General features: G+C 38.1%; 1 protein-coding gene across 1 annotated transcript; it reads left to right on the forward strand.

Moving 5' to 3' along the window:
* Window positions 1–7,662: 7,662 nt before the first annotated feature.
* On the forward strand, window positions 7,663–35,365 carry kiss1ra (KISS1 receptor a). The gene is made up of 5 exons (XM_062993003.1): window positions 7,663–7,876; window positions 15,666–15,790; window positions 32,752–32,887; window positions 34,393–34,631; window positions 34,792–35,365. The coding sequence occupies exons 1-5, from the start codon at window positions 7,663–7,665 to the stop codon at window positions 35,164–35,166; spliced, it is 1,089 nt and encodes a 362-aa protein (XP_062849073.1). The 3' UTR covers window positions 35,167–35,365.
* Window positions 35,366–72,089: the final 36,724 nt, after the last annotated feature.

Below are 72,089 nucleotides of genomic sequence, written 5' to 3' on the forward strand. Positions count from 1 at the left end.
TGGATCATTCTCAGCACTGCACTGACACTGACATGGTGGTGGTGTGTTAGTGTGTGTTGTGCTGGTATGACCGGATAAGACACAAAAATGCTGATGAAGTTTTTAAACACCTCACTGTCACTGCTGGACTGAGAATAGTCCACCAACCAAATATATCCAGGCAACAGTGCCCTGTGGGCAGCGTCCTGTGACCACTGGTGAAGGTCTAAAAGATGACCAACTCAAACAGCAGCAATAGATGAACGATCGTCTTTGACTTTACATCTACAAGGTGGACCAACTAGGTAGGAGTGTATATTAGAGTGGACAGTGAGTGGACATGGTATTTTAAAACTCACACCAACACACCACCACCATGTCAGTGTCACTGCAGTGCTGAGAATGATCCACCACCTAAATAATATCTATTCTGTGGTGGTCCTGTGGGGGTCCTGACCATTGCAGAATAGCATGAAAGGGGGCTAACAAAGCATGCAGAGTAACTGTAGAACTACAAAGTGCTCCTATATGGTAAGTGGAGCTGATAAAATGGACAGTGAGTGTAGAAACAAGGAGGTGGTTTTAATATTATGGCTGATCGGTGTATACAGTGTATCACGAAAGTGAGTACACCCCTCACATTTCTGCAAATATTTCATTATATCTTTTCATGGGACAACACTATAGACATGAAACTTGGATATAACTTAGAGTAGTCAGTGTACAACTTGTATAGCAGTGTAGATTTACTGTCTTCTGAAAATAACTCAACACACAGCCATTAATGTCTAAATAGCTGGCAACATAAGTGAGTACACCCCACAGTGAACATGTCCAAATTGTGCCTAAAGTGTCAATATTTTGTGTGACCACCATTATTATCACTGCCTTAACCCTCCTGGGCATGGAATTCACCAGAGCTGCACAGGTTGCTACTGGAATCCTCTTCCACTCCTCCGTGATGACATCACGGAGCTGGTGGATGTTAGACACCTTAAACTCCTCCACCTTCCACTTGAGGATGCGCCACAGGTGCTCAATTGGGTTTAGTCCATCACCTTTACCTTCAGCTTCCTCAGCAAGGCAGTTGTCATCTTGGAGGTTGTGTTTGGGGTCGTTATCCTGTTGGAAAACTGCCATGAGGCCCAGTTTTCGAAGGGAGGGGATCATGCTCTGTTTCAGAATGTCACAGTACATGTTGGAATTCATGTTTCCCTCAATGAACTGCAGCTCCCCAGTGCCAGCAACACTCATGCAGCCCAAGACCATGATGCTACCACCACCATGCTTGACTGTAGGCAAGATACAGTTGTCTTGGTACTTCTCACCAGGGCGCCGCCACACATGCTGGACACCATCTGAGCCAAACAAGTTTATCTTGGTCTCGTCAGACCACAGGGCATTCCAGTAATCCATGTTCTTGGACTGCTTGTCTTCAGCAAACTGTTTGCTGGCTTTCTTGTGCGTCAGCTTCCTTCTGGGATGACGACCATGCAGACCGAGTTGATGCAGTGTGCGGCGTATGGTCTGAGCACTGACAGGCTGACCTCCCACGTCTTCAACCTCTGCAGCAATGCTGGCAGCACTCATGTGTCTATTTTTTAAAGCCAACCTCTGGATATGACGCCGAACACGTGGACTCAACTTCTTTGGTCGACCCTGGCGAAGCCTGTTCCGAGTGGAACCTGTCCTGGAAAACCGCTGTATGACCTTGGCCACCATGCTGTAGCTCAGTTTCAGGGTGTTAGCAATCTTCTTATAGCCCAGGCCATCTTTGTGGAGAGCAACAATTATATTTCTCACATCCTCAGAGAGTTCTTTGCCATGAGGTGCCATGTTGAATATCCAGTGGCCAGTATGAGAGAATTGTACCCAAAACACCAAATTTAACAGCCCTGCTCCCCATTTACACCTGGGACCTTGACACATGACACCAGGGAGGGACAACGACACATTTGGGCACAATTTGGACATGTTCACTGTGGGGTGTACTCACTTATGTTGCCAGCTATTTAGACATTAATGGCTGTGTGTTGAGTTATTTTCAGAAGACAGTAAATCTACACTGCTATACAAGCTGTACACTGACTACTCTAAGTTATATCCAAGTTTCATGTCTATAGTGTTGTCCCATGAAAAGATATAATGAAATATTTGCAGAAATGTGAGGGGTGTACTCACTTTCGTGATACACTGTATATGTTGTGTATATATATAACCTGTGCTTCTCCAGTATAATCATAAGACATTTTACTTAAATCCCAGGCTTTAAGGTTTGCTTTTTGTCACGCAGCACGCTTCATGCAGCACTGCAGTCGTTGTTCATTGTTCATTGGGAAAAGAAAGAGGAAAAAAGCTCATTGATTTGTTTCCATCAGTATAAAGGATTTCTCATTTCCTGCGGTAGTACGCTTTACACGCTTTAACAGCAGCGGACAACGTTAATGCTATTCATTTAGGTTAGTACTGCTAATTGTTGCTATGGTAGCAATAAACTGAGGAGAACTCATTAAACAATAAGACTTGTAGGCTTTAAAGTGGTCCGCTGCTTTTACACACCGTTTTTGTTCGTACATTTAATTGAATCCCTTATGTAACTTATTTATTTTGATTTGACTAATGTAATCCTGGCATTGAGAGGCAAGTCCACAGCATAATGGTGCTACCACCATGTTTCAGTCTAGTCCAACCGTGTATACAGAATGAAGCTTGGCATCATCTTGCTATAACAAGCACACATAACCTTAAAAAACAAAAACAACAACAACAACAGCAACATGCATTGTTTTGATGGTTTCCTGTCCGATTCTTGCATCATGATCCCAAACCTCCAAGCTTCGCAACAACTAACTGAAGACCACTCGACACTCGATGCCCGCCCTCGGATGCCCTACCAGCCAAAACAAAGGAGCGCGTGTCAGTCTCGCTGTCGTTTCCACTTAGTGCAGATGTTCGGTGGTGTCTGCTGTGAATTTTAATTTCTTTCTGTGATTTTCACACATTTTGTGCGAGTATTAGTAATTATGGGTCCTAAGAAGGTCAGTGAATACACCCAATTAAAAAGGAAACTGGTGAGAACCACAATAGAACTGAAAAATTAATATTTGCAAATTATATACACCAATCAGCCATAACATTAAAACCACCTCCTTGTTTCTACACTCACTGTCTATTTTATCAGCTCCACTTACCATATATAAGCACTTTGTACTTCTACAATTACTGACTGTTAGCCCCCTTTCATGCTGTTCATCAATGGTCAGGACCCCCACAGAGTAGGTTTTATTTGAGTGGTGGATCATTCTCAGCACTGCAGTGACACTGACATGGTGGTGGTGTGTTAGTGTGTGTTGTGCTGGTGTGAGTGGATCAGACACAGCAGCGCTGCTGGAGTTTTTAAACACCTCACTGTCACCGCTGGACTGAGAATAGTTCACCAACCAAAAATATCCAGCCAACAGTGCTCCATGGGCAGCGTGATGTGACCACTGATGAAGGTCTAGAACAGGGGTCACCAACCTTTCCCAGACCGAGAGCTACTTCAAGGCTACTGAATAATATGAAGGGCTACTTGGTGATACAAACTTCCTGAATTATATAAAATTGCACGGTTCACCTTTAATGATATTATTATTATTATCAATATTCATATATATGAAGAGACTGTCTGATCATATGTTAATGTTAATGATTCCTCAGAAAAATTATTAACAACGATTTACCATGGTAGGAAACATATATTTCAATATGTAACATTATTTATCTCCATTAATCTAAATCTGTTTCAATATTTGAAAGTCAGAGCTATCACATTTTTGATATTTTTGTAAATATCTTTCTTGACAGTTTTGTATGAATGAGCACATTTGTAGCATTTTGATCAAAATCACACCATGTTTTGTCTTACAAATGATCATCACACTTATTTTGGATTTACTGGCCTTTATTATATTTTAATATAAAATAAATATAAAATGATTTTTTGGGGGGTTTGTAGGAGGTAGGGGACATTAATTTTGTATATAAAAAAAGTTTGACATTAATTCATGAAATTATACAAGATTTTAATAGATTTATTTATTTGCACAATAAAATTATTATTAAATAAATATAAAAATTAATTTAAAAACAAGGTTTGTAGTAGGTGAGGAACATTGATTGTTTATAAAAATGCTAAAAGTTTCTTGAGATCTTAATAGATGTATTCATCTCCATTATACATTGTTGAAAATTTTTTTCATACTATTGATACTTTAAAATTAATGGAAAATAAATACAAATGTTATTTTTAAAAAAAATATGGTTTGTAGTATTTAATGTGTTTGTCTAAAAATAATTTGACATTAATCCATCAAATCATTACAAGACTTTAATAGATTCATTTCTCTGTTATAAGTGCAGAGTAAATGTTTCCTATGTTTTTCCGTTAGATTGATGACGCTCCCTAACGCATTAGATGAAGTGGGAGCTTGATAAACTGTTTCATTTTAACCTTTCTGTAAATAAATACATGTCATCTTAAAATTAACATAAACTAGTTTTTGTAGTATGTTGCCTATTTTTATCTGTGTAAGAAATGATAAATAAAGTAGGTGTTAGGTGTTTCAACCATTTTTGTAGATCGGAATGGCGAATGTCAAACCAATGTTGAATATTAAACTAACTTTACCTCAGTCAGATACTGTCCTGTTTGTACGATTTAAATAGCTGCGATGTACAGGGATGTTTTTGTGACACGTACTGAAGTGTCTCTCCTCATTCCTCTCAAACATTGTGATAATATTAAGTTTTCTTTCGCTTTTCTTGTGTTTTTTCATTATTATTTTTCGGGGTAAAACCCGCATCTTTCCCCATCGTAGCTGCGCATGCGTAGCTTGTCTCAGCGTTACGCGCACGATATAAAACTCCGCGCCCAGACCAGATCAGAGCTCAAATAAACATCACACATTTCTGTTTTTAAATGTTATATTTAGTTTTGTCATTTTCAAATCTACATCAATGTAAGTGTCATTGATTCAAAAAGAGCAGCAACACAAATATACATTTTAGACGGAGCTCCATAGTCACCAGTGCTATTTTAGAACATGTCCTGCGGGCGACTCACGTGATCCCTGCGGGCACCGTGTTGGTGACCGCTGGTCTAGAAGATGACCAACTCAAACAGCAGCAGTAGATGAGCGATCGTCTCTGACTTTACATCTATAAGGTGGACCAACTAGGTAGGGGTGTCTGATAGAGTGGACGTTTGTGGTCACGGTATTAAAAAACTCCAGCAGCGCTGCTGTGTCTGATCCACTCATACCGGCACAACACACACTAACACACCACCACCATGTCAGTGTCACTGCAGTGCTGAGAATGATCCACCACCCAAATAATACCTACTCTGTGGTGGTCCTGGGAGAGTCCTGACCATTGAAAAACAGCATGATAGGGGGCTAACAAAGCATGTAGAGAAACAGATGTACTACAGTCAGTAATTGTAGAACTCCAAAGTGCTTCTATATGGTAAGTGGAGATGATAAAATGGACAGTGTGTATAGAAACAAGGATATATTTATTATATGTTATTCCTTCTGTATGAAATCTGTTTAGCACTCCACTTGCTCCATACTTGACAAGTTGAGGTCAAGTGCTGAGGTACCACCGTATTAAATTGTACTGAAAAAAAAAAATGCTAAATGGAATCTTTTGTCACTGGTGGTCTCAGACTTTTGCCCTCTGCTGTAAAAAGATTTCATTAAATTCAAATTGAAAAGCTGAAATATTATATTTATAATATTTATATTTAAGGCTCTGCATTAATGTGTCTGCCTGTCCTTTTTGCTCAGGTATTATTCAGAATGCGCACCTTTCTGTACCTGCAGGGCACTCAGGCATGATTATGAGCACGCTCTCCAAAACCTAGGGTTTAATCAAAGCAGTCAGTTAGAGTGGAAATTTAGCTCGATTTACTGTGGAAAAATGGTAAAGTGCATTATGAGGGGGACGTTCTCGCCCATCTGTTTGTTTTGTCTATTGTTATGTCCAATATGGGAGCATATACGTATTAAGCTTTTAGGTTAAAAACTTCAAACTTTTTTTCCAGCGACCCACACTTTGTCCAGGATTTTTACCACGATCCAGGCAACACAAACAATCCATCAAAACGAAACACAAAACGATATATAATTAATTAATAAAAATGGTGGCAATCTGGTCCCACTGTGGTTTACAAAATGTAACATAAAGCTTCCACAAGGGGGCGTTTGTGTAAAAGTTCATTATGTGTATGTGTCTGTTAAAATTTGTTTATTTAAGTATTATTATTATTCCTTTGTTGTCTTGGCTGTATGCTTCGGGTCGTTGTCATTTTGGAAGGTAAACCTTCACCCCAGTCTGAGGTCCGGAGCAGATTTTCTTCAAGGATCTCGGTCTACTTAGCTGCATTCATGTTTCCCTCTATCAGGACTAGTCGCCCGGTCCCGCTGCTGAAAAACATCCCCACATCATGATGCTGCCACCGTCATGCTTCACTGTCAGGGTGGTATTAGCCAGGTGATGAGCGGTGCCTGGTTTCCTCCAGACGTGACGCTTGGTAATCAGGCCAAAAAGTTCAATTTTGGTTTCATCAGACCAGAGAATCTTGTTTCTCATGGTTTGAGAGTCCTCTAGATGCCTTTTGTCAAACTCCAAGCGGGCTGTCATGTGCCGTCTGGCCACTCTACCATAGAGGCGTGATTTGTGTAGTGCTGCCTGGATGGTTGATCTTCTGATAGGTTCTCCCATCTCCACAAGGATTCGCTGGAGCTCTGTCAGAGTGACCCTCGGGTTCCTGCTCCAGGTCTAGGAAGATTTTTGGTGGTTCCAGACTTCTTCCGTTTATGAATGATGGTGGCCACTGTGCTCTTTGGGAGCTGTAAAGCGGCAGCAATTTTTCTGTACCCTTCCTCAGATTGCCCTATGCCTTGACACAATCCTGTTTCTGAGGTCTGCAGATAATTCCTTTGACCCCATGGCTTGGAGTTTGCTCTGATATGCACTGTCAACTGTGGGAACTTATATAGGCAGGTGTTGTCAATCCACTGGTCAATCATGTCCAATCAATTGAATTTACCACAGGTTGACTCCAAATAAGTTGTAGAAACATCTCAAGCAGTAAATGTCTAAAAACCTGCTTTCACTTTGTCATTGTGGCTATTTTGTGTAGAATGTTGTGACAAAAAATGAACTCAATCTATTATAGAATGAGTCTGTAACGTAATAATTTTATTATTTTAATGTGGAGAGGGTGAAAGGGGTGTGCAGACTTTCCAGCTTGACTATTAATATTTTGTAGTAAAAAGTAGTAAAATTAGTTTAGCACTTTTTTTTCCATATATACATTATGCATGTATGCTATAGGTTTGTAGACTCTCTCTGTTTCCCTCTGCCCTCCCTCTCCTCTGCATTGGACAGTGCATATAAAACACAGAGCCCCAAATTGTTGCTAGGAAACCCAACATCAGCTCTGCGCTTCCAGTCGTACAGATACCCATGTGCACTTGAGCTCGGTATAAATCCGATGAGAACTCGGAGCGGGTGCAGCTCAGAAGCCACTTTGTATGACTGGATAAGTTGACGTTACTGATAGACATTTTTCATCAGCGCTCTAGGAGGCATCCTGTCCAAAACCCAAACTTTCGGTCACTGTGTTACGGCAGGATGTTGAACTCTTCAGATTTCCCGCTGAACGATTCGGTGGGTAACTTATCCTCGGACGAGGTGGAGGAAGGTAAGCATCCTTTTCTGACGGATGCTTGGCTGGTACCGCTCTTCTTCTCTCTCATCATGCTGGTGGGGCTTATTGGGAATTCACTGGTCATCTATGTGATCTCCAAACACAGGCAGATGAGGACCGCCACCAACTTCTACATCGGTAAGTTTTAGTTCTTGCATTTGTTTATGAATAGATTCCAGATGTGATATATGACAGAAATTGATAGTGCCTACTATACAGTATGTATGTATGTACACTGATCAGCCATAACATTAAAACCACCTCCTTGTTTCTACACACACTGTCCATTTTATCAGCTCCACTTACCATATCAAAGCACTTTGTAGTTCTGCAATTACTGACAGTAGTCCATCTATTTCTCTACATACTGCTTTCACCCTGTTCTTCAATGGACCACCACAGAGTAGGTATTAGTTAGGTGGTGGATCATTCTCAGCACTGCAGTGACACTGACATGGTGGTGGTGTGTTAGTGTGTGTTGTGCTGGTATGAGTGGATCAGACACAGCAGCGCTGATGGAGGTATTTAAAAATCGCCTCACAGCAAGAAGATTCTGGGTTTAATTCCGAGGTGGAGCGATCTGTGTCCATTCTGCATGGGAGCTTTGGTTTCCTCCCACAGTCCAAAGACGTGCAGTCTGGTTAAATGGAGATTAATTGCCCCTAAAATTTCCCTAGGTGTGAATGTGTGTGTGTGTGTGTGCTCTTTGATGGATGAATAAATGAATGACATTAAAAGGAAGGCTTTTATTGATGTACAGAAACATAGGTTTCCTGGGTCTGTTGCCATTGGGCACAAGGTACAAGTGAGAAAAACCCCTGGTCCGGGAACCAATCCACCACAGGGCCAATACACCTGTTGCATGTTTTCGGGATGTGGGAAGAAATTACTCTGAGAAAACAGCAGCAAGAACATGCAAACCTTCAAAAACGGACAGTGACTGGAGTGACTGGACCCAGCTGTGCCACCGTGTCACCTATTCAGTTTGCTCAGTTTAAATCGGTATTACAGATACATACCTTTTGCTTTAAAGGTGAGGTTAGCAGGTCACAGCCCGGTCTGTATTATTAGAGGGAAAAATGATTTTCCGAGGCTGTCAGAATCTGTTTACATGAGAAAATAAAATAATCAATATCTATTCTTTACTTTTACTCGCCTGTCTCAGAGTCTCAGAGTCAAGTCACGAGTCTTTAGACTAGAGTCCGAGTCAAGTCACGAGTCTTTAGGCTAGACTCAGAGTCAAGTCACAAGTCTTCAGGCTAGAGTCCAAGTCAGGTCACAAGTCTGTAGGCTAGAGTCCAAGTCAAGTCACGAGTCACAATCTACACAAAACATACATTGGAAATGTACCGTAGAAATAAATAAATAATATGTAAGTTCTGATAATTAGCTTAGCTAATGTTGTTCCAGATGCTATTAAATTTATAACCGTGTGTCCCATTAGGAATATAATCTGTTATTTTGTAAATGTGCTTATAATTAAAAACCTCCAAACTTTTCCCGGTTGTGAAGTAAAACACAAACTCGTTACAAAGCCAATTGAGCGTTTGTTGACAATTGTTGTGACGCAAACTGAATAAATGCAAATAACAGCATTTCTTACAGATCAGAAGGTCAAAAAAACTAACAAAAAACAAACAAACAAATTAATTAATTAATTAATAAAAAATACATTAATTAATATTGCTGTGTTTAAAATGTGTAAATAAAATGTTTACAGCTTTTAAATAAATTAAATAATGCAACAATTTATTTAATATTTAATAAATAATAAAAGAGCCGCTCAGGTGGCGCAGCGGTAAAAACACACACTGGCACACCGGAGCTGGGTTCTCGAATACATTGTGTCGAGTCTCGGCTCTGCCGTCCGGCTGGGCTGGGCAGCCGCATGAACAACAATTGGCCTGTTGTTCATATGGAGGTGGGGTGGTAGTAAGCCGGATAGGGTCTCCTCATAACTGATGCAACTACGACCTCTGCTGGCTGACTGGTGGGGAAGGAGTGCGTTGATCAGGGTGGGATACGAAGGGCTGATCCGCATTAGCACTCGCCTAGTGCAGGTTAAAAAATGCATACCGCTGTTGCTCACGTGTCGGAGGGGCCGTGGGTTAGCTTCGTTCTCCTCAGCATTAGTGGAGAGAAAGCATGACGCAATCGGGCAATTGGACGCACTAAAAAGTCGAGAGAAAAAGGGGAAAAAAGTACAAAAATACAAAATAATAATAATAATAAATGCATAGTGATACATGCACTATGTGTCCCAAATGTATTTACAAACCCCATTCCGGTAAAGTTGGGACATTTTGTATATGCAATACAAACAAGAATCTGTGATTTATTAAGTAAAAAGAAAATATTTTAGTGTTTTTACTGACCAACTACATTGAATTTTGTAAATACTGTATAAAGAAATTTTGAATTTAATACCCGCAACCTAATTAGAAAAAAGTTGGGACAGTGCTATATTTACTTTTAATCACACTTTTAAATGGTTTGAGAACCGAGAACAGTTGTAGCCACACTCACTGCCTACAGGTGCATAAAATCAATGATAATCGATTAAATAAATGTTGAATAAAAACATAATGAATAATGTAAAAATGGAGTTCGTAAGCACCCCTTCTAATTATTGAATTGAGCTGTTGTAGCCACACTTACTGCCTACAGGTGCGTAAAATCAATGATAATTTAATAAATAAATAATGAATAACATACAGTTTGGTAAAAGCCCTTTTATGGTAAAGCATGTCTTCAGCCTGTGCACAAAGCAAAGCCCATGCATGAGTTCTAACCTCAACCCTACTAAACACCTTTAACATCAAGGCCTGACCTCATAAATGCTCTTTTGACTGAATAAATAAGTTAAAAAAATAAATAAATTTGAATCTCAGCTCTGTTACTGGTCAGCTGGGCACCCTCTAGCGAGCGCAATCGGCAGTGCCGGCAGCAGACAAAATTGGCCACTATTCTGCTGGGTGGGAAAGACTGGACTAATACGTAGATGGGAGCATAAGGGAGAAAATGCATTTAAAAAAGGCACAATTATTATGATTGCATTACGCTTCCTCGCTACTGATGCTGATCTCCACCCTGGTTGAGGAGAGCTGAGACTGACACATGCCCCCTTCGACACGTGTGCAGTAGCCTACTGCTTCTCTTCACCTGCACGAGATGAGTTCATATGCAGATCAGCTTTGTGTATGGAGAGACACACCCTGAGCAAATGCCATCAATCAGCCAGCAGAGGTCGTAATTGCGTCACTTATGAGGTCCGGTCCGGCACCCTTCCCAAAGGAACATCAAGCCAATCGTTGTTCGTTGTTCATGTAGCCACCCAGCCTGCCAGGTGGCAGAACTGAGTTTCAGTTTCACCCAAGGAGGGTGTATATTCGCCTGACACACACTCCCTGCAATGTGTGTGCAGTCCACCAATCCCTTCTTATTCACCCATACTTTAGTGGATTTGTTCGTGAGGTTGGCTTTGTGTACGGAGGGCCTCACTCCGACCTCCGATTTCTGTACAGGCGCCCTGGGCAACCAAGGTCCTTACACAGCGGTGATTTCCCACACAGCAGACTGGAAGCCAATTTTGTCTGCTGCAGGCATTAGCCAATTGTGCCTGCTAGAGGGCACCCAGCAGAGCCCAGATTCAAACCCGGGAGCTCAGAATCTTGGCGCTGGTGTGCTAGTGGATTATCCCACTACCTGCACCTGCTGTTTAAAGGTTAATTATACTGTACGCTGGGTGCCAGTCAGGTAAAACCTTAACTTGTAAATAATTAACATTTTGTTTAACTGATCTATAGAACATTTCCCCAAAGGTCTGGGGATTATACAGGTGTGGTTTGTAAATACCAGACTGGTATTGATAATTCTGCTGATGTCCTCTTATACTGTATATGCTACTGCTCCCCTTTCATAAATATCAATTTTGAATAGATTTTTTGATTAATATTGTAACCAACACTGACCTTTGCTGAAGCTATACATGTCTGCGGTTCTTTACATGCTTTTCTGAAATCATCTGTGACTCTGTGGAGAATTTTCAGTCTGGCACTGCTGGGGAGCTAAGATGAGACCTAAAGCCTTAGAAATGTCACTTTAATTCTTTATATTTCCAAAACTTTTTACAGCTTTGAAAATGTCATTACATTGTTGTATATCGTTAATGTAAAAACTTTATTTTCTTAAGCGTCGGCTGAAATGAAGCATATGTAAAGCCATCTAGTTCGGTCACGCATCACACAGAGTCCACTTCCATAGTCCATACATCCTAGATTGCAGTCTGGACGTGCATTACGACTCGAATTACCCTGTATGAAATAAGCATCAAATCCTGAAAGCTAAAAAGCACTCTGAAAGCATCCACATGTACAGTGTATCACAAAAGTGAGTACACCCCTCACATTTCTGCAGATATTTAAGTATATCTTTTCATGGGACAACACTGACAAAATGACACTTTGACACAATGAAAAGAAGTTTGTGTGCAGCTTATATAACAGTGTAAATTTATTCTTCCCTCAAAATAACTCAATATACAGCCATTAATGTCTAAACCACCGGCAACAAAAGTGAGTACACCCCTAAGAGACTACACCCCTACATGTCCAAATTGAGCACTGCTTGTCATTTTCCCTCCAAAATGTCATGTGACTCGTTAGTGTTACTAGGTCTCAGGTGTGCATAGGGAGCAGGTGTGTTCAATTTAGTAGTACAGCTCTCACACTCTCTCATACTGGTCACTGAAAGTTCCAACATGGCACCTCATGGCAAAGAACTCTCTGAGGATCTTAAAAGACGAATTGTTGCGCTACATGAAGATGGCCAAGGCTACAAGAAGATTGCCAACACCCTGAAACTGAGCTGCAGCACAGTGGCCAAGATCATCCAGCATTTTAAAAGAGCAGGGTCCACTCAGAACAGACCTCGCGTTGGTCGTCCAAAGAAGCTGAGTCCACGTGCTCAGCGTCACATCCAACTGCTGTCTTTGAAAGCTAGGCGCAGGAGTGCTGTCAGCATTGCTGCAGAGATTGAAAAGGTGGGGGGGTCAGCCTGTCAGTGCTCAGACCATACGCCGCACACTACATCAAATTGGTCTGCATGGCTGTCACCCCAGAAGGAAGCCTCTTCTGAAGTCTCTACACAAGAAAGCCCGCAAACAGTTTGCTGAAGACATGTCAACAAAGGACATGGATTACTGAAACCATGTCCTATGGTCTGATGAGACCAAGATTATTTTGTTTGGTTTAGATGGTCTCAAGCATGTGTGGCGGCAATCAGGTGAGGAGTACAAAGATAAGTGTGTCATGCCTACAGTCAAGCATGGTGGTGGGAATGCCATGGTCTGGGGCTGCATGGGTGCAGCAGGTGTTGGGGAGTTACATTTCATTGAGGGACACATGAACTCCAATATGTACTGTGAAATACTGAAGCAGAGCATGATCCCCTCCCTCCGGAAACTGGGTCGCAGGGCAGTGTTCCGGCATGATAATGACCCCAAACACACCTCTAAGACGACCACTGCCAAGCATGTCTCCAGACCTAAACCCAATAGAACATCTTTGGGGCATCCTCAAGCGGAAGGTGGAGGAGCGCAAAGTCTCGAATATCCGCCAGCTCCGTGATGTCGTCATGGAGGAGTGGAAAAGCATTCCAGTGGCAACCTGTGAAGCTCTGGTAAACTCCATGCCCAGGAGAGTTAAGGCAGTTCTGGGAAATAATGGTGGCCACACAAAATATTGACACTTCAGGAACTTTCACTAAGGGGTGTACTCACTTTTGTTGCCGGTGGTTTAGACATTAATGGCTGTATATTGAGTTATTTTGAGGGAAGAAAATTTACACTGTTATATAAGCTGCACACAGACTACTTTTCATTGTGTCAAAGTGTCATTTTGTCAGTGTTGTCCCATGCAAAGATATATACTTAAATATCTGCAGAAATGTGAGGGGTGTACTTACTTTTGTGATACACTGTATCTAAGTTTAGCTGCATTTCCCCTCACTGTGTAGTGGTTTCACTTTTAAACTTGTGTTATACAGCTTGGGGTGCTGAAAAACAATAGTCAAAGTTAATTCTTTGATTGATAACTTATATTAGTTCACCACCCATCTGCTACTGGCCTGGCCCGTTTGTCAAAGTGTAAAACCCAGTGTGGCCCTTGAGCCAAAAAGTTTGCCCACCCCTGGTCTAAGACGCTTATTGTGAAAAAAAAAAAAAAGCTTAACATGGCATATTGTACTAAACGACATAGGAACACTAAACCTCTCTTAATTATTACTGCTCATAAGTTCTCTCCACTAATTCAATTCCTCGCCCGTTTTAGTACAATAAGTCATGTTAAGCTTTGTTCACTTTAAGCTGCTTGAGTCGCTTTTACCATGTCATATCAAACAGTTTGTCTCATTGGAGGCGCTTTGAAAAGGTCAGCGGAAAACTGGGTCAAAGTTCAATCAAGTTGGTGGACTATTCTCAGTCCAGCAGTGACAGTGAGGTGTTTAAAAACTCCATCATACCAAGTATATCAAGTACAATAAGTCATGTTAAACTTTGTTCACTTTAAGCTGCCTGAGTCGCTTTTACCATGTCATATCAAACAGTTTGTCTCATTGGAGGCGCTTTGAAAAGGTCAGCGGAAAACTGGGTCAAAGTTCAATCAAGTGAAGTGCAGCGGCAGGCTAAGCGGCACCGTCACGCTCCATAGAAAACGTCACAGCCGCTTCTCTTACAACTGTGATTACTTGTTTCTCCTTGATTCGTATTCATCTGCACCTGTTTGATTGCCTGGTTGTCATGACAGCACGGCTGTGTTTAATTGGGTAAACTGGCTCACCAATTCAATTTGGTGAACTGCTTGATTGAGAAACCATGGGACGATAATGTTTGCTTTAATGATCTGAAGTCGTTTAGTGGAATAAATTACAGAGGCAATAAGAATGTATATCTCCAGGCATTTCATGAACTTAATTCATTATTCTCCAGATCAATGTGCTGGAGTACAAAGTCATAAATAGAACTGATGTACACTGATCAGCCATAACATAATGACCACCTCCTTGTTTCTACACTCACTGTGCATTTTATCAGCTCCACTTACCATACAGGAGCACTTTGTAGTTCTACAATTACTGACTGTAGTCCATCTGTTTAACCTGCTTGTACCCTGTTCTTCAACGGTCGGGACTCTCACAGGACCATCCCAGAGTAGGTATTATTTGGGTGGTGGACCAATCTTAGCACTGCAGTGACAATGACATGGTGGTGGTGTGTTGGTGTGTGTTGTGCTGGTATGAGTGGATCAGACACAGCAGCGCTGCTGGAGTTTTTAAACACCGTGTCCACTCACTGTCCACTCTGTTAGACACTCCTACCTAGTTGGTCCACCTTGTAGATGTAAAGTCAGAGACGATCGCTCATCTATTGCTGCTTTTTGAGTTCATTAATGGTCACAGGACGCTGCCCACGGGGCGCTGTTGACTGGATGTTTTTTGTTTGGTGGACTATTCTCAGTCCAGCAGTGACAGTGAGGTGTTTAAAAACTCCATCAGCACTGCTGTGTCTGATCCACTCATACCAGCACAACACACACTAACATACCACCACCATGTCAGTGTCACTGCAGTGCTGAGAATGATCCACCACCTAAATAATACCTACTTTGTGGTGGTCCTGTAGGGGTCCTTACCAGTGAAGAACAGCATGAAAGGGGGATAACAAAGCATGCAGAGAAACAGATGGACTACAGTCAGTAATTGTAGAACTACAAAGTGCTTCTATATGGTAAGTGGAGCTGATAAAATGGACAGTGTGTGTAGAAACGAGGTGGTTTTAATGTTATGGCTGATCGGTGTATGTTCTCTATTCACTATATTTCTTGCATGCATGTATTTAAACCTTCTTCTTTCCTCTCTTTCTCTTTTCCAGCTAATCTAGCAGCCACGGATATCATCTTCTTAGTATGTTGTGTGCCGTTCACCGCTACCCTCTATCCTCTACCCGGCTGGATCTTCGGAGACTTCATGTGCAAATTTGTTGCTTTCCTTCAGCAGGTACGTACGCACCCTTGCAACACCAGGCAAATAAAACGGTAAGCCACCAGTACTGACTACAGTAATTATATTAAATTGCTGTGGTTTTTTTTCTTAATTCTTGTAATTTCATTCCAAGAAAACCAGCAAGACAAACAGTCTGTTGACCCATCTGTGCTGTCTGTAAGATTTTAGAACAGGCCATTAAACTCTTGTAATTACTGGGTTTCTGGTGTCGATTACTGAAGTAGACAGACAATCAATTACCTCCACTGCAAAGTAACAAGAATATACACTGATCAGCCATAACATTAAAACCACCTTCTTGTTCCTACACTCACTGTCCATTTTATCAGCTCCACTTACCATATCGAAGCACTTTGTAGTTCTACAATTACTTACTGAAGTCCATCTGTTTTTCTGCATATTTTTTAAGCCTGCTTTCACCCTGTTCTTCAATAGTCAGGACCCCCACAGGACCACTACAGAGCAGGTATTATTTGGGTGGTGGATCATTCTCAGCACTGCAGTGACACTGACATGGTGGTGGTGTGTTAGTGTGTTTTGTGCTGGAATGAGTGGATCAGACAAAGCAATGCTGATTTTTTTTAAACACCTCACTGTCACTGCTGGACTGATAATAGTCCACCATCCAAAAACATCCAGCCAACAGCGCCCCGTAGGCAGCGTCCTGTGACCACTGATGAAAGTCTAGAAGATGACCAACTCAAACAGCAGCAATAGATGAGTGATCGTCTCTGACTTTACATCTACAAGGTGGACCAACTAGGTAGGAGTGTCTAATAGAGTGGACAGTGAGTGGACACGGTGTTTAAAAACTCCAGCAGCGCTGCTGTGTCTGATCCACTCATACCAGCACAACACACACTAACACACCACCACCATGTCAGTGTCACTGCAGTGCTGAGAATGATCCACCACCTAAATAATACCTGCTCTGTGGGGGGTCCTGACCATTAAAGAACAGGGTGAAAGCAGGTTAAAAAGATATGTAGAGAAACAGATGGACTACAGTAAGTAATCTTAGAACTACAAAGTTCTCTTATATGGTAAGTGGAGCTGATAAAATGGACAGTGAGTGTAGAAACAAGGAGGTGGTTTTAATGTTATGGCTGATCGGTGTATTTGCATGTATGCTTAATAAACTTAATAAACCTTCTTATGATCTTCTGGTACCAGACAGAGGGAATCACAATGGATGGCATCAGTAGAACGACTTAATCAGGAATTGAACCTATTCAATTCCTGGGTATTTAGCAGACTTGCAATTGGTAAATATACCATGCAACCAATTAAGAGTTGAGGGCCTTGTTCCAGAGCCAACAGTAGCTACTTAGCAGTGGTGGGGCTTAAACCAGCAACCTTTCAATCCATAGTTTATTACCTGAACCTTGGGCTATTTGGCTATTGAGTTTGGTGTGGAGGAACTCCAGTAGCTCTTAAGGAGCCCGTCTAATGTTTGAACCCCCAGCAAACCTTTGATTCTGCGCCAGGCCTTTGAATCCAACATCATGTCTAATCTTTTCTTATTTTTATTTTGACTAAATAAGCACAAATTTACTCCAAAATCTTCTATTTTGCCTTTCCAGAATGTAGAAGCTGCTAGTTAGGCTGCAAATTGGATCTCAAGCTTCTGATCCCCACCCACACACACCTGTTGGACTTGGACGCCAACTACATAGATGAAAGAATGCATAGAACAAAAGTTCATGTTCTGTTCCTCCCAGGGAAAGGATTCGAAAAAATAAGCCTTGTTTGAACAGTTCTTCTTGCGCTATGGCGTAGCCCACAGATTATCTCTCAGACTTTGATGACCGAGAGACTTTGATGAGTTGGCGAAGTGTGGGAATCTCCTTGTGTGGTTTGAAGGATTTTGGGGATGTGATTCATCTGCCTTTGTTTGTGTATATATAGGTACATGTGACTCATATCTTAGTCACAGCCCCAGAGCAGAGTGAAAGGACGAGACAATGAATAATAAAGTTATCATGATATCTGAGATTGCACATTTACTAGTCACTAAAATTAAATTAATTTAACGGATTAATTTGCCGTAAAGATCAGCAGGGGGCGCGGGTTACAAAATCATGTCCACCTTGTCATCATGACTGACATTTCCTTTAATCAGGGAGTCTCTGTGCCTCAGCAGTGTTAATTAGTTACAGCTGGGAGAGCTCTTTAAATACAGGCTTTGCTGGCCCACGGGTCTTTATCGTGTTTTCACGCTTTCCAGACACCTGTACACGCTGCAAAGCTGGCAACTCTGTTTATACCAGCTCATGTGTAAGCAATCAATCTTCTTTCTGAGGAATGCCTTTTTGAACAGAGCCTCACAGATGAATCCACACTCTCCCTAACTTTTATCTATTTTTCTGTCTGTCCGTCCGTCTATCTGTCTGTCTGCTCGTCCGTCCAACCAACCAACCAACTGCTGGTCTATCTATCTTACCACTTCTATCTATATATTTATCAATCTATCTATCTATCTGTCTGTTTGTCTGTCTGCCCGTCTGTCTGTTCATCCATCCAACCAACCATCCAACCAACTATCCAACCAACTGCTAAACTATCTAGCTCACTGCTTCTATCTATCTGTCTGTATGTCTGTCTGTCTGTCTGTCTATGTGTGTCTGTCTGTCTGTCTGTCTGTCTGTCTATCTGTCTATCTATCTGTTTGTCTGTCTGTCTGTCTGTTTGTCTAGCTGTCTATCTATTTATCTGTGTGTCTATCTATCTGTCTGTCTGTCTGTCTGTCTGTCTGTCTGTCTGTCTATCTATCTGTCTGTATACATGTCTATCTATATATATCTCTATCTATCTGTCTGTCTGTCTTTCTATCTATTTGTCTATCTAACTGTCTATTTATCTATCTGTCTGCCCACCTGCTTGTCTATCTATCTATCTATCCATCCATCCATCCATCCATCCATCCATCCATCCATCCATCCATCCATCCATCCATCCATCCGTGTCTGCCTATCAACATAAATAAATGTAGCTGCCTTCCCAGGACAAACTCTGGCAGTAAAATGTGTCGAGTCACACTGCTCTGTTGTGCTTTGATTATCCTGTACACTTCTCATCAAGTGATAAGTGTACTCGAAAACGCGGCCACAGTGGCGGCCACTGTAAATTCACGTTCGTAGTGATTTCACTCATCATTACTGGGAACTCCTTCAAAAAAATGAAAAATCACAAGTAATTACAAATAGATGAAAATTAACTTCCTATTTCGTTTAGTTTTGAATGTTCTTTCTGTGAAAGGACTGGATGAACTTCTTCAAATGAAGGCTATTGTAAGCTTTGATCATTTTCAGTTCCAAGTATTACCAAGAAAGGCTTGTGCTATTCGCTGTGCTGTGTTCTCAGATCTCTTAGTGGTTCTATGTGCCTCCTGTCCATCCACAAACAGCTTCACAGACTCTTGAGGGGTGCAACAGTAAAACATCCAATCTTGTCAGGAGATGACAAAGCTATCCTTGGCTGGGAATAGGAAGTATTTCATACCCAAGGTGGCACTAGCCAATATACTGTCTGTGTAATGTACCCCCTAAAAAACCCCTAAAACAAAATAGAAATTAAATTCACTGTATCAGGCTGTTGTGTTCCAAAGACCATCTTATATACTACATAGTGAGCTAAATTTGATTCAACCAATGGCTAGGCTACTATTTTAATGAAATATATGGGATTTTGTTTGCTGATTAGGACACAGCCCTCTAGCTTTCTGGGTAAGCAGTAATGTTAAGCCTAATTTAACCCTTCTAGGTTAAAACCCTCAGTAGGTTACAGTATGTACAAAATGCCACTTACCTATCCATCCATCCATCCATCCAACCAACCAACCAATCAATCAACCAACTGCTAATCTATCTTACTGCTTCTATCTGTCTGTCTGTCCGTCTGTCCGTCTGTCCGTCCATCCAACCAACCAACTGCTAATTCTCTGTATCAGGCTGTATGTACATGCAGCAAAGGAGAGCTGCTGTGTTCCAAATACCATCTTATATACTACATAGTGTGCTAAATTTAATTTCAACCAATGTCAAGGCTACTATTTTTATGTAATATATGGGATTTTGTGTACTGCTTAGGACACAGCCCTCTAGCTTTCTGGGTAAGCAGTAATGTTAAGCCTAATTTAACCCTTTTGGGTCCCACTGGCCTTCCTGTTAAAACCCTCAGTAGGTTACAGTATGTACAAAATGCCACTTACCTATCCATCCGTCCATCCATCCATCCATCTAACCAACCAACCAACCAACCAACCAACCAACCAACCGCTAATCTATCTTACTGCTTCTATCTATCTGTCTGTCTGTCGTCTGTCCGTCCGTCCATCCATCCATCCATTCAACCAACCAACCAAGCGCTAATTCACTGTATCAGGAGAGCTGCTGTGTTCCATATACCATCTTATATACTACATAGTGTGCTAAATGTAAATTCAATCCATGACAAGGCTACTATTTTAATGTAATATATGGGATTTTGTGTGCTCATTAGGACACAGCAGCCTAATTGAACCCATCTGGGTCCCACTGACCTTCCTGTTAAAACCCTCAGTAGGTTACAGTATGTACGAAATTACATACCACTTACCTGCCTACATGCCACTTACTCTAGGAGTCTTCACTGGTTACCTATTGCATTTCGCATTCAGTTCTCATTACACGAGCCCCACATGACCTGACCGCTGTTATGGAAAAATGAGATATTATGTTTGATATCACCTGAATATTAGTATTTTGCTGCTTGTGTGTGTACAGAGATAAGCATATCTGTCAGTTAAGCTGTTATAAGCAGATAAGAAATGACAGGTAGCACAGAATGGAGGTTCCAAAGTCCAACACCCTATGCAATATGACTAGAGCAGTATAAAAAAAAGGAACATAGCTCTGTTCCTGGTTCTTCAGCTATTCCACTGCTGTAAGAACCCACGGTTGTGCTAATAAATTCTTCCAATCCGGTCAACTGTAATCTTTGTTTCCATTTGTTATCTCACCTTATTTTTCCACACCACCTCTCACTATCTGGTTGAGCTTTTCCATCAGTATGTTCCATGTCATACCTTACAATAGCAAACCTTTAGGCCTTCTGGTTGTTCCGAGGTTTAAACTAACCAATCTCAAATTGTGGAATACTTTTCCCAAGTCTATTCACAATGCCTCCTCTATTTCCTTTAATCTTATTTTTAATTTAAATCTCTGTTAAAAGACCCACTTGTTTAAGGTAACCCAACCCCCTGCCTTTCTAGATCAATAACAGTGTGTAACATCCACAATCCAAAGTTTGCTACCTTATTTACAGAGGCTCAGACTGTGACTTAGTAGAATGATCCACACACCTAAATGTAATGCAACTGCACCATAAACATTCCACACACACAAGATATAAATTCCTTTTCTTGAAAGCTTCATCACAGTGGAATGTCAAAAAGCAGTTAGAAGATGAAATTTCTGATATAACTGCTGCAGTGCAGTATGGGTTCAATTGTTCAGCACCTGCACCAGTGGCAGAGAAAGACCTCACTGGAAACATTGCTGCCAAGCTGTTATTGTTGTTATGTGTGTGTAATTACATTGTCTCATGCTTTTAGATTCAGTAGGCAACCCCCTCTCCCACCAGATTTAAAACATCTGCCTGTATACAGATGTGGGTATTGCTTATACCCAAGCCTCCTCCCTGACATGTTTGGCTGCATGAGCGATAATTTGAAGAGATGCAATGGCAGGTGCCAAATGAAACCCTCACACATCCCCCCAACTCCACCAGAGTGGCAGCTGACATGCAGTGAAAACATGCATTGACTAATATAAAATATTACAAAGAATAAATGAAAAATATTAAAATATATGAATTAATTTAAATACTTTTAATTTAAAAATAATTTAAAAATACAGAACAGTTAGCATTGGAATTATTTATACCCAATTATATATTTTTATCTAATTTTTTTTAAGAAGGGCATTTTTTTAATATATATTATTATTATTATTAGTTAAAAATGTTGTTTAATTTTGTTGATTAAAACATTACAAAAGAACAGTGTTGTTATTATTATTAGTTGTAAATTTTTATTGTTATTATTATGGTTATTATGATTATTGTTATTATTATAATTATTATTAGTAGTAGTACTAGTATTAGTTCTACTAATAATAGATTTTTATTGTTATTATTATTATGAGTAGTAGATTTTTATTATTATTGTTATTGTTATTATTATCATTGTTATTATTATTAGTAGTAGTAGACTTGTATTTGTATTTTTATTAATTTATTATTTTAAGTAATAATAATAATAATAATAATATACAGCAGTTGAGTCATGCCTGTTCCCTGACTGTTTGCTAGAGGATTGTTTTTTTTTTTTTGTTTTTTTTTCACAGTCACTTTATTAGACATTTCTTCAAGTTGTCTCTGTCTTCTAAAACAAATGTTTGCACAAATGCCTCATTAATGACTTCTCTACAGTATTTACAGTCTGCTCACCCACACTAGCTGTGTGACGGCCAGTTCTGTAAAATCTGAATTCTCTATGGTCAGGACTAACTCATTTGCAAACACAGACATATGACTTCAGCTTTGTCTTGTCTGCAGCAAGGACACTTACCACACACACACCACACACACACACACACACACACACACACACACACACACACACACACATACACCTATTAGACTGCTTAAATCTTTAACATTAAATGAGCATGTGTTTTAGAAGAAATGTCGGATTTGTGAAGCTGGTTGGACACTTGAGCCTTTTGATTCAGACACTCTTACAGCAGCTTGATGACTGGGTAAAGGTCGAGTGCTTTAATGATTTCTTTCTCTTCTAATATCTCTCGCCTGGATTTGGGATTTAACTGGGGTCACTGAGAAAGCAGTGCTTAGCAGGATGTCCTTCAACCTTAGAAAAGAGATGAAATCTGAGATGATAAAATACTGAAGAGGTTTTAGAGACGTGTGCCTCATTAATGATTCTTAACACTGTGTTATTTAACTTACAGTCCAAACAGTGAAGGAATTAAACTTAAATAAGGATTTAAAGCCTAATAAAGCCTTTATTATTATTATTATTATTATTTTTATTATTATTATTATTAAAAATATTATTATTAGTAGAAGTATTAGTAGTAGTAGTACTGGTATAAGTAGTAGTAGTACTAGTATTGGTATTAGTAGTAGTACTAGTATATTTTATTGTTATTATTATTATTATTAAAAATTACTATTAGTTGAAGTAGTAGATGATGATAAAAAAAAAAAAATAATAATAAAAACAAAAGTAATAATTTTAAACTATTTTTTATTAGCAGAAGTAGTGGTAGTAGTAGTAACACGAACATATTTTTGTTATTATTATTATAATTGTTGTTATTATTATTTTAAGTGGTAGTAGTATATTTGTTATTGTTTAAATTACTACTACTACTACTATAATAATAATAATAATTATTATTATTATTATTAGTAGTAGTAGTAGTAGTAGTACATTGTTACTGTTATTATTATTATACTATTAATGATAATTATTGTTATTATTATTTATAATAATAATAACAATAGTTATTATTTTTAATCGTAGTAGAAGTAGTAGTATAATTGTTATTGTTATTATTAATATTATTCTTAGTAGTAGTACATAATAATAATAATAATAATAATAATAATTATTATTATTATTATTATTATTAATAGTAGTAGTAGTAGTAATAGTATATTTTATTGGTATTCTTATTCTTATTATTGTTATTATTATATTTATTATTATTATTGTTATATTATTATTATTAGTTATTATTATTATTGTTGTTATTATTATTATTATTATTTACTATTATTATTATTATTATTAGTAGTAGTAGTATTAGCAGTAATAGTATATTTTAATGGTATTATTATTATTATTAATTTTATTCTTATTCTTATTCTTATTATTATTATTATTATTATTATTGTTATTTTTATTATTAAAAAAATCATTTTATCATTATCACTTTCATAAAAAAATGATGAAAAACAAATATTACATAAACTTGGCTTTCTCAGGATCTCACATACCAAATACAACAGCACTTTTAGTAATTACTGTTTTGGTTACAAGTATCTCCACATTTTAGTCTAGTTTTGCTGTGAACATGAAGATAATTGTGGAGTAAAATGCCACCAAATGCCAGTGACTGTGCTGGTTTAATTAGACAGATTTTTAATTGTTGTGCATCACACTAGGATTTTATTTCTAATGTGGTTGCTGCTGCTGCTTCTCTGTTTACCTTGTAGTGTGTTTTATTTAATCACATTCTTAATTCTTTAGTCTAAGTTACACAGCAAGAACTTAGTTTAAATCACTCTGTTATAAAATTAACATTATTTAGGATTCTGTTGTTCAAAACATGAATTCATTATCTCACGTTTTCTGTCTTAACAAAAGCTGCACCAGAAAGTATGTAGACGCGAGACCATAAACTTGTTGGACTTTCAACTCTAAACTATTTTTTATTGGCTGGTTAAAGGTTAAAACCGTTTTATCAGTGTGAAGAAGGATTGCTACAATTCAAATAAATCCTAGTGAAAAATGAAAAAGTAAGTGATGTTCAGGTGGCACAGCTGTCTATAATGCTAAATGACTGTTATTACAATTAAAAAAATTGACTGTAATGAGTTTATTCAGGCCAGCAAGCAGGAATCACATATCCATAAACTTGTTGGACATTCCGTTCTAAACCGTCAGCATTAATCTGGACTAAGCCAATCTTTTATTATTATTATTAATAGTAGTAGTATGTTTTTATTGTTATAATAATAATAATAATAGTAATATTTATTATTATTATTATTATATTGAATATAATTATTATTATTACTAGTATAGTAGTAGTAGCAGTAGTGGTGTTATTATTATTATTATTATCATTATTGTTATTATTAGTAGTAGAAGTATTAGTATATTTTATTGTTATAATAATAATAATTATTATTATTGTTATTATTATTATTACTATTATTATTAATATTACTATTATTATTATTATTATTATTATTATTATTATTATTATTATTATTGGTATTATTATTATTATTTTTATTATTATTATTAGTAGTAGTAGTAGTGTTGTTATTTTTATTATTATTATTATTGTTATTATTATTATTATTATTTATTTATTTATTTATTTTTTATCAATCTATCCATCTATCATATATAAATAGTCCTCTCTCTCACTCTCTCTCCCTATATATACAGTATATAGATAGATAGATAAATAAATCTAGAGCAGGTGTAGCCTAGTGGTTAAGGTACTGGACTAGTAACCAAAAGGTTACTGGTTCAAGCCCCACCACTGCCAGGTTGCCACTGTTGGGCTCTTGAGCAAGGCCCTTAACTCTGAATTGCTTAGACAATATACCGTCACAGTACTGTAGGTCGCTTTGGACAAAAGCGTCTGCTAAATGCCGAAAATGTAAATCTGAGTGTTTCGTGAGAGCCACGACAGCTGAAAAGTTTTCAGTTTGTTCCAGCTGTTTAACACATCGCTTATTGTTGTCCCAGCTACAAAAAAGATCTCCCATGTAACAAGATGTAATTAACGTAATTTACTGTGTATGTCATTTTTTACTACTTTTACCAAACAAAGCCGACCATCATAATTCCGCCCACTCCAAACACGGTAACAATACGCCGATTCAGTTCTGAACTTAGCCGTACTTCCAGTGTTGCATTGTTCCGCGTTTCCCCAGTTTTGCTCTGCACTTGAAGATAAGTGTGCTTTACAAAGCCAACAGAACAATGCTGACTGCCTCGAACCATTTGTATTGTTGCTGACGTCTACGGTGGCCTTATAGGCACTGATAATTGTTATGCAGATGAATCATTCAATCACCCGTACTGATTTTGTAGCTGTATTTCTGGCCCTTTTTACCCCGCTGTACTCTCTGTGAACAATTAAACCGCCTGATGAGCTGCAGTTCATGTCCTGTGGTAGGAGCTACACAGCAAGAGTTACTTTCGAGGTCTCAGAACCAAACAGTGATGAAAATAACTAAATGATTTTGTACTATTTGGGATATTTTTGGCAGAACAGGGCTGTGGGAGAGGTAAATGAACTGTAAATGCAACGAGTTTTTAATTAGTTTCCATTGGGACGGTGGTAGCCTAGTGGGTAGAGCTTTGGGCTATCAATCAAAAAGTTGAGGGTTTGAATCGTAGCTCTACTTTGCATCACTGTTGGGTCCTTGAGCAAGACCCTAAATTCTCTCGGCTCCAGGGTCATCATACAAAGGCTGACCCTGCGCTTTGCCCCCAGCTTTCAAACAAACTGGGATATGTGGAAAAACAATCTAATCTCTGTACTGTACACGTGTACACCGATTAGGCATAACATTATGACCACCTTCATAATATTGTGTTGGTCCCTCTTTTTCCTGTCGAGGCAGGGGCTCCACTAGACCCCTGAAGGTGTGCTGTGGAATCTGGCACCAAGATGTTAGCAGCAGATCCTTTAACTCCTGTAAGTTGTGAGGTGGGGCCTCCATGGATCCGACTTGTTTGTACAGCATTTGTACAGGGGAATTTGGAGGTTAAGTCAACACCTTAAACTCGTTGTAGTGCTCTTCAAACCATTCCAAACCACACCATCCACGTGATGTAAAAGAAAACATGATTCATCAGACCTTCTTATTGGAATTCATGTTGGAGGATGTACATTTTTTTGTTGGTTGGTTGGATGGATGGATGGATGGATACTTTATTTATCCTGAAGGAAATTATTGGATGGATGGATGGATGGATGGATGGTTGGATGGATACTTTATTTATCCTGAAGGAAATTATTGGATGGATGGATGGATGGATGGATGGATTGATGGTTGGATGGATGGATGGATGGATGGATGGATACTTTATTTATCCTGAAGGAAATTATTGGATGGATGGATGGATGGATGGATGGATGGTTGGATGGATGGATGGATACTTTATTTATCCTGAAATAAATTATTGGATGGATGGATGGATGGTTGGATGGATGGATGGTTGGATGGATGGATGGATGGCTGGATGGATGGATGGATACTTTATTTATCCTGAAGGAAATTATTGGATGTATGGATGGATGGATACTTTATTTATCCTAAAGGAAGTTATTGAATGGATGGATGGATGGTTGGATGGATGGATGGATGGATACTTTATTTATCCTGAAGGAAATTATTGGATGGATGGATGGATGGATGGATGGATACTTTATTTATCCTGTAGGAAGTTATTGGATGGATGGATGGATGGTTGGATGGATGGATGGATGGATGGATACTTTATTTATCCTGAAGGAAATTATTGGATGGATGGATGGATGGTTGGATGGATGGATGGATACTTTATTTATCCTGAAAGAAATTATTGGATGGATGGATGGATGGATGGTTGGATGGATGGATGGATACTTTATTTATCCTGAAGTAAATTATTGGATGGATGGATGGATGGATACTTTATTTATCCTGAAGGAAGTTATTGGATGGATGGATGGATGGATGGTTGGATGGATGGATGGATGGATACTTAATTTTTCCTGAAGGAAATTATTGGATGGATGGATGGCAGGTAAAAACAATTTTAGCAATGTGAAGAAGACTAGTAGGGTTTAAAATGCCACACATCATGGCCACAATCAAAGGTTTATTACCTTCCAACAGGTGGGACCACTAATCAAACCGCCAGTTCTTCAACCAACTCCCATCAGTTGCATCCTTGAGCTAAACCATAGTCCCCAACCATTGGGCCACGGACTTTATTACCGGGCCGCACAAACGAATAAACAAATAATGAATATTATTAATATTTATAATTAATATTTTTATTGTTCAGTCAGGTGATACCAAAAAATTAAGCCAACAAGCTATAAGCAAAAAACAAGTGTCTTTACAAAAAGGGGAAAAGACCTAATGATGAGATAAGAGAATAGAATAGAGCCTACGACTGCCAAGAAAAAGAAAGCGACATTTAACAGAAAATATTAGGATTCTGATGCACCGAGTCCTCTCTGCATAATATGTAGCGATAGGCTGTCAAATGGTTGTCAAAACCGCTTCTGCACATACAGACCAAGCACCCTACATTAAAACACAAGCCTCTGGAGTTTTCTGAGAGAAAACGTGAACTAGAAGAACAGAAGCTATTGTGGAAGGCCACCACGTCATTAAACGTGAGTACACTAAGAGCATCATACTTAGTGGCTAACCGTAGTACCAAGGCCAAGAAACCTTTCACCAGGGTTGCAGCGAAAAAGCTCAGGGTTTCCACTGATTTTCCATCAGTGGTGAGTAGTATTGTTATGCACTTTGTGTTTTTTATTATGCTCGTAGTATAATTTTAGTTTAAATCCTCACGCCTCCACCGGTCTGTGAAATTATATCTTATATGAAACCAGTCCATGGTGCAAAAAACACAACAGGAAGCAGCTTGGCAGCTACATAAACAACGATTGGCTGTTGTTCATACAGGGTGGGGACCTCATAACTGATAGGAACCTCATATTGATTGATGGCACCTGCACCGAGTCAAGGAATAATGCATTGATCAGGGTGTGGCTCTCCGTACACAAAGCTGATCCGCATATGAACTCACCTCGTGCAGGTGAAAAGATGAAGTCCGCTACTGCACACGTATCAGAGGGGGCGTGTGTCAGTCTCGCTGTCCTCAATCAGAAGTGGGGATCAGCATCGGTAGAGAGGAAGCGTAATGCACTCGGGTAAAAAAGAAGCTACTGGTGTTTGGATGTTTGGAGTCCACTGTGTATGTAAATTTTAAATTTGAACTCTAACTGGTCTGTTTGGCGCCCCCTTGCAGGCATAACTGGCAGTGCCTGCAGCATAAAAAATTGGCCACTAGTCTGCTGGGTGGGAAAATACCGGACTAAAACGGAGGTGGGGTCTTCTATACTGTGTAAACATAGCCAATTAGTCTTCCGCTGCTGGGGAACCAGACCCCTTCTTTTTCGCACATACTTTGGTGGATTCGCTCAGGAGGCCAGTCTCTTGCATGGAGAGTCACACGTTGATCTCCGCATTTCTAAACTTCTATATAGGCACCTCGGGCTACTAACCAGGGTCCTTAAACAAGGTTGAAGACCACACCAACTTTTTTTTGTCTGTTTTTTTCCCACCCAGCAGACTAGGGGGTCCATTTTGTCTGCTGCAGGTACTGCCAATTGTGCCTGCTAGGGGGCGCTCAGCCGACCTGTTAAAGCTGTAAGGACCCTGGTTAGTAGTCTGAAGTGCCTGTACGTTATATTACATTACATTTTCAGCATTTAACAGACGCTTTTATCCAAAGCGAATTACAGTACTGTGACAGTATATTGTCTAAGCAATTGAGGGTTAAAGGCCTTGCTCAGGGGCTCAACAGTGGCAACCTGGCAGTGGTGGGGCTTGAACCAGCGATCTTTTGATTACAAGTCCAGCACCTTAACCGCTAGGCAACAACTGCCTACACAGAAAGGAAGAAGGAATGGAGGAATGTGGAAATCAGCGAGTGACTCTACATATGTGAGACTGGTCTAATGTGTGAATCCAACAAAGTACAGGGAAATATTAAGGGGTCGGTCGGAGCATATATCAGGCAAATATACTTTCTAGGATGCGATCGAGGTCCCCAGCAGTGGAAGACTAATTGGCTACGCTAAATTAGGAGAAAGGAAAGAAAATGCATAATTATAATATACAGTATATATACTGTGTATATATACTGTGAAAAATAAACGTTATACTCTAAAATACTCCTATATTATAGAACACTGTACTGCTGTCCTTCAGTTTCGCTCTGTGACGTGCAAGTGTAAGTACGTTCTTTGTGTCCGATTTCTCACCCTGCATCTAAAAGATGTTTGAATTGTGCTTCAAAACGCCAATCACCACACAGCCATTTCCGTCGCGCTATTGTTCATGTCCGCGGTGATTGATGAAAACTGGTGATAGCTGTGAAGATGAACAATTTGACCTGGCCTGGATGCTGTATTGTTGGATTTTTTTATCTCTAACTGGATGAGACAAAACTTTCTGCAGTTGAATAAAGAGAAAAAAAAATGGTTATTATTATTTTATTCAGGAACAGACTTGCTTTATATCTGGATTCGAAAGCCCTCAAATCAAAAGAACCAGCTTGTACTCGGCATACTTATGGACTCAGATCTCGAATCCATATTTGATCTTTTTTTACTATTTAATATATGCATTTTCTCCCTTTCTCCTTTCAATTTAGCCTAGCCAATTAGTCTTCCACTGCTGGAAACCCTGATCACGTCCACCAACCCATTCTTATTTGGGCATAATCTCATGTTTGTAGAGTCACACATAGCGCTTTTCCACCAAAAGAACTCTGGTTCTTGAACTGGTTCTTTTCAGGTTTCTTTGAACCTTCTTGTTTTGGATTTCCACCAGTTTTTGGGAACCAAGCCTGCGTCATCAAAGGTGGGGCATTACACAACAAAAGTAAAGAGTAGTAACATGATGGCAGAGCATGTAGGTTACCTGTGGGGATTTGTGCTGTTGTTACAGATGTTTGTTTTCATGCAAAAAGCATCGATCAGCTATTGTTGATAAGAAGATGTAGACGTGTTTGTCGCAGTTGTTGTTTTCTTTAGTTCACTGCTTTGCGCTTCACTCTCACCGCGACCCTTGGCGCAAATAGCCGATTTGCTCAGCGCTCGGCTTGAGCGATAAAACATCACTAAAGTTCCACGACACGAACATCCATCTATGTGAAATAACCATCAAATCCACTCCAAAAGCTCCACACGTATCTGTGTTTAGCTGGATTTACTTCACGTGTGGTATTTATGCAGCTCGGGGTTCTGAGTCCGATTCTCGGGAGAGTAGAAAAAGCTTCACCTAAATAAAGCGAAACGTGGCTGAATGTACTAAAAGTACGACACAGAAACACTCAGTTTCTCTCCGTTATTACTGGTTATAAGCGCTCTGTACTGCCCAAATTCATCGGCCATTGTTTTAGTACAACAAGCCACGTTAAGCTTTATTTTTCACGTTAAGTGTTTATACTGTCCAGGTAACTTTTACCACGTTATATCACACAGTTCATCTCGTTGAAAATATCAGCAAAAAAATGCGGCAAACTGGCTCAAAATTGAATCAGGTGAACTTAAAATAGAAAAACGCGGTTTAGCAGCATCTCAAACCTCTACACTGTGACACGCCCACAGATGATGTCATGCCGAAAAACCAAGTATTCTATGGTGCCAGATTAGAATGCTAATTTACTGTCTGGAACCTCTTTTTTTCGGTGGAAACACGTTGGTGGAAAAAGGGTATCACCAGCATTACTCCACTTCTGTACAGGCGCCTCTGGCTACTAAAAACATCAAAAACACACCCCTTTTTTAGTCCGGTCTTTCCACACCTAGCAGACTAGTGGCCAATTTTGCCATCTGACAATTGTGCCTGCTAGGGGGTGCCCAGACGACCGGTATCAGAGCTGAAATTTCAGAATCCCAGCCCTGGTATGCTAGTGGAATATCTTGCTGTGCTAACTACAACTTCATCTGATTCAAAATGCAGCTGCTAGATAACACATCACCCCAGTTCTTAAATGTTACAGTATAGACTTTAAGGTACTGTTACTGGTCTATACATCTCTTAATAATGTAGGACCAGCATATTTCTCAGATATGCAACAGAGATATGAGCCAAGGAATCTCAGATCACTAGAAACTAGTCTGTTAGTCCAGCCTAAGGTGAAGACTAAACACGGACAAGCAACGTTTAGCTACTACGCTGCTTTAAAATGGAAGAAGTTGACATTAGAAGAGCCTCAACTTTAGATACTTTTAAATCTAAAACTAATCTTAGTTTAATCATGTTTTTATTTTTTATTTTATATAAGCACTTTAAATAACTTTTAACCGGACAGTGGTAGCCTAGTGGGTAGAGCTTCGGGCTATCAATTGAAAGATTCAGAGTTTGAACTCTGCCATGCAGCCATTGTTGGGCTCTTGAGCAAGGCCCTCAACCCTTTTAGCTCCAGGGGCATCGTGCAATGGCTGACCTGTGCTCTGACCCTAGCTTCCAAAACAAGCTTTGTATTGTATATGTACTCTATATATTACCATTTTATTCTATTTTATTGTAACCGGAGTGTATGAAATGTGCTGTATAAATAAACCTTGCCATTACTCCAAGGTCACAGTCATAAATAAAAGATTGTGGGGGGACCAAATCTATGGGGATTGGGGGGTTGCGGGTAGGTGGTCCTGTCAATCTAAAACATTCCTGCCACATTGACAACCGATGGGCACACTGACGAATCCTAAAGGTACACAAAGCTAGTCGGTGGAATACATTTATTTTTAATTTGAACATCCGTATATTGGGAAGGGGGCATTTTGAGCATATCTGAGTGCCCCCTGTCCCAATTTATATTGTGCCTAGAGCCTTTCATTGTATTCTGTTCACAATCAAAACTAATAATAAGGCACAACTTCGGTAGCTCAGCAAGAGCTTTGACCAAACAGCCCAAAAAAACAAATCAGGCATATTATTAATATCAGTCAGGATTATATAACTGGCCTCATGGGTCTGAGAGCTGATTGGCCCAAATGTGCCAAGATTCCCAGCCTTAACAATAAAAGCATTATCTCCTCTGAATCATTTCACATTTGTCAATACCTTAATAAAGGTTGATCTTGAACTCTGCGTTCAATTAATTCTCCTCAGAACGGCGAATAAAAGGAGAATGTTTTCGTCTCCTCTGGGAGAAAAACTTGAATAGATGAAACGTCTTCGATGCATTATTCTCAATCCAGTGCGTCAGACTTCTCATTGTGCGCCTGAAGGGCGATAACGCTGAAATTTGGCAGTCGGTCCTTCTGGAGTTTGTGTCTGTATAATGGTGTTTTATCATTCTCATTGGTGAAAGGAAGTCTGGATGTGGTTATTTGCAGGTGACTGTCCAGGCCACATGTATCACGTTGACGGCCATGAGTGGGGATCGATGCTACGTGACCGTGTACCCGCTGAAATCTCTACGTCATCGGACCCCACGGGTAGCCATGATTGTGAGCGTCTGCATCTGGATTAGTATGTCCCATAATTTACATTCATTATGTTCAGTTCTATTATGCTAGCCCATCATGTGCTGACCAGTCTACACAGACATGATTGGCTAGGTCATGAAGCCCTGTGATGGACTGGTGCCATGTTCAGTGTATTACTACCTTGTGCCCAGTGTGCACATTTTCTTACATTTACTTTGACTTTTATTTGATTGCAGACAGGATGAACCTGAGATATTTCATGTTTTGTCTGGTCAACTTCATTTCATTTATTAAAACATCAATTCCTGCATTTCAGACCTGCAACACATTCCAAAAAAAAGTTGGGACAGTAAAGCATTTACCACTTTGTAATGTTGCCATTCCTTTTCACCACACTTAAAAGACATTTTGGCACTGAGGAGACCAAGTGATTTAGTGTTTCAGCTTTTATTCTTCCTGCGAACACGTCTTAAGATGTGCCGTTGTCACATTTTCCATTTCAAAATTCTCCACACATAATCTATTGGCAACAGGTCAGGACTGCAGGCAGGCCAGTCCAGTACCCGTACCCTCTTCTTCCGCAGCCATGCCTTTGTAATGTGTGCAGCATGTGGTTTTGCATCGTCTTGTTAAAAAATGCATGGACGTCCCTGGAAAAGAAGGCAGCGTATGTTGCTCCAAGATCTCAATGTACTTTTCTGCGTTAATGCTGCTATCACAGAACTGTTAATGACCTTTACCAAGGGCACTGACACAGCCCCATACCATGACAGACCCTGGCTTTTGGACTTGTTCCTGATAACAGTCTGGATGTTCCTTTTTGTCTTAAAAAAAAAAAAAAAAGACCTGGAATGCTGATTCATCTGACCACAATACATGTTTCCACTGTGTGATGGTCCATCCTAGATGCCTCAGAGCCCAGAGAAGTCGACGCCGCTTCTGGACACGGTTAACATAAGGCTTCTTTTTTGCACAGTAAAGTTTTAAGTGGCATTTGTGCATGTAACTGTATTGTAGTGCTTGACAAAGGTTTGCCAAAGTAATCCCTCACCCATGTGGTTATATCAGCTATTGTTGAGTGGCGGTTCTTGATGCAGTGCCGTCTGAGGGATCAAAGATCATGGGCCCTTGGTCTTTACACACTGAAATTCCTCCCGATTTCTTGAATGGTTTAATGATATTATGCACTGTAGACGGAGAAATATGCAAATCAGTTCCAATCTTTCTTTGAGGTTCATTGTTTTTAAACATTTGGTGACAAACTGGAGATCCTCTGATCATCTTTGCTCATCAAAGACTCAGCCTTTCCTGGATGCTGTTTTTGTACGAAACCACAATTACAATCACCTGTTGACATCACTTCTTTGGAATCACATCATTATTTTGTTTTTTCACCTCATTACTAGCCCTGTTGCAGGAATGAATGTTTCGCAATCAAATAAAAGCCAAAAAGTAAATGTAAGGAACACTGCATTTGTATTTTATTTGCATTTTCCTTACTGTCTCAACTTTTTCTGATTTGGGGTTGTATATATATTTTCTCTCCAGGCTCCTTCATTTTGTCAACCCCAATCTTAATGTATCAAAGACTGGAAGACGGATACTGGTATGGCCCAAGGCAGTACTGCATGGAGCGGTTTCCATCAAAGACACATGAAAGAGCTTTCATACTCTACCAGTTCATAGCGGTCTACCTACTGCCGGTTCTGACCATCTCTTTCTGCTACTCTTTCATGTTGAAGAGGGTTGGCCAGCCAACCGTGGAGCCTGTCGACAACAATCATCAGGTGATCATGCCAGTCCTTGCTGTATTTATGGTACACAAAGGGCTGCAGGATACATATTACATGAGTCCTAAAGTATATATAAGAATATAATATTTATTCCATTTCAAGTTCTGAAATGAGATGGACCGGCCTTTCTGAACTCGAGTCTGTTCTATTTCAGGTGCATCTTCTCTCCGAGAGAACCATTTCCATCAGAAGCAAGGTCTCCAAAATGGTAGTGGTCATCGTTGCTCTCTTTGCCGTCTGCTGGGGCCCCATTCAGATATTCATCCTCTTCCAGTCCTTCTACCCCAACTTTAAGGTCAACTACGCAACGTACAAGATCAAGACGTGGGCCAACTGCATGTCCTACGCCAACTCGTCCATCAATCCCATCGTGTACGGCTTCATGGGGGCGAGCTTCCGCAAATCTTTCAGGAAGACCTTCCCCTTCTTTTTCAGACACACGGTGAGGGACAGCAGCGTGGCTTCTCGCACAGCGAACGCAGAAATCAAGTTCGTCGCCACTGAAGAGAGTAACCCGGAGAGGAAATGAACAGCAGGTGGTTCCACGGGGGAAGAAAATTACCACTTTCATGTGTGGAGCCGAACGCTTCACTGCTGAGCTGGCACATGCTGTACTGAACTGAGATGAAGAATTTGGACAGGACTGCCAGTGAGCCTGAATTGAAATTCACCACTACATTAAAGTCGGATTGAAATGTTCACCATACGATCATTTCTTTAATTTAGTCGTATCCATATAGGTGTAGATCGGAAGGGCCGAGTTTATTCCTAGGTAATGAATGTTCTGCCAACTCTGATATGCACAAACCTGCCAGAGAGGATGTCGACCGAACGATCCACAGAGACTCATGACTCACGATTCATTGTGTTAGAGACATGGGTTGATCCCACGCCTCTCTGTGTACACACAGTCCTGCCTAGCATGATCTCGAATGGTGTTACCGATCTCTCATTTTACCTCCTGACTCACTAGGGAGGTGTGCTTATTTTGACAAGTAGGATCAAAATTTCACAGCACACTGGTTCACTGGTTCTACCCAAAATACTTACGCATTACTGAATCATAGTACAGTGCTTGCTTGTATGGTTTACTATGTGGAAGATAACATTTTAAATACTATACAGTGGTACCTTGTAACTTGACGTCCCCTAAACTCGAAATCTTTGAAACTCGACGCCCTTCATGGAGATATTTGTACCCTAAAACTCGATGTGTGTGCGACTGTCGCTTTGTTTAGCAGTGCAGTAAAACGTCATCAAAGTGCGCATATGAGACGAATCTGCATTTGTGTGGAATAACCGACAAATTCACTCTGAAAGCTTCACATGTATCTGTGTTTATCTGGATTTTTTAGATCTTCTGTTTCACTTTTAAACTTGTGTTATAGCTCAGGGTGCTGAGAAATTGTAAGAATCAGCTTTTCCAAGAGTCTAAAACGCTTATTGTTAGAAAAAAAAAAAAAAGCTTAAAAGAACGACATAGAAACACTAAACCTGTCGTAATTATTACTGCTCATAAGTTCTCTCTACTAATGACATTCCTTGCTCGTTGTTTTAGTACAATAAGTCATGTTAAGCTTTGTGCGCCGCCACACTCCATAGGTAATAACGGCACAGCCTGTGATAAAGCTATTGTGCCGCTTCTCATGTGAATGCGCCAAGATAAAGCACCTCCACGATTAAGAAGCATAAGGAAACAATAAAGAAGTAAAGGTAAATTGCAGGTTTATTGTATTTAACAGTTTTTTGTATTGTGTCAGCCAACCCCATTATTTTACATTAGCCTGATATATATGCAGTTCTGCCAGACCATGGAACACATTAACAGGTTTCCCATACATCCTTATGGGAAAATATACCTTGAAACTCAACACCCTTAAAACTCGACACCACTCACAGAACAAATTGGCGTTGAGTTTCAAGGTACCACTGTGTATACACTGTGAAAACTGCTGGAACATGGGTGAGACTGAAATATGGAGGTGTGTCAGCCACACCTATGGCCAACAAGTGTATAAAAACATTAATTTTATGCTTCCAACTTTGTACCAACCATTTGGGAAAGGCACCTTTCTGCTCTATCATGACTGTACACAAACTGCAGTCTATAAAGACATGGCATAACAATTTAAGTATAGAGGAACTGTAATGGCCAGCATAGAACCCTGATTTAACAACCCTTAAAAACACCTTTGGGATTTGGAAATTGGAATAGTGATTACATGGCCATTTATTCCACTAGGTGGTATAGGATGTTATTTAATATAACATAAATTTCAGACCATACAGGTACAGGGTACAAGCATTCACCAAATAATCATAAATCATATTATCAAAAATAACATACTGTGGCATTTGCAGTAAGTATATTTGGCAATATACTGTATATACACTGATAAGCCTCCTTGTTTCTACACTCACTGTCCATTTTATCAGCTCCACTTACCATATAGAAGCACTTTGTAGTTCTACAATTACTGACTGTAGTCCATCTGTTTCTCTGCTTGCTTTGTTAGCCCCCTTTCATGCTGTTCTTCAATGATCAGGACCCTCACAGGACCACTACAGAGCAGGTATTATTTGGGTGGTGGATCATTCTCAGCACTGCAGTAACACTGACATGGTGGTGGTGTGTTAGTGTGTGTTGTGCTGGTATGAGTGGATCAGACACAGAAATGCTGATGGAGTTTTTAAACCAAATATATCCAGCCAACAGCGCCCTATGGGCAGCATTCTGTGACCGCTGATGAAGGTCTAGAAGATGACCAACTCAAACAGCAGCAATGATGAGCGATCGTCTCTGACTTTACATCTACAAGGTGAAACAACTAGGTAGGAGTGTCTAATAGAGTGGACAGTGAGTGGACACAGTATTTAAAAACTCCAATTAAAAACACAGCGCTGCTGTGTCTGATCCACTCATACCAGCACAACACACACTAACACACCACCACCATGTCATTGTCACCGCAGTGCTGAGAATGATCCACCACCTAAATAATACCTGTTCTATGGTGATCCTGTGGGGGTCCTGACCATTGAAGAACAGGGTGAAAGCAGGCTAAAAAGGAATGTAGAGAAACAGATGGACTACAGTCAGTAATTGTAGGACTACAAAGTGCTTCTATATGTTAAGTGGAGCTGATAAAATGGACAGTGAGTGTACAAACAAGGAGGTGGTTTTAATGTTATGGCTAATCAGTGTATATACGTACATGTATATAAACAATTAAAACACAAATTTCGCCTTTAACTCTGGAGACGTTGCACTTTTTTCCCCTAATTTAAAGTCAAAATTTTACATTTTCATAATAGTATAATATATTAGTATTATCAGATTTTAAATTAATTCATGACAGTTTTTGGATTATAAACCATAACCATAAATAATAAGCAACACATAAATATAAATTAAATTATAATAATAAATAATACAGTATTTATAGTATAAATAATACAGTATAATAAATAATACAATAAAATATTAAAATAATAATAAATAATACAGTAAAATAATCAATATTTAAATTTGCCTCGTTTATACGCATTTCTTAAAATAAAATTTGATATTAAAAAAATAAATAAACATTACCCCTCCATAATAAACAATTTGGCTGTAATAAGCAACATTTTTGTACATGAAAATACATAGAAAAAATATATATATTACAATAAAAATAAACAAATTAATAAAAACATATTTACATTTAGTCCAACACAAACTGTGAAGGTGTATTAGTACTTTTATTAAATACATTATATATAAATATTAAATCATTTATATTTTTTAAAGAAAATATCTTTTTAATACTCTTTCATTAAAAAATAAATAAAAATGCTTTTTAATAACAGACTTTCTCTGTTCTAACAGTAATCTAACAGTAATGATCTAGTGATAATGAGTGTGTTCGAAAACCTAGTGTGCTCTCTACATAGACATCATTTTACGTCATCCTACGCGCGCTCCCGAGAGGCTATTCGAAATCCTAGATGCCTTAATACTCTGTCTAGTAAGGTATCTTAAAATTTAAACGCTATTTTGACTCAAGGACGAGTGAGCATCCGATACTACCTTAGCGGCAAAGGCAATCCCAGCAATTAATGCTGCACAACTTTTATTTATTAGTTATGTTTAAACATAAATAAATTATTATTGCCGCTCAGGTGGCGCAGCGTGTGTAAAAACACACGCTGGAACCAAAGCTGGGATCTCGAATACATCGTATCGAATCTCAGCTCTGCCTGCCAGATAAGGCTGAGCGGCCACATGAACAACGATTGGCCTGTTGTTCAGATGGGCGGGACTAAGCCGAATAGGGTCTCTCTCTCTCTCTCATGACTGGTGCAATTACAACCTCTGCTGGCTGATTGGTGGCGCCTGCACAGAGATGAGAAAAGAGTGCTCTTAGGGTGTGTCTCTCCGTACACAACACTGAGCTGCACTGCATTCGTCAAAGTGTAGGTGATAAGATGCATACGGCATGCTGCCCACGTGTCGGAGGGGGCGTGGGTTAGCTTCGTTCTCCTCAATCAGAGCAGGGATCGGCATTGGTGGAGAAGAAGCATGATGCAATTGGACGCACTAAAAGGGAGGAAAAGGGGAGAAAATGCATAAAGAAAAAAATAATAATAATTAAAACGTAGACAGTAAGATAGCAAGGCAGCTCACTAGGTTTTCGAACACAGCCAATGTCTGTTACCATCAAACTCATTATGGGATGAAATGGAAAAGGAAGAATGGAATAATTGAGTTGTTTCTCCCACTAGCAGAGGTGGTTTCGCTTATACAGTTTAGCTTAACATCACCAAGGCTCTGCTGCAAGAAAAAATGACAACGTGCAAATTTTTTATTGCTTATCATTTTTACTGTATAACATAATGTATATCATTTGTTAGCATATATTATTATTTGTCTTAAAGGTAGATCTGTAGGTAGGTAGGTAGGTAGGAAGGTAGATAGGATCATGTTTTTTTTGTGAATTATATCAACAAATTTTAACAATTAAAAACTACTTGTTATTCATGCATTTGTACATAAGACTTGAACTGCTTCCTGTAAAAATGGTTCTGTATTGAAACACTGGCAGCAAATGTTTTATGATGTCAGAATGTACAGTATAAAGATCTACTAATAAAAGATTCCAAGGCTCATTATTATAATTTAATGACAATGAGATAATACTGCCGTTTAAAAAATGTAAAGCTAATGTGTTTACATGTTGTATGTTTATCCTGTATGTGTACATATTGTTGTATACTCACTGTCCATTTTATCAGCTCCACTTACCATATAGAAGCACTTTGTAGTCCTACAATTACTGACTGTGGTCCATCTGTTTCTCTGCATGCTTTGTTAGCCCCCTTTCATGCTGTTCTTCAATGGTCAGGACTCTCCCAGGACCACTACAAAACAGGTATTATTTAGGTGGTGGATCATTCTCAGCACTGCAGTGACACTGTAGTGTGTGTTGTGCTAGTATGAGTGGATAAGACACAGCAGCGCTGGTGGAGTTTTTAAACACCTCACTGTCACTGCTGGACTGAGAATAGTCCACCAACCAAAAACATCCAGCCAACAGCGCCCCATGGGCAGCGTCCTTTGACCACTGATGAAGATCTAGAAGATGACCAACTCAAACAGCAGCAATAGATGAGCGATCGTCTCTGACTTTACATCTACAAGGTGGACCAACTAGGTAGGAGTGTCTAATAGAGTGGACAGTGTATTTAAAAACTTCAGCAGTGCTGCTGTGATCCACTCATATCAGCACAACACACACTAACATACCAACATTATGTCAGTGTCACTGCAGTGTTGAGAATGATCCACTACCTAAATAATATATGCTCTGTGTGGTCCTGACCATTGAAGAACAGGGTGAAAGCAGGCTAAAAAGGTATGTAGAGAAATAGATGGACTACAGTCAGTAATTGTAGAACTACAAAGTGCTTCTATATGGTAAGTGGAGCTGATAGAATGGACAGTGAGTGTAGAAACAAGGAGGTGGTTTTAATGTTATGGCTGATCAGTGTATGTGCTGATTCCATATTATAAAATTTTAATTTGTATAATAATGTATTTTATAAATTTGACTACTAATAGCTTTGTTGTCAGTGTCATTTGAACTTTTACATCGATGACTGGCTTATAAATAATGTAGCAATCCATCACCATCAGTCAGTGTAGTCTTTGAAGTGTTAAGCTTCATTCATACTTGTCAGCGCAATATTTTATTAATATATTATTCCTTTTATCTTTTCCCTTTGCTAAAACTGTCCCAATGAATGAGAGCTTTTGTTCAAATCATTTTAATACTTAATACTTTAATACTTTAATTTTTAAACAGGATTATATTTACAAGGTTGTTTCCATTCTTCTACAGAAATATTCATTTAATATAAAGTGTTAAAGACGTATTCATTAGTATTCCTGAGCTATCATCAGAAATGATAAAATTTTATTTTTATTACTGGATAGACTTGTTGGACGTCCTGTTTCAAAACACCGGGCATTGATATAGAGGCACCACCCCCCCCCTTTGTACACACACCTGGCTGTAACAACCTCCACTTGTATAGGAAGGCTTTTCACCACACTTTGTGTTTGTCTGTGGGAATTTGTGCCCATTTAAAAGCAGCCAAAAGAGCATTATAAAGGGTGTTGGTGGATGAGAAGGCCCGACTTGCAATTAAATATCCAATTCACCCCTAAACTAAATAACAAACTAACTAACTAACTTAATACTAAATAACTAACTAACTAAATGAAAATAATTAATAAATAACTAAAAAAGAAACTGGAAACAAATAATAACTAACTAAATAAATACAAATAACTAAATAAAATAACTAACTAAATAACTATCTAACTAATTAAATAAATAAAAATACATAAATATATAGAAATAAATAAAAAATAAACAAATAAATACTAATTATTAATAAATAAATAACAAAGAAATATGAAACAAATAATAACTAACCAAATAAATACAAATAACTAACTACATAATTATCTAAATAAATAAAGAAAGAAAGAAAAATACATAATTAAATAGAAATAAATAAATAACAAAGAAATAAGAAACTAGTAATAACTAACTAAATAAATACAAATAAATAAATACAAATACTAACTAAATAACTAACTAAATAAATAAAAATACTTAAATAAATAGAAATAAAAAAATGAACAAAAAAATAAATAATAAAAATACTTAAATAAATAGAAATAAATAATAAATTAACAAAGAAATAAATAATAAAAATATAGAAATAAATAGAAATAAATAAATGAAAAATAAATAAATACAAATAAATAAATAAAGTCCAACGTTAACTAACTAACAAACTAACTAAATACTAAATAACAAACTTACTAATAAATCAATAAATACAAATTATTAATAAATAAATAAAAAAGAAATAAGAAACAAATAATAACTAACTAAATAAATACAAATGAATAAATACAAATAACTAACTAAATAACTATCTAACTAAATAAATAAATTATTAAAATAAATAAATGGAAATAAATAAATAGATAAAAACCAAATAATAAATAAATAAATAAATAAATAAATACAAATAAGTAAATAAACAATTTCAAAGTTAAAGCTACAATCAAAACAAGAGAAGCAATTACATCAATTACAGGAAAGAGCAGGTCTGGAACAGAATACATGGCTACCTTAAAAGCACTGTTCATAATTTAGAGTTCAGATGAGTCCATCATAAATGAATAAAGGAAATATTCTCTTCAAAAGAATCAAGAAGAGAAAAAAAAACACTGTATGGAAGAGTTGCAGAAATGATGACTGTACTAAAAAGCATGTCTTGTGGTCTGATGAGATGATATTAAACTGGACTAAATTCTGTGTAGTGTGTATGGTTATGGTTTGAATTTTATAAGGCACATTGTTTAGGTAACACAATCTGCAGGGTGAAATATGGAAATATTTATGGAAATGCTTTTTCACAGTAGGGTTTGGCAGTCTTGTTGGATTTATGTGAGATGTAACGAGGGTGGTGAGAATTACAGAGACTCACCATGAGACCCAAGGGCAGATACTGGGCTGAATCAAAATAAGAACAGAGACTATTTATTACATTGTATTGAGATGTATTGTTATTGACTGTAGTCTACATACAGTCTACATTTATTTCTCTACATACTTTGTTAGACCCCTTTCATGCTGTTCTTCAATGGTCAGGACTCCCACAGGACCACCACAGAGCAGGTATTATTTAGGTGGTGGATCATTCTCAGCACTGCAGTGACACTGACATGGTGTTGGTGTGTTAGTGTGTGTTGTGCTAGTATGTGTGGATCAGACACAGCAGCGCTGCTGGAGTTTTTAAATACCGTGTCCACTCACTGTCCACTCTATTAGACACTCCTACCTAGTTGCTCCACCTTGTAGATGTAAAGTCAGAGACAATCGTTCATCTAATGTTGCTGTTTGAGTTGGTCATCTTCATCATCAGTGGTCACAGGATGCTGCACACAGGGAGCTGTGTGTGTGTGTGTGTGTTTAAATAAATAAACATATAATAAATAGAAAAATAACTATATATAAATAAGATAAGATAAGATAAGATAAGATAATCCTTAATTAGTCCCACAGTGGGGAAATTCACATTGTTGCAGCAGTGAAGGGACAGTAAAGCACTCAGTACAAAAGATAGACAATAAGAAGTACAATGTATAACAATAATAATAAAAAGTCAGAAAAACTTGCACATTGTAATAATTTCACATGGGGAAAAAAGTTGCACATTGTTATGAATAATGAATAATTTAAAGTGTGTGTGTGATCTGTCTGGAACAGTGCTGGTTATATAGTCTAACAGCAGCAGGAAGGAAGGGCCTGCGGTACCGCTCTTTCCTGCATTTGGGGTGAAGCAGTCTGTCACTGAAGGAGCTGCCCAGTGCTGCCAGAGTCTCATGCATGGGGTGGGAGTCATTCTCCAGCATGGATGCCAGCTTGGCTAACATCCTTCTGTTTCCCACTACCTGCACTGGGTCTAAGGGGCTCCCCAGGACAGAGCCGGCCCTTTTAATAAGTCTCTTCCTGTCCGCTGTAGATATGCTGCTGCCCCAGCATACCACTCCATAAAAGATGACTGATGCCACCACTGTATCAAAGAAAGTCCTGAGGAGTGCCCCCTGCACTCCAAATGACCGCAGTGTCCTGAGTAGGTAGAGTCTGCTCTGACCTTTTTAATAAAGTGCAGTAGTGTTAACTGACCAGTCCAGTTTGTTGTTGAGGTGAACACCCAGGTACTTATAAGAGTCCACTCTCTCAATGTCCATTCCCTGGATGTTCACCGGTGGCAAGGTGGGTCTGCACCTGCGGAAATCCACCACCAGTTCTTTGGTCTTTCCCACGTTTAACTGGAGGTGGTTCTGCAGACACCAGTCCACAAAGTCCTGGATCAGTTCTCTGTACTCGCTGTCCTCGTCATTATTTATGAGTCCAACAATCGCTGAGTCATCAGAGAACTTCTGGAGGTGACAGTCTGGTGAGCTGTACATGAAGTCAGCCGTGTACAGGGTGAAGAGGAACGTTCCTGGCACCTGTGCTGCTGACCACCATATCAGACACACAGTCCCGTGCCCTCACATACTGTGGTCGGTTGGTGAGGTAGTCCAGTATCCAGGTGACTGTCCACTCCAACATGTTCCAGTTTGTCCTTCAGGAGCCCCGGCCGTATGGTGTTAAAAGCACTGGAGAAATCGAAGAAGGTGATTCTCACAGTGCTCCCAGGTTTCTCCAGGTGAGAAAGAGCTCTTTGTAAAAGATAAATGATGGCATCATCCACCCCGACGCCAGGCTGGTAAGCAAACTGAAGAGGGTCCATGGATGGGCTCACCAGAGGGCGGAGATGGGTAAGGACCAGCCTCTCCAGTGATTTCATCAAATGTGAAATCAGTGCCACCGGTCTGTAGCTCTTGAGGTCCTTTGGATGCTGTGTTTTCGGCACAGGCACTACACAAGATGTTTTCCACAGCTGTGGTACTCTTCCCAGCTTCAGACTCAAGTTGAACATGTGCTCAACTACCCCGCACAGCTGATCTGCACAGGACTTGAGGAGCCTAGCACTGATGCCATCTGGACCTGCAGCTTTCTTCATCTTGATTTTCCTCAGCTCATTCCTCACCTGGGCTGTTGTGAAGGACAGATTGGAGCATGGGGGCTGGGTGTTGGAGTGCGTGAATGGGAAGTTAAAGTTGCCAGCAGATGAACCAGTGGGTGGTGGTTGTGATAAGGGTGTGAGTGTGAGAGACGGGGGAGGGCAGCATGTTGGTGGTGCCACAGAAGGGGGATTCAGCCGTGATGTCTGTGTAGGGGGAAGAACAGGTGAGTGATCAAATCTATTGAAGAACAAATTGAGTTCGTTCACCCACTTCTGGTCCCCCACCACCTGGGAATCAGGCTTCTTGTGGCCAGAGATGGTTTTAAGGCCTTTCCAAACTCCACTGACATTGTTCTGCTGTAGTTGTTCTTCCAGCTTCCTCCTGTAGCAAGCTTTCGCCTCCCTGATCTTCCTTCTCAGTTCTCTCTGCACAGCTATCAGCTCATCCTTATCACCTTATCTGAAGGCCCTCTTTTTCTTTTTTAGGAGAGCCTTTATGGCAGAATTTATCCACGGCTTATTGTTGGAGAAACACCGAACAGTCGTATATACTGTATACAGTGGGGGAAATAAGTATTTGATCCCCTGCTGATTTTGTAAGTTTACCCCCTTACAAAGACTTGAACAGTCTATAATTTTTATGGAAGGTTTATTTTAACAGAGAGGGACAGAATATCAACAAAAAATCCAGAAAAAAAACATTAAATAAAAGTTATAAATTAATTTGTATTTAATTAAGGGAAATAAGTATTTGATCCCCTACCAACCAGCAAGAATTCTGACCCCCACAGACCGGTTATGTGCCCATGAGGCACACAAATTAGTCCTGTCCCTGTATAAAAGACTCCTGTCACAGAATCAGTTTCTTCCGTTCAAATCTCTCGACCACCATGGGCAAGACCAAAGAGCTATCAAAGGATGTCAGGGACAAGATTGTAGACCTGCACAAGGCTGGAATGGGCTACAAGACCATCAGCAAGAAGCTTGGTGAGTAAGAGACCACTGTTGGTGCGATAATTCAAAAATGGAAGAAATACAAGATCACAATCACCCTCACTCTGGAGCTCCATGCAAGATCTCACCTGGTGGGGTAAGAATGATTCTGAGAAAGGTGAGGTCAGTCCAGAATTACACGGGAGGAGCTTGTCAATGATCTCAAGGGAGCTGGGAGCACAGTCACCAAGAAAACCATTAGTAACACACTTCGCCGTAATGGATTGAGATCCTGCAGTGCCCGCAAAGTCCCTTTGTTCAAGAAGGCTCATGTACAGGCCCGTCTGAAGTTTGCCAATGAACACCTGAATGATTCAGAGAAAGCTTGGGAGAATGTGATATGGTCAGATGAGACCAAAATTGAGCTCTTTGGCATCAACTCCACTCGCCGTGTTTGGAGGCAAAGAAATGCCCGGTGGGGATGGTGTTCTTGGGGTCATATCCAGCATTTCTCTGCTCCCAGCTCCCTTGAGATCATTGACAAGCTCCTCCCGTGTAATTCTGGACTGACCTCACCTTTCTCAGAATCATTCTTACCCCACCAGGTGAGATCTTGCATGGAGCTCCAGAGTGAGGGTGATTGACTGTGATCTTGTATTTCTTCCATTTTTGAATTATCGCACCAACAGTGGTCTCTTACTCACCAAGCTTCTTGCTGATGGTCTTGTAGCCCATTCCAGCTTTGTGCAGGTCTACAATCCTGTCCCTGACGTCCTTTGATAGCTCTTTGGTCTTGCCCATGGTGGTCGAGAGATTTGAATGGAAGAAACTGATTCTGTGACAGGAGTCTTTTATACAGGGACAGGACTAATTTGTGTGCCTTTTGTGCACATAACCGGTCTGTGGGGGTCAGAATTCTTGCTGGTTGGTAGGGGATCAAATACTTATTTCCCTTAATTAAATACAAATTAATTTATAACTTTTATTTAGTGTTTTTTTTCTGGATTTTTTGTTGATATTTTGTCCCTCTCTGTTAAAATAAACCTTCCATAAAAATTATAGACTGTTCAAGTCTTTGTAAGGGGATCAAATACTTATTTCCCCCACTGTATATATACAGTGTATCACAAAAGTGAGTACACCCCTCATATTTCTGCAGATATTTAAGTATATCTTTTCATGGGACAACACTATAGACATGAAACTTGGATATAACTTAGAGTAGTCAGTGTACAGCTTGTATAGCAGTGTAGATTTACTGTCTTCTGAAAATAACTCAACACACAGCCATTAATGTCTAAATAGCTGGCAACATAAGTGAGTACACCCCACAGTGAACATGTCCAAATTGTGCCCAAATGTGTCGTTGTCCCTCCCTGGTGTCATGTGTCAAGGTCCCAGGTGTAAATGGGGAGCAGGGCTGTTAAATTTGGTGTTTTGGGTACAATTCTCTCATACTGGCCACTGGATATTCAACATGGCACCTCATGGCAAAGAACTCTCTGAGGATGTGAGAAATAGAATTGTTGCTCTCCACAAAGATGGCCTGGGCTATAAGAAGATTGCTAACACCCTGAAACTGAGCTACAGCATGGTGGCCAAGGTCATACAGCGGTTTTCCAGGACAGGTTCCACTCGGAACAGGCTTCGCCAGGGTCGACCAAAGAAGTTGAGTCCACGTGTTCGGCATCATATCCAGAGGTTGGCTTTAAAAAATAGACACATGAGTGCTGCCAGCATTGCTGCAGAGGTTGAAGGCGTGGGAGGTCAGCCTGTCAGTGCTCAGACCATACGCCGCACACTGCATCAACTCGGTCTGCATGGTCGTCATCCCAGAAGGAAGCTGACGCACAAGAAAGCCCGCAAACAGTTTGCTGAAGACAAGCAGTCCAAGAACATGGATTACTGGAATGCCCTGTGGTCTGACGAGACTAAGATTAACTTGTTTGGCTCAGATGGTGTCCAGCATGTGTGGCGGCACCCTGGTGAGAAGTACCAAGACAACTGTATCTTGCCTACAGTCAAGCATGGTGGTGGTAGCATCATGGTCTTGGGCTGCATGAGTGTTGCTGGCACTGGGGAGCTGCAGTTCATTGAGGGAAACATGAATTCCAACATGTACTGTGACATTCTGAAACAGAGCATGATCCCCTCCCTTCGAAAACTGGGCCTCATGGCAGTTTTCCAACAGGATAACGACCCCAAACACAACCTCCAAGATGACAACTGCCTTGCTGAGGAAGCTGAAGGTAAAGGTGATGGACTAAACCCAATTGAGCACCTGTGGCGCATCCTCAAGTGGAAGGTGGAGGAGTTCAAGGTGTCTAACATCCACCAGCTCCGTGATGTCATCATGGAGGAGTGGAAAAGGATTCCAGTAGCAACCTGTGCAGCTCTGGTGAATTCCATGCCCAGGAGGGTTAAGGCAGTGCTGGATAATAATGGTGGTCACACAAAATATCGACACTTTGGGCACAATTTGGACATGTTCACTGTTGGGTGTACTCACTTATGTTGCCAGCCATTTAGACATTAATGGCTGTGTGTTGAGTTATTTTCAGAAGACAGTAAATCTACACTGCTATACAAGTTGTACACTGACTACTCTTAAGTTATATCCAAGTTTCATGTCTATAGTGTTGTCCCATGAAAAGATATAATGAAATATTTGCAGAAATGTGAGGGGTGTACTCACTTTTGTGATACACTGTATATATATATATATATATATATATAGTCAAGTCAAGTCAACTTTATTTATATAGCGCTTTTTACAATAGACATTGTCACAAAGCAACTTTACAAAATCCATGACCAATAGATACAAAAACCCCTGTTGAGCAAGCCGAGGGCGACTGTGGCAAGGAAAAACTCCCTGAAAATTACAGGAAGAAACCTTGAGAGGAACCAGACTCAGCAGGGCCCATCCTTCTTGGGTGGTCTGGAGGATACTTTAAATAAATACATAATTTACACAAAGCATCTAAACACAGAATTAAATGAACTAAAAGTTATAACTGGTAATAAATAGATAAATAATCTTCAATAAAGTCTGTAGTGATTTCTTGTCATTCTTGGTGGAAATTACTCCAGACCCGTCACATCCGGCAGGAACAGTGTCGTCGCCACGGCAGTCTCGACTTTAATCCTTAACCTTGGCGTGTAAACAGGTTCCCACCAGAATGCCCTTGGAGTAAAACAACAAAGAATGTAGTTAATAATGTACAATGCTAGTTGAGTAAAACAGTTTTACAGAGAGTTTTAGACTCCGGCAGCCCTAATTATTACAGCATAACTAAAAGGGAGAGCAAGCAGGTAACAAGGTCATGAAGGCTTTCACAGGACATCAGCGCCCATCTCCCCACCGTCATCAAACCTGAGTGATCGGATAAGAGAGGCAGAACGACAGCAACCCAACATCCCTGATCACCACAAGTTTCTATGACCAAGAACCCCCAAGCTCTGCGCCTTTGTCTATATTACTCAAAAGCTTGAGAAAATAAATATGTTTTCAGTCTAGACTTAAACATTGAGACTGTGTCCGAATCCCGAACAGAGGCAGGAAGATTATTCCAAAGTTGTGGAGCTTTGTAAGAAAATGCTCTTCCACCAGCTGTGGTCTTTTTAATTTTAGGAACTATAAGTAACCCTGCATCTTGTGAACGAAGTGGACGCGCTGGGTTGTAGTGATTAATAAGTTCACTCAGATACTGTGGAGCCAGACCGTGTAGCGCTTTATAGGTTAGTAAAAGTATTTTGTATTCAATGCGGAATTTAACTGGCAGCCAGTGTAGAGACGATAGAACAGGAGTAATATGATCAAATTTTCTAGTTCTAGTTAGCACTCGAGCTGCTGCATTTTGAACTAACTGGAGTTTGTTTATGGATCTACCAGAGCATCCAGTTAGAAGAGCATTACAATAATCTAACCGAGAAGTTATAAACGCATGGATCAGTTTTTCGGCGTCATTAGCAGATAGTATATTTCTTATTTTAGAGATATTACGCAAATGATAGAAAGCAACTCTAGTAATATTATTAATGTGTGTATCAAAGGAAAGATCTGAATCTAGTGTGACACCTAAGTTTTTTACATCTGGGCTGGGAGTAACAGAGAAAGTGTTTAGGTTTAGCACCAGGTTAGACAACTTGTCTCTTGCAGCTTTAGAGCCAACAAGTAAAACCTCAGTTTTATCTGAATTAAGTAAAAGAAAATTACACGACATCCAGTTTTTTATGTCGTTTACACAATCTTCTATCTTACTGATTGTGTCGGTATAATTTGGTTTGGCTGATATATACAGCTGAGTGTCATCTGCATAGCAGTGAAATTTTATGCCATGTTTATGAATAATTTCACCTAGTGGAAGCATATAGAGTGTAAATAATAGGGGTCCCAGTACCGACCCCTGTGGAACACCACACTTTACTTTTGTAGTTTCTGAGCATTTATTATTTACATAAACAAATTGCGAGCGGTCAGTCAAATATGAATGAAACCAAGAGAGTGCGAGTCCTTTAACACCTACTGTATTTTCTAGCCTCTCCAGTAAAATGTTATGATTGACCGTATCAAACGCTGCACTAAGATCTAATAGAACAAGAAAAGAGACACATCCATTATCAGAAGACATTAACAACTCGTTAACTACTCTAATTAATGCGGTTTCGGTACTATGGTTGGGTGTAAATCCTGATTGAAATTTTTCATGAATACAATTTTCATTCAAATAAGAACATAATTGTTTGGAAACAACTTTTTCTAATATCTTTGAGACAAAAGGAAGGTTTGAAATTGGCCTATAATTAGATAAAACATGTGGATCAAGATTAGGTTTTTTAATCAGGGGTTTAATAACAGCACTTTTAAACAATTTAGGTACATACCCAAGGCTAAGGGATGCATTGATTAATGTAAGCAGGGGCTCTACAATAGCTGGGAGTAAATCTTTAAGTAAACGAGTTGGAACAGGATCAAGTATACACGATGATGACTTTGATGATTTAATCAACACAGTTAGTTCATTTTGGGAAATTGGATTAAAGGAATTTAGTTATTATATATATACATATATAATAACTATATAATAACTAAATAAAAAATAATATATATATACAGTGTATCACAAAAGTGAGTACACCCCTCACATTTCTGCAAATATTTTATTATATCTTTTCATGGGACAACACTATAGAAATAAAACTTGGATATAAGTTAGAGTAGTCAGTGTACAACTTGTATAGCAGTGTAGATTTACTGTCTTCTGAAAATAACTCAACACACAGCCATTAATGTCTAAATGGCTGGCAACATAAGTGAGTACACCCCACAGTGAACATGTCCAAATTGTGCCCAAAGTGTCAATATTTTGTGTGACCACCATTATTATCCAGCACTGCCTTAACCCTCCTGGGCATGGAATTCACCAGAGCTGCACAGGTTGCTACTGGAATCCTCTTCCACTCCTCCATGATGACATCACGGAGCTGGTGGATGTTAGACACCTTGAACTCCTCCACCTTCCACTTGAGGATGCGCCACAGGTGCTCAATTGGGTTTAGTCCATCACCTTTACCTTCAGCTTCCTCAGCAAGGCAGTTGTCATCTTGGAGGTTGTGTTTGGGGTCGTTATCCTGTTGGAAAACTGCCATGAGGCCCAGTTTTCAAAGGGAGGGGATCATGCTCTGTTTCAGAATGTCACAGTACATGTTGGAATTCATGTTTCCCTCAATGAACTGCAGCTCCCCAGTGCCAGTAACACTCATGCAGCCCAAGACCATGATGCTACCACCACCATGCTTGACTGTAGGCAAGATACAGTTGTCTTGGTACTTCTCACCAGGGCGCCGCCACACATGCTGGACACCATCTGAGCCAAACAAGTTTATCTTGGTCTCGTCAGACCACAGGGCATTCCAGTAATCCATGTTCTTGGACTGCTTGTCTTCAGCAAACTGTTTGCGGGCTTTCTTGTGCATCAGCTTCCTTCTGGGATGATGACCATGCAGACCGAGTTGATGCAGTGTGCGGCGTATGGTCTGAGCACTGACAGGCTGACCTCCCACGTCTTCAACCTCTGCAGCAATGCTGGCAGCACTCATGTGTCTATTTTTTAAAGCCAACCTCTGGATATGACGCCGAACACGTGGACTCAACTTCTTTGGTCGACCCTGGCGAAGCCTGTTCCGAGTGGAACCTGTCCTGGAAAACCGCTGTATGACCTTGGCCACCATGCTGTAGCTCAGTTTCAGGGTGTTAGCAATCTTCTTATAGCCCAGGCCATCTTTGTGGAGAGCAACAATTCTATTTCTCACATCCTCAGAGAGTTCTTTGCCATGAGGTGCCATGTTGAATATCCAGTGGCCAGTATGAGAGAATTGTACCCAAAACACCAAATTTAACAGCCCTGCTCCCCATTTACACCTGGGACCTTGACACATGACACCAGGGAGGGACAACGACACATTTGGGCACAATTTGGACATGTTCACTGTGGGGTGTACTCACTTATGTTGCCAGCTATTTAGACATTAATGGCTGTGTGTTGAGTTATTTTCAGAAGACAGTAAATCTACACTGCTATACAAGCTGTACACTGACTACTCTAAGTTATATCCAAGTTTCATGTCTATAGTGTTGTCCCATGAAAAGATATAATCAAATATTTGCAGAAATGTGAGGGGTGTACTCACTTTTGTGATACACTGTATATATATATATATAAAATGTATATATATATATATATATTATTTGGTTAATTATTTTTTATTTAGTTATTTATTTATTTACGTATTGATTATTTGTTTCTTATTTCTTTTTATTAATTATTTTCATTACTTGTGTATATATGTGTGTGTAAATAAATATATAATAAATAAATATATTAATTTGTTTATAATTAGTTTTTATTAATTTTTTTATTTCTTATTATTTATTTATTTGTATTATTTAGTTTGTTTTTATTAGTTTTTTTATTTAGTTAGGTATTGATTATTTGTTTCTTATTTCTTTTTTATTAATTATTTGTGTATATATGTGTGTGTAAATAAATAAATATATAATAAATAAATATATTAATTTGTTTATTATTTGTTTTTTATTCATTTATTTATTTCTTATTATTTATTTATTTGTATTTATTTAGTTTGTTTTTATTAGTTTTTTTAATTCATTTAATTATTGATTATTTGTTTCTTATTTCTTTTTTTTCAATTATTTTAATTATTTGTGTATTCACATTAATTGAAGAAGGGACTGCAGAGCATTGGAGACGATCAATCTAAAATCTCTACCAGACCAATTGGGGAGAACTGAGTCAAGTAAGAGTCAATAAGTGAATACGAATACGAATACGAATACGAATACGAATACGAATATGAATGCGAATATGAATGCGAATATGAATACGAATACGAATACGAATACGAATACGAATACGAATACGAATACGAATCCTTTATTGTCATTGCACATTGCACTTGTACACTTACACAACGAAATTGAAATACAACCCCCCCCCCCCCCCCCCTCCCTCTCGGTGCAAGGAAAAAACAACAACAGCAAACAATAGTACTAGTATATACAAATATAAATATAAAAAAAGCACTTAAACAAAACCGAAGCAGGAAAAGAAGCTGTTGCACATGTCCAATAAATGTCCAATTAAATTTTAAATTATAAGTTGCACATGTCCCATTAAAGTGAATGAAATTACAATTGCACAATACCCGTTGAATGACACATGATGTGTCACATGTTTGTGTTTAACAGAGCTATGGCCCTGTTGTAAAAAGTGTCTCTCAGTCTATTAGTCCTTGTTTGATTTGCCTGTACCGTATGCCTGAGGGCATCAGTTTAAACATTCGGTACCTTGGGTGTGTGCTGTCTTTTTTAATTTTGTGTGCCCTCCTGAGACAGCGGGTGCTGTAGAGCTCCTTTAGTGATGGGAGAGGGTGCCCAATGATTTTTTTGGGCAGTGTTGATGACCCTCTGTATGGCCTTCTTGTGTGCTGTGGTGCAGCTGGAGAACCACACAGAGATGCAATAGGTCAGCACACTCTCCACGGAGCAGCGGTAGAAAGCAGTCAGCAGATCTTTCCTCAGGTTCTTTCCTCAAGTGAGTCAACACTGGGAGCATGGCCAGTGAGCCAGCTACTCAATCCTCCAAAATAACAAAGTGTGTGAGAGGAATGACCAAGGGAGTTGGTTCGAGGCACTGACTAGCACTGAGGAGTCAGAACAAAAATGCAGAAGTGGTTTGCAATGCTTATAATAAGCGTATGAACACTCACTGGCTGAGCTTAGATAATGACTCAGCACCGTACTGCTCCAATTCCAAATCAGATGTGGTGCATTAACGCTGATTAGCGCTGCAACTCCTGGGAATAGAAGTTTGGTTCGAATTCGATGGGCTGATCTGCACTTCCTGCCGCTAGAACATGAGATGTTAGACCTTAAAACAACTGTACACCACAACTTCTCAACTTTCCTGGCAAATTATATAACAATGAGTCCAGCAGAATTGTTCACATTGAGTAAAATAAATTGAGCTGTCCAGTCAATTTTAGTTTGTTTTCATGATATTTCGTTGTTTTGATATATAATAAATAAGACTTAAATCAGATCTGAACATTTAGTTCCTACCGAAAGAGTTTGGAGGCTGTTTTGAAGGCACTGTAACTGTGAGCCCTAATCTAAAAGGCATTATGGTCAAGGAAATAACTTCCTGATTGAGATTTTTTAACAACTGTAAAAAACCACCCAAGTAAATCATTTAAATCAAAGTCCTGTAGCTCGGTCAGAGTCTGTGGGCTAAACCAAGAATTACAAGGTTTAGAAGTTTGCCCCGGCCAACATGGCTCGAATAAGTTGGCGGTTTAATAGCATGGAAGTAATTGCTCACAGTTTCCTACACAAACACCCAATTATTATCTCAGTAGCTGGAAACAAGCAGCCAGGCTACTAATTGCGTTTGCTGTTGCATCGTAGCTTCTAGTTTCTTGGGTTTTTTTTTTTTAGAGGGCAACCGTTTCCGCTCTGGTGTTCCAGCATTCATTCTCAGAGCTAATGGCAACACACTCAGTTCACCGTCTGGCACAATTTTACAATCCAAGCTCTGACCCGAGGGATGTACAAGGTCAGACAGATGTTGTTTTCTTAAGCTTTAGTAAATGAATGGGAATAATAATGAGAGGGTAAGAATACACATGTTTATTGGGCAGTAATGGTACAAGTGTGATCTATTGTTTGAGGGATAATATAACTACAATACCGTGCAAAAGTATTAGGCCACCATTACATTTTCTGTATTTTCTGATGGACGGACGGACGGACAGACGGACAGACAGACAGACAGATATTTATCCCAAATGAAATTACTGGCCTCCAGTAGCTTAACAAAAGGGGAAAAAAAGGAAGAAGAACTAATACAGATACAAATACAAAAAAAAATGTAAGATGTTCAGTCATACAATACATAGTATGCAAAATATATATATAACAATATAATAAAATGTAGTGTAAGTAACAATGGGTGGTACAGGAAAAAAATATAAATAATAGGATCAAAAGTGTAGTATATAAATGATATATACATAAGGTGATGTGTATATACTGAGATGTTAAAATAATGAATAATGTAATGCTGTGATGTAATACTGTTAAAGTTGATAAAGCTGATAAAGACACTTACAGTTGTGACAGTATAAACGTGTGGAAACGTGTATTCTGGTCATATAAATCAGCAGTCCAGGTCTTTTTTGAAAAAGTTGGACGCAGTGTACTCCAGACCAAAGACGAAAAGGACCATCCAGACTGTTATCAGGAACAAGTCCAAAAGCCAGGGTCTGTCATGGTATGGGGCTGTGTCAGTGCCCTTGGCAAAGGTCATTTACACGTCTGTGATGCAGCATTAATGCAGAAAAGTACACTGAGATCTTAGAGCAACATGTGCTTCCCTCAAGACAGCATCTTTTCCAGGGACGTCCATGTATTCTTCAACAAGACGATGCAAAACCACATGCTGCACACATTACAAAGGCATGGCTGTGGAGGAAGAGGGTACGGGTACTGGCCTGTCTGCAGTCCTGATTTGTCCCCAACAGAGAATGTGTGGAGAATTTTGAAACAAAAAATGAGACAACGACGACCCCGTACTGTTGTACATCTTAAGACGTGTTTGCAGGAAGAATGAGACAAAATAAAAGCTGAAACACTAAATCACTTGGTCTCCTCGGTGTGGTAAAAATGAATGGCAACATTACAAAGTGGTAAATGCTTTACTGTCCCAACTTTTTTTGGAATGTGTTGCAGGCCTGAAATGCAGGAATGGATGTTTATTAATAAATGAAATGAAGTTGACCAGACAAAACATGAAATATCTCAGGTTCATCCTGTCTGCAATCAAATAAAAATCAAAGTAAATGTAAGAAAATCTGTTTTTTTATTATTTATATACTGTATATATACACACATTACATCATGTTTTTAATGCATGGTTTCACCTGTACATAGATGTATGCACGAATTTCTTTCTTCACTATTTCTTTCTTCACTATTTCTTTTTTTATTTATATATTTTTTGTTGCTCTTACTCCATATACAGAGAAACATTGGACTGAAAACTCAGTCTTTGCTGTGTGCATTTGGTTAGATTTTTCACTTTGTGCCCTGAAGGGGGTGCAAGAGAGTCAAATTGGTACTGCATTGACAGTCATGTCTGAAACCAAAGGGAAAAAAAAAAGGTTCAGGAAAAAAAGCTGTACCCACTACTTTATTTTGGCATTGAGTTTCCTTAATGCCGGGCAAAAAATGTGCTTTAAATAGACATCTTTCAACATCTTTCAAAAGCAGACGACGATCACTGTTTTACTCAATCCCTGCTCGTGCAGTGACCGTATCAGATCAAATTGGGTGGACGGGTTGAGGCCCATTACGGCTGGCTGTGCGTAATCGATAGAAATAAACTCCAGACTCGGGTTTACAATTTTTTTTGGCATTTTGGCAGCAGCTGTTGAAATAGACTTTGAAAGAGACGCAGACAGAAAGGCAGGCTGGCAGGCGGTTGTGTGTCTAAGCGTCTGCGGGTGTGGAGGGGAAAAATAGTGTCAGCGCTGGAGCCCGGTACAAAGAACCCATTCTCTGAACAGTGTGTGTGTGTGTGTGTGTGTGTGTGTGTGTGTGTACGCGAGCGAGCATGTGTGGCCCACCGGCCTGCGTCACAACACAGGCAGGAAACTGCGCTCAGCCTCTGGCAATCGGCTGTCTGGGGCCCTCGCAGACGACTTAATGAAACCCAATCGTGCCACTAACTAAAAATACAACCACCCATTCAGGGCAGTGACGGTATAATTTGGACTAAAGAGTTGAACAGAAATCGTTCATGTGACAGACATTTTTGTGCAGCTGGTTAAGTCATATGTACAGTTTACTGCAACAGGATTGTGGCACGTTGGCACAGCTGGCAGAGTTGGTGGTGCACAGGATTGTGGAGCTTCTCAGGTATGCTCGGGTTCTCCTCATCATTCAGTGTCAATACGTATGACTGAACACTGCATATACACTATATGGTCAAAAGTATTTGGAAACTTGACCATGAGCTGTTTGTGCATCTAATTTTGAGTGACCTCTATGTCATCATTTCAGTTTGTCTGTGGGAATTTGTGCCCATTTAAAAATTCTGCTATCAGCTTACATTCATTAATCTTTATACATTGTTTTATAAATGCTTTACGTACTGCTTATGCATGTGTTATAAAGACCCATTGCAGGTGCATTTCAAATACATTAATACACAAACTTCTCTAGAATTATATTAGAATATATTAGAACACTTAATTCACGTGTCAAACTCAAGGCCCTCCACGTCATTTTATGTGGCCCGCGAGAGCTTAAAAGATGTATGATTGTCTGAAATACACTGTAAAATCATAAATTACATAAACTGCATCTCCCACAATGCATGCTGATTTTGTGACAATCAAAGTGACCGCATCCCGCCACTAGATGCCAGTGTTTCCACATCAACATTTAAAATGAAGCGGTTTTCCAACAAGTGATGTTGAGAAATATTTACAAATAATCCCAAAATGTACAAGAAGAGAAAGATAATTTAATGAAAGATGGGAAAGTGAATACAAGTTTGTATTTTAAGAAGACAAACCAGTACGTCTTGTGTTATGAGGCCGTGTCTGTGAAAAACAACAAATAGTCCAAGAATTAAAAGGCAGACAGCAATCACAGCAGGATACCTAGTTGGTCCACCTTGTAGATGTAAAGTCAGAGATCGCTCATCTATTGCTGCTGTTTGAGTTTCATCTTTTAGGCCTTCATGGAAACTCAATAACGACCCTTAATTTGCTTCAGCTGATGTGTTATATAAATACCACCTAGAGATTCAAGCATTCAAGGTGTTTTTCGAGAATGATAAAACCTGAGGAGCCGCTCACAAAAGATGAGAGAGGAGATTATTGCAATGCAGGAGAAGAGTATCCAATGTACTGTATATAGATGTCTAGAAACCCCATTGGTAGCAAAATTTGCCCAGTTGAAAGCGAACCTGCCCAAGATTTTGTCCAGAGTCCTTAGCAATCTAATCAGGACAACGAACAACCCCCTTAATTCCCCACATTACTGCAAAAGACTTACAGAATGACCTAACCAAGGCTGAGACAAATGTGTAAGTGGCAACCACTTACAACCAAAAAGCACAACCAAGGTCAAATGGAATACGTTAGATAGAATTTGGATAGAATTTGTTTGAGATTTAAATCCAGCAGAAAAAGTACAAACTACATAACACAACCTGGTAATATTACCTGTGGGGTTCCACAGGGCTCAATCCTAGGACCTGTCTTAAACATTAACCAAACTAAACGTAAAACAAATTTTTCAAGTGATCATTCATTTGTTCGTTGGCTGTTTTATCACCTTTATCCTGGTCTCGGTCTTAGTAGGTCAGATTGATTGGCAAAGAGCAGAAAACTCCCTGGACAGGTTGCCAGTTCCCCACGCTTTGACCAGTTTGTAGTAGCTCCAATCGGTCTGACTGCATGGCGTTGGACTTGTGGGAGGAAACTGACCTTGGCAGCCCAGCTGAGGAACCAAACCATGGAACCCACTGCCCCCCGTGCTGCTTTTTTTAAGTATGTGGAACAACCAAATACATACATTAGAAGTATTGTGTGAGAAAGATAGAAGATAGAGACAAAATTTTTTAGTGATCAGTCATAAGTCAGTGACTCACACATTTTCTCTTTTGGCATGGAGTATAGTGAAGGGTGCTCTCTTCCCTGTGTCTGCATGTACATGCGTCTGGGCCCTGCCTGCATAGAGCTGCCAAGCAACCAGCAGCATATATTATTATTATTGTCTATATGCCAAGAGACACTTAAAGCATAACTTATAGCTGAAAGCATGTCACAAACACGTCTAACTGGGTGTACCTTACCAGACAGCTACCTGACTGAAGCCGTGTAAAGGCAAGAGAAAGAGTGATTAGCAAAGCTCTCTAATAATCTCCACTTGAAAGCTCTGTGAAAGAGAAATTCTTGCTCACAATAAGCGTTTATTGACATGCCATCAGTAGCTCCATCCATCACTGTCGAATCACAAGCGCTGCTGATAAGTGAGAACTTGCCAGACAGTAGGCAAGAATAATCACACGTTTCTGCAGAATAATATCGCGGGTATAATATCTCAGGAACACAAACAAAACTGTGGTCAATTATTTGCAAGTGGTTTAGTAGTATTTAGTGCATTAATATTTGTAAAACATTATATAAGTAAGTATTTTTCACAGATCCCTAATGATTACTAACATTATTCCTAATTTGTCCCTGTAGTTATAAAAAAAATCTTCTAATGCAACACACAATCTTGTAAGTAATTGTAATATTAAATAATTAAAAAATAAAAAAAATAATAAAAAAACTTCTTCTGCGCATACGTGTACAAGTGTACGTATAATAAATAAATGTAAAAATGTATTTAAGGCATTGATTCAGACATTATTTTATCTTTTATAAACAAATAAAGTCTCAATTGTTGGTTTTAATTGAATAATAATAACATTTATTAATAATGGTATACTGCTTGTAAATAATTGTAATCAATAAATAAATAAAACAACTTCTGCACATAAAGTGTATAAAAAGGAAAATAAGGTACTTGATCATTTTATTAATTGTAAATAAATAAATGTAAAAATGTATTTAAGGCATTGATTCAGACGTTATTTTATTTTTATAAACAAATAAAGTTTTAATGAATTAATAATAACATTTATTAATAATGGTATACTACTTGTAAATAATTGTAATACAATAAATAAATAAACAAAAATTATTTTCTACATAAAGTGTATAATAAAGTACTTGACCAATGTATTATTTATTATATAAATTAATAAATGAATAAAAAATGTATTTAAGGCATTGATTCAGACATTATTTTGTTTTTATAAACAAATAAAGTCTAAATTTTTAGTTTTAATTAATTAATAATAGCATTAATTAATAATGGTATACTACTTGTAAATAATTGTAATAAAAAATAAATAAATAAATAAATAAAACAACTTCTTCTGCACATAAAGTAAATAATAAGGTAAATAAGGAAGTTGACCAATGTATTAATTGTAATTAAATAAATGTAAAAATGTATTTAAGGCATAAATTCAGGCATTATTTTATTTTTGATAAACAAATAAAGTCTTATTTTTTAGTTTTAATTGAATAATAATAACATTTATTAATAATGGTTTACTATTTGTAAATAATTGTAATAAAAATAATTAAATAAATAAAAAAACAAAACTTTGTCTGCACATGAAGTGAATAATAAGGTACTTGACTTATGTATTAATTGTAAATAAATGAATTAAAAAATTTATTTTAGGCATAGCTTCAGGCATTATTTGATTTTTATAAACAAATAAAGTCTCAATTCTTTTTGTTTTAACTGAATAATCAAAGAAAATGTTGAAAATTTATTTTTTAATACTCTTTTCAGTTAAATTAAGATTGAAGGGAATTAAACAATAATATATTTTTCTTTTTGATTGCATTTAATTAATCATTTTAAATATGATTGTATATTCATAGTTTAAATGTTTTTAATGGTGCCAACTTATAATTTTTACTTCTGTATGTATTTGATCAATTTCCTAAGTAGAATAATAAAGTATACATCTCAAACATGGGTAAAAATACATTTCAAAGTGAAGACTTTTAGTGCTCGGGTGGCACAGCTGTCTACACGCTGGCATCTACCCAGATGGCTATGTGATGGATTGGCACCCTGTCCAGGGTACTCTTGGGTGTTCCAGGGTATTACTGTCCTGACCAGGATAACATAGTATATAAAATAACTAATAAAAAATCACAACACAACAGTTCTATTAGAAAATTATAATAAAGTGGATTTAATTTCTCATTTAACTTTGTCCTCACTATCGGCTTGATGACAACAAAAACAAATGACTTGTCGAAATAAGATCCCACTTTGTAGAAACAGAAGCAAGTTTTAGATCGTGGTGAGACATGTTTCCTTCAACTCCCAACTCACAAGACACTTTTTACTTATAGAGAGTTAATCATTTTCACACACATCAGTGTGACTGGCTTCATCCAAGCAAGCTTTATTATAACCTACAGTAAACAAAATGTACCAAGTAACATACTATTATTATTATTATTATTATTATTATTATTATTATTACTGTTGTTCTTGTCATAATTTAATTTATTTAATTAATTTATTTATTTATTAGTATGAGAAGAAAGATATTCAGATCTTAATGCCTGGGTTGGACAAATTTAGTTGTGATTTAGTTGTGAAACTCTATTAAACAGTATATTTTAATCTGCATATTTGGGGTAAAATAAGTAGCACATGTGCATGAAAACTTAATAATAATAAACAATACAAAATATTAAATGTTTATATTAATTATTTATACAGTTTATATGTGAATACGCTTGTCAATAATTAAATGGAATCAATATTGTTTTCATAATGGTATTGTCAATGAATTAAGTAATTTATTCATTTATTTATTTGATAACATATGCAGTGTGAATTTTAGCTTGACAAATGTAATCATAATTTTAATTTTTAAGAAAGAAAGAAAGAAAGAAAGAAACAAAGAAACAAAGAAACAAAGAAACAAAGAAACAAAGAAATCTATACATTATTAATTGTTACTTGTGTTTTATTTACATCAGAATCTGAATCAGATTTAGTGACCAAGTATGTGAATACACACAAGGAATTTGGTTCCGGCTGGTGGTATCTCTCAAGCAATGTATACCTTGAACATTAAACACAAAATATACAAACAAACTATTATATACAAGCAATATACAGATATGTAAGTAAGCAGCATGTTATATATTTACAAAAACAGTAAAGTGCACATTTTTATGCATATTTATTATTTTATTAAAAATAATGTTAAAAATATTTTTATTTATATTTTATTAGTTTAATTATTAATTAACTATTAATTATTAAGGTTTTGGTTTTTTTTTTTTTTTACCAATTTTTTTCATATGCTTGCAAAAACGAGATTAATCATTAAAGGAAATAGGGTTGCATGGTGGTTAATTGGGTAGCACTGTCGCCTCACAGCAAGAGGGCCTGGGTTCAATCCCCAGGTGGGGCAGTCCGGGTCCTTTCTGTGTGGAGTTTGCGTGTCCGAGTGGGTTTCCTTTGGGTGCTCCGGTTTCCTCCCGCAGTCCAAAAACATGCAAGTGAGGTGAATTGGAGATACTAAATTGTCCATGACTGTGTTGGATATAACCTTGTGAACTGATGAACCTTGTGTAATGATTAACTACCGTTCCTGTCATGACTGTAACCAAAGCGTAAAACATGACGTTAAAATCCTAATAAACAAACAAACACTTAAGGAAATATTTACTTAATTACAATATTTACATTAATTTTATTATGAATTGTTTTGTTGAATTGCTAATTTTCGGACAGTATGGTTGTATTTATTGCTGAACTTTAAATACAATTAAATAAAAATAAAATTTAATGTTAGACGTTAGATAGAAGTTAGATATATCTATTAATAAATTAATAAAATAATATTGTGACAGTTACTACTTATTTAAATGTGTTTTAATCATTAAACAAGCTTTAAATGATTAAAACATTTGAAAATAATAAAAAAATACAAAAAATACTTAATAAATAATAAAAAATACTAGTTTTATAAAATAACAGTTTTACCACCCCCCCATACATCCCCATAATAAAATAAGAATTTATGTTATGTTTTACCTTTTGCACATGTTTTTATTCAGCTACACTTTTATATCAATAAAAGTCAAACTAAACGTTTCTTTAGTGACAATAATATGTCAGTATATGTTCCACCTCATATGTAACAGATTTGTGGAAAACCTAATTCATCCAGCACAGCTTCTTAAAACAGTCCCACTTACACTCACATGTGAAACAGCTTTGCTTGAACTACAGTAGTACTGACAACGAGTTTTAAAATGCTGTTATGAATCATTTTATTTGGAGGGTAATACAGTAAGTCACCCTCATGCTGGCTGGAAGGATGGAAATCTGAAATTAGCTGGGATGTGTCGACACTGGAACTGGAACTGTACCCGTCAGAAAATCCCATGCTGCTGAGAGGAGCTAAAATGTCATTATAACCACTTGTAACATTATTCTCTATGGCATTATATGTATATTATAAATTAGATTTAATTTTCTATTGTAGTTTTATAATACAGTAGAGAATATTCTTCAAATCCTTCAATATTAGAACGACCTTTCAAAATCTGTTCTTTTCTTGTTGGGCTATTAGAAGAAATAGCATGTTGCATAGTGACAAAAAGGACAAGGACCATTTTCAATCCCATTATCTGATTTACTATTTCTAAGCATTTAATCTATTTTATAAAACGTATTTTACACACTGCTTAATATTTGTGGATAAAAACCTCTCATTCAATCATTACAGTGGGTCTCCACCAGTAGTATACAGTATTTATACACTATAATTCAGTATAAGTATGATCATTATAATTACAGCTAGTAAAAATACAACATGCTAGAACTTGCTAAATTATTTCAGTTCAGTTTATTTGCTAAGAACATTAATATAATTGATGCTTGAGACATTAAGATCTGCTGCAAGGCATGAGTAAGTCTACATGTGGAATATTTCAGACTGAATTTTATGTGACATTAGTCATAAATTATTCATTCATAATCCCTATTAAGAGAAGCTAGCTATTCAGTTTATTAGCTTAATATAGAGCTTGCATAACATTAAGCTAATTTAACCAGCATTACTGACTCAGCAGATATTTCTATTAGAATAGAGGAGCTATGTAATATGTAATTTACTAAAATATTTAATAATTTACTAATACGCATACAAATACGAATACCATTATTGTCATTGTACATTGTATTGTCTCTACTTAGGAAATAAAATATAAAAAAATATATACACATACAAGTAGTTACAAGGTTGGATAAGCAGTATACACCAATCAGTCATTACATTAAAACCACCTCCTTGTTTCTACACTCACTGTCCATTTTATCAACTCCACTTACCATATAGAAGCACTTTGTAGTTCTACAATTACTGACTGTAGTCCATCTGTTTCTCTACATACTTTGTTAGCTCCTTTCATGCTGTTCTTCAATGGTCAGGACCACCACAGAGTAGGTATTATTTAGGTGGTGGATCATTCTCAGCACTGCAGTGACACTGACATGGTGGTGGTGTGTTAGTGTGTGTTGTGCTGGTATGAGTGGATCAGACACAGCAGCGCTGATGGAGTTTTTAAACACCTCACTGTCACTGCTGGACTGAGAATAGTCCACCAACCAAAAACATCCAGCCAACAGCGCCCCGCGGGCAGCGTCCTGTGACCACTGATGAAAATCTAGAAGATGACCAACTCAAACAGCAGCAATAGATGAGCGATCGTCTCTGACTTTACATCTACAAGGTGGACCAACTAGGCAGGAGTGTCTAACAGAGTGGACAGTGAGTGGACACGGTATTTAAAAACTCCACCAGCACCAGCACAACACACACTAACACACCACCACCATGTCAGTGTCAGTGCAGTGCAGTACCTGCTCTGTGGTGGTCCTTTGGGGGTCCTGACCATTAAAAAACAGGGTGAAAGCAGGCTAAAAAAGTATGTACAGAAATAGATGGACTACAGTCAGTAATTGTAGAACTACGAAGTGCTCTTGTATGGTAAGTGGAGCTAATAAAATGGACAGTGAGTGTAGAAACAAGGTGGTGGTTTTAATGTTATGGCTGATTAGTGTATTATATTAATTAATTATAATAATAATATTAGTTTTATGAAACATGACATTAAAATCCTAAGAGATAAATAAAGAAATATTAGTTTTATGTGTGTAGTCATATTTCTTCATATCAATATTGTACAATATATTTTAAATCATTTTAAAATATACTCAGTCCTGGATCGTGTAGATTATAAATTATTCAAATATAAAATGTTTTTTTTTTTTTATTTAACATGTATAATTTTTTTTAAATTATAATTATTTCATTATTTTTTATTTAATTATTATTAATTATTTTTTATTAATACATAAATTAATAACATTTATTAATGAATAAATGCAAGAACAATTAATTAAATTCATTTGAATTATTTATAAAATCTAACAGTTAAACAACAGTTAAAAACACAAAACTAAATATGTATAGGATAATCTGCAATTAGTAAATATTTATTTATTATTTATTAGGATTTTAATGTCATGTTTTACACACTTTGGTGCCATTCATGACAGAAACGGTAGTGTTTTTAATGTCATACACAGTCATGGACAATTTTGGATCTCCAATTCACCTCACTAGCACACAGACACGATAAGAACATACAAACTTCACACAGAAAGGACCCACACCACCCCATCTGGGGATCGAACCCAGGACATTTTTGCTGTGAGGCGACAGTGCTACCCAAGAGCCACCCCGAAGTAGTAAATATAATTTCATAAAATACTAGAAGAAGTGTCTGATAGACCAATATGAATATAAAGATGAATAAAGATTACAAACGTATTCATAATGTTACTGTGCCCCTCCAAATCGTGCTCATGTGCATCCTGTTTGCTTGAATTATACTAGAACTTAATGGAATTTCATCTGTTTGATTTAAATTGATTGGACCATGTAAGGGCCCACAGTTCCCTCTCAGTGGATCAATAATTTTGAAATTAACAAACCTTGGAACAACCTTAAACCAACCTTGCTGGTACGCTGTATTTGTTCCATGTTAAATGGAGGGAATTTGTGCTCGGTGCCTTGGTGCTTGTTTCATCCTGTATGAGTCACTACATTGTGGTTATGTACTTCACTGCTCATTACAATCTGCCCTCTGGATTAAATGGTTCGTTATCGGTCGCTGCGTCAAGTTTGGCCTCGGTTTGATGGAATGCCCGCTCTTTGTGTATCAAAAGGAAATTTGTGCAAAAGAAAAAGTATTGAGAACATGCCAGGGTGTTTAGTCAGATGATGATTACTTGTTCCATAAGTTAAAAAGCCCTTCTGTATGTAGCAGCAGTTCAGTGTTTACTGGCATTTTTCATTTTTTTTCATAAATGTCTTGCTACAATTTGATTGCAGGGATCCATGGATGTTCCTTATACTTCATAGTTTTTTTTTTTAATTTCTATTTTATTTACCTAAATTATATTAAATTTTATTTTATAAAAAATGTATATGATTTATTTTAATGTTATTTTATTTATTTTTATTTTTCATTTCATTTTTTGATTTTTCGCATGTTTTTGTTGCATATATTAAGCTTTCTGAAAATGACAGGAAAATTAATTGTTAAAAAATAAATAAATAAATTTCTTGCTACAATTTGATTGCAAAGATCCACAGACATTCCTTATACTTCATAGTTTTTTATTTTATTTGTTCAATTTAATCATATTTAATTTAATTTTATTACATTTAATTCTATTTAATTTAATGTTATTTAATTTAATTTATTGTTATTTAATTTATTTACATTTTTATTTTTCATTTCATTTTTTGATTTTCTGCATTTTTGTTGCATATATTAAGCTTTCTGAGGATGACAGGAAAATAACTGTTAAAAAAAATAAAAAAATAAATGTCTTGCTACAATTTGATTGCAGAGATCCATGGATAATCCTTATACTTAATAGTTTTTTTATAGTTAATAAAAGTTAATTTTATTTCTATTTAATTTCTATTTAATTTAATTGAATTTAATTGCATTTTATTTTATTTAATGTTATTTAATTTAATTAATGTATTTATTTTATGTTATTTCATTTAATCTAATGTTATTTTATTCATTTTAATTTAAATTTTTCTTTAAATTTTTGATGACAGGAAAATTAATTGTAAAAAAAAAAAAATAAATGTCTTGCTACAATTTGATTACAGTGATCCATGGATATTCCTTATACTTTATAGTTTTCTTTAACATTTTATTTTTATTAAATTTAATTATATTTAATATTTAATGTTATATTAATGTTAATTATTTTAATTTTTAATTTAAATTTTTTTGATTTTCTGCATTTTTGTTGCATATATTAGAGTTTTATGAGGATGACAGGAAAATTAATAAAAATAAATAAATAAATAAATGTCTTGCTACAATTTGATTGCAAAGATCCACAGACATATTCCTTATAATTCAAATTTGTTATTTTATTTCTATTTAATTTAATGTAATCATATTTAATTTAATTTTATTAAATTTAATGCTATTTAATTTTTGTGATTTTCTGCATGTTTTTGTTGCATTTAATAAGCTTTATGAATATGACAGGGAAATTAATTGTTAAAAAATAAATAAATAAATGTCTTGATACAATTTCATTGCAGAGATCAACTTCATAGTTTTTTATTTTTTATTTTATTAAATTTAATGTTATTTAATTTTATATTATTTAATTTGATTTAATGTTATTTTATTTAATATATGTATTTTATGTTATGTTTAATTTTATTTTATTTTATGTTATACATGTAGTTTTTTAATTTAATGTTATTTAATTACATTTTTTTATGTAATGTTATTTAATCTGATTTAATTTGATTTAATGTTATTTAATTTAATTAATTGTTATTTTATTCATTTAATTAATTAATTTAATTTAATGTTATTTAATTTTATTTTCTCAAATTTTTATTTTTCATTTCATTTTAATGGCATTTTAATTTTATTCTATTTAATTTAATGTTATTTTATTTATTTTTATTTATAAATTTTTTATTCTAATTTGTTTAACTTTTTTTTTTTACATTACAGGTGTGTGGTTGTAGATTGATGTTAAAAACGGCAGTTTTATGCGTTAAAATTCAAATTCAAAGCGCACAAAAAGTCGAGGGGTCTGAATACTTTCCAAACCCACTGTAGGTTCAGTACTGAAATCCCACCCGCTGTGTATGCAAAAAAAAACAAGGGTAAGTGTGGTGACTCATCCACCTTGGACGAGTGCATAGCTGAGACCTGAGTCACACCGGTCACACCCCTCCATGAGTCACTAGGGTTTCCAAAACAGTCACTATACCAGTTTCTTATCCACTATTTACCTTCTCTACCATCTCTTTCATTCTTGGGACCGACATGCACCAACCCCTATCTCTGGAAGCTATTTACATTTCTCTCTGTTTATGTTGCTGCAAGTATTTTTCACAAATGTTTAACAGTCTGGTCAAACGCTTACCATGGTAAAACATATAATATAATGGCACAGTGGCTTGGTGGGTAGCACTGTCGCCTCACAGCAAGAAGGTCTTGGGTTCGATTACCAGGTGGAACAGCTCGGGACTTTTTGTATTGAGTTTGCATGTTCTCCCCATGTCTGAGTGAGTTTCCTCCGGGAGCTCCGGTTTTCTCCCACAGTCCAGAGACATGCAGTGAGGTTATTTGAAGCTACTAAAATTGGCCTTAGTGTGAGTGTGTGTCCTGTGATGGACTAGCAACCTTGTCCAGGGTGTTTCCTACCTTTGGCTTGGTGAAGCGAACCCCTCACACTCCTGAATAGCATAAATTAATGGTAGGACAATGAGTGAATGAATGAATAATCGAATATAATTTAATAAATAATGGAAATAATATATATTGTCTCAGATTGCACATGTCTATTATGAAGTTTTCGGTTGCTCTTTAAAACTATGTGCACTGTCAACTCCTCGGTTTAAGACTCGGCGTCGCCACCGGTCGGCTGGGCGCCATCTAGCGGGCACAATTGGCAGTGTCTGCAGGGAGGGATGACAGGACTATGTGGGCAGGGTCTTCAAACGCTGTGTAAGGACCCTGATTGTCGCATGTGCAGAGTGCATGGGTTTCCGTTGCGGGCTGCGCGCGAGTCGGAAGAGGCGTGAGCAGCAATATACCCTCCTCGACTGCAAAAAATCAGGGATCGCCAGCAGCGGAGGATAAATTGACTACGCTAAATCTGGAGAAAATGGAAGAAAAACGCATTAAATATAATAATAAAATATATCAGCTCCAGTGGAGAGGAGGCATAACACAACTGGATAAAAAAAAGTATGTTTATAGTCAAAATAAGTGAAATTAATGTAAAAGGGTTGGGGATAAATAAAACATTGTAATATACAGTGATGTCCAAACTGAACTATTAGCAGCCCATTAAAAAAAATACTGTTTGAACTCTGGAAGTCACTGTCGCATAAAACGAATCTAAAACGCTCCCCGTATTCTTTCCCCCAACTCAAAATCAATCAAAATGCAAAATCTTAGGTTACAGCTAGATCCTAGATAATCAGTCACTTAAATAAAAAGGAAGTGTAATTGTTAGTAATCAGGTAGGTCTATTATATTTGTATTTGTTTTATTACAAAAAAGTGGCCAGTGCTTGCATAATTTTGTGCCATCTGGCCCCCAACCACAAAAGTTTGGACACCCCTGGTGTAATAAGTTTTTAGATCACCATTTTTGATTTGCAGTAAAGGCTTTTAATAATGACTAGCATTTAAAATATACGTCTGAATGCCTGAGAATCAAAGTCAAAGGACAGAAAATGTAGTGTTACTGTAGTACGTACATTCTACCCTATTTCTTGTGTAGTTAAAACGGTTCACTGTTAACCTATGCCTAAATAAAATGTGGGAAAATCACACAAATTCCCTTCACAGACACGCCTTTCATGCCATGACTAATAGTGTGCGTAGGGTTTTTGGGTTTTGCCAGCTTTGATGCCTTGCCTTGATTTTAGCCTTAAGTCTAAAGTAATAACTCAAAGAGTTTAAGCGTTTAGGAGTGGATATTTGCTTTGCAGGTATAAAACTGGACCGAACTTGCCACCTGATGAGTTCCTGAGATGTATACATACAGTAGCTATACACTGATCAGCCATAACATTAAAACCACCTCCTTGTTTCTACACTCACTGTCCATTTCATCAGCTCCACTTTCCATATAGAATCACTTTGTAGTTCTACAATTACTGACTGTAGTCCATCTATTTCTCTACTTCTTTTTTAGCCTGCTTTCACCCTGTTCTTCAATGGTCAGGACCCCCCACAGGACCACTACAGAGCAGGTATTATTTAGGTGGTGGATCATTCTCATGACTGCAGTGACACTGACATGGTGGTGGTGTGTTAGTATGTGTTGTGCTGGAATGAGTGGATAAGACACAGCAGCGCTGATGGAGTTTTTAAACACCTCACTGTCACTGCTGGACTGAGAATAGTCCACCAACCAAAAACATCCAGCCAACAGCGCCCCGTAGGCAGCGTCCTGTGACCACTGATGAAGGTCTCGTAGATGACCAACTCAAAGAGCAGCAATAGATGAGCGATCATCTCTGACTTTACATCTACAAGGTGGACCAACTAGGTAGGAGCGTCTAATAGAGTGGACAGTGAGTGGACATGGTATTTAAAAACTCCAGCAGCGCTGCTGTGTCTGATCCACTCATACCAGCACAACACACACTAACACACCACCACCATGTCAGTGTCACTGCAGTGCTGAGAATGATCCACCACCCAAATAATACCTGCTCTGTAGTGGTCCTGGGAGAGTCCTGACCATTGAAGAACAGGGTGAAAGGGGGCTAACAAAGCAGGCAGAGAAACAGATGGACTACAGTCAGTAAGTGTAGAACCACAGAGTGGTTTTAATGTTATGGCTGGACCAAGTGCAGGAAAATACCATGCACAGGAGCTAGCATGGGCATAAATGATATCCTGTTGCATCATCCCAAAGTACAAGTGACACATCTTGTCTATCTGGTCCCATGTAGTGTAAGTGATTGACAGAATGTCGTGGAACATTATCCGTTTGGGGAGACGAATAAAAAACTCCCAGCATGACACCGTGATGTATTTTTAAAGCTTGCCGTGGCTGGATCGGTGGGGAAGCATTGTCGGAGTGATGGGTGTGTGCATGGTGGGAATGTTATTTAGAGGGGGAAGCTGGAACTGCTCTCCTCTACCTTGCACTAACACATGTTGACAGAGAGAGGAGCGTCAGGATCTGCTTTCTGTTAGCCTGATAGAACAATAGAAGTTTATTTGCGCCGATGAGGTATTTTGAAAACTCTTTTATAAAAAAGAATAAAAATAAAGGGTGTACAAGGTCTGCAACAATGCTTAGGTAGGTGGTACCTGTCAAAGTAACATCCACATGGATGGCAGGACCTAAGGTTTCCCAGCAGAACATTGTCCAAAGCATCACACTGCCTCCGCCGGCTTGCCTTCTTTCCACAGTGCGTCCTGGTGCCGTGTGTTCCCCAAGTGACGTGATTCATCAGACCAGGCCACCTTCTTCCAATGCTCACGGTGGACAGGGGTCAGCATGGGCACCCTGACTGGTCTGCAGCTATGCAGCCCCATACACAACAAACTCTGTCATGCACTGTGTATTCTGACACCTTTCTATCAGAACCAGCATTAACCTCTTCTGCAATTGGGGCTACAGTAGCTCGTCTGTTGGATCGGACCACACGGGCCAGCCTTCGCTCCCCACGTGCATCAGTGAGCCTTGGCCGCCCATGACCCTGTCGCCGATTTACCACTGTTCCTTCCTTGGACCACTTTTGATAGATACTGACCACTGCAGACCGGGAACACCCCACAAGAGCTGCAGTTTTGGAGATGCTCTGACCCAGTCGTCTAGCCATCACAATTTGGCCCTTGTCAAAGTCGCTCAAATCCTTATGGTTGCCCATTTTTCCTGCTTCTAACTCATCAACTTTGAGGATAATATGTTCACTTGCTGTCTAATATATCCCACCCACTAACAGGTGCCGTGATGAAGAGATAATCAGTGTTTTTCAGCCTCCCTGCTTTCCTTATCCCGCATTGATTAACTGCTTAA

This window comes from Trichomycterus rosablanca, chromosome 4 (genome assembly GCF_030014385.1).
Source record: "Trichomycterus rosablanca isolate fTriRos1 chromosome 4, fTriRos1.hap1, whole genome shotgun sequence".
NCBI classification, from domain to species: Eukaryota; Metazoa; Chordata; class Actinopteri; order Siluriformes; family Trichomycteridae; genus Trichomycterus; species Trichomycterus rosablanca.

Coding starts and splice junctions, on each gene's coding strand:
- kiss1ra (XM_062993003.1), top strand. CDS start 7,663: ATGTTGAACTCTTCAGATTTCCCGCTGAACGATTCGGTGGGTAACTTA. Junction 15,791..32,751: donor TTGTTGCTTTCCTTCAGCAG/GTACGTACGCAC, acceptor GGTTATTTGCAG/GTGACTGTCCAGGCCACATG. Junction 34,632..34,791: donor CTGTCGACAACAATCATCAG/GTGATCATGCCA, acceptor GTTCTATTTCAG/GTGCATCTTCTCTCCGAGAG.